The following is a 60213-nucleotide window of genomic DNA, read 5'->3' as shown; positions in this document are numbered from 1 at the left end:
TTAATATAATGAACAACTGTACGTGGTTAATTCAAGGAACAACAGATAAATGCAACAAAAGCTGCCGTGGAGAATATTGCAGGAGACATAATTATATTTTATCAAAAAATCCTCATGCTGGTTCACGAAGTTGTGTTGGATGTAAGAATGGCGTTAGAGGATTATATCAGATTTGCAAAAATTGCGGTGGAGATCGATACAGAAGTTTGATGATATATTACAGAAAAAGAAAAAACATAAATCCAAAAATAAAAAAACCACCATCAGAACTTGAATATTACTTGAAACATAGACCAAAAGATTTCCAGGATTCAGATGAAGATTCCCAGGATTATTCAGAATAACATAGCAGCAGAGAGGGCTCGTCTACAATTTTGTTTGGGACAAACAATAATCGTAGACGTGGTATTGACCTCTATGAAGGGTCACTATATTTTTTTTGTCTAAAAAACGTACGTGACGCGTTAAATGGTCTGATCGCCCTCTCTGCTGCTCCAATCTTGGGATATGGTGGTGGTTGGGTAAGGAGCTGTCGGTACATGTGAAGCCAGTGATGATGTGGCTTGCCTAGTCTTCCTCTGGACCGGTGAGCTCACCTCACTTGATGTCTTTGCTAATAGGAAACTATTAACTGATGCAGCGTCGACTGCGATGATTATGGAGTCCGCATCTTTGCTGGTGCTTTTCCTAGCAATCTCATTTGCCTGGTTAGTTTATTTTGCCAAGGCGGTGGTACATACAATTTTCTGACCATCGTGATCATATGTTGCAGGAAAGAAGCCGAATTGCGCCCAATACAATCATCTTACGACATATCTAAATCTTGCATTCTGTGCACTTTGTCCTGACTATTGTGTGGACATAATAGAGCACAACACAAGAAATCAATCAAGGGTCGCGTGAATATACTGTGAAGAAAACGCCAAAGACAAACACAAATGTCTAAAATAATTACATGAATGAACCTACAAGACGAATGATGTAATACTAGAGAGTTCCCAGATCAGAATGATATACGTGGTCGAGCAGAGATTTACTTACGTACGGTAAACATTACGGCATGTAAACAAAATGGCGCTGACATGTATATCCAAAGACGAAGACAGACAAAGTGGGAATCCCTCGTCTGTGTTAGAGTAGAACGAGATATGACAGAAATGTATCTGGAGTACACTTCCCTTATTAGAAAAATCGTTCCAATGGCTCAAGCAGTGAAAAGGCACAACCAGATATCGGTTTAGCCAGGTCTCAAAAAAAAAAAAAAGAGTGCTTCTCATCATTAGTGGAAGTTGCAACTGAAGTATGGCTGGGTTGGGAAACGATTCAACACTTTGAATATTGAATATTGCTATAATCAAGGTGGCTCAGGGCTGGATTGCACCGTATTGGATGTAGTCCTAAATTATTATGATCGGGTAACGTACCTGAATAAGAGAGAAACAAAAGAATTTGGTATAAGCTAGACTTCAAGAAAGAGTTTGCTGATAAGGCACATGGCATGAACGTAAGTAATAACTACGACTGTCGAAATTTGGGCCAGTTCCTCTATTCATGGGGAGACCATTACAGTCCGTCTTCCGTCTTGGTAGGAAGACGATATATGGTCGATCTTATGTTTAAAAGATATGGAGAACGTCCTTTTTTAGCTTTGGTGAGGTGAATTTTGTAAGGTAATGGATGTACTCCTAACGTATTATTATTATTATTATCAGATAACGTAGCTGAAAAAGAAACTTGGAAACCGAATGTCTTGTAAAATCTGAGGAAACACAAAAGATAAAATCTCCTAATCAGGTTGTAAAGTCTTCATGCATACGTAAGGAGCACACAGTAATCACAGGAAACATTCATACATGGCACTCCATGGAAGTATGTACAACCAGAGCATGACGAACAATTACATAGCTGTGGCTCAGTTGATAGCATGCCATACTCTGGGTGCGGGTTCAAATCCTACCATTGAACCTCACTGCGTCAGATACCGTTTTGTGTCTTGGACAAGGCACTTTAATACTATTTCATCAATGCTAAATAACCTACTTTAAGCGCCAAAAGCAAAGGTCTACAAAACTTATAGTGGTCTTCAGTAGTTGCTGTAAACAGTAATTATCATGCAGAAAATAAATTCAGACTTAAGTGATATTGACAACAAAATGTTATCCCCTTGTCAAGCTAAAAAAATTTGTTTGCAATTTTATTCGTTACATTTTAAATTTTAAACTTTTTTAAAATTTTAATTTTTAATCAGCACCGTCTAACTAGTAATGTGCTGACAAACCATTAAACCACATGAATGTGTACATATACACATATTGTGATAGGGCATTAAAGATATAAAATACTAAAAAGAACATTCTTTATAAATACATAAAGTAGAGGTACTATGAGCTGATAAAAGCCAGAGATTAATGTTGTTTTTGTATATATTTTTGTAATATTTTGTTATAATCGGCTTCAGGGACTATTTTGACTGTCAACTTTCAGAAGCCATATAAGCTCCAAGATTTTCTTGGATTCAATTCACAGGCTTTGAGTAACCTTGGACTGGTAGCCAGTAGAACAAGCACATTTCATGGGTCAGTAATTACCTTGATTAGTCACTACAACTGATGCCTCATGTGAAAAGCATGCAATCTACTCATGTAATTAAAATACTCGTTCTCGTGTACAATACACCGCTAACTTATTGAGGTTAGTAGCAGTGGCAGTTGTTTTACCTTTAAGGGCACATCAGAACAATATTTGATGTATGACGCTAATTAAAAGTAAAGCTCATTAAATGTATGCATAGATTTATTGGAAGAAATATATATATATATATATATATATATATATATATATATATATATATATATATATATATATATATATATATATATATATATATTTGAAAGAAAGAGAAATCCAGCCTTCTAAAACAACAAACATTTAGTACTGTATGATGAAGTTAAAAGGTAAGGCTGCTAAAATGCTGTAAAAGGTATATAAAAATAAACATGAAGAAACAATCCTCAAAATATATGGTCCCATTTGTTTTATATAAACTGCGTTCCCTCAAAGTCTAATTTCCGCTGGTGGTATATCATCATGAAGTGTCTTCGCTCTCTTTCCATCAAACTACTTCTGTCTTACTGATCGTTAGTCAACACATTAAACAGAAATGTGTTCCACCATCAGTGCACACTGGCAAGGTAGGCACTTTGAGGTTCACCCTTCAGATGTCATACTCAAGTTAGTCATTTGTGTCCATTATGCTATCTGCACAGTACTACCTCATCTCTGTGACATATTCTATATGTGGGAAGCCACTCTTCAATGGCATGTTTGATGTTCTGAAGCCTGTTTTCGGAGTTTTCATTCCACATATTTTGCCAAGTACAATGAACGTGCTGATTTACATAATTTAGGTCAGTGTGAGGAATCTTCCATTTGGAAACAGGCGACTCTATGGCAGCTTTCTGTGTCTTCCTGCCCCAAGTGCAATCCAAGCATAAATCAATACATCTATTTTTTTTAAAAGTGCAGTCCAAGCAGAAATACGTGGCATCTAGCCCCAAGTGCAATCCGAGCATAAACTAAGGTCAATTTACTGAACTAATTGTGCAAAAACGTTCATTTGAGTTTTACTTACACCTCAGACCTTCTGACTATTAAATCATGTTCCTTTCTTGCTCAAAGTGCAAGCCATGCATAAAGTTTGACAGAACCAGAGTTATATACAGAAACCCAAAATACAGACAGACAAAAAGATAGTTGAATTTACATGTCATACACTCCACCTTTTGGAAAAAGAAAACAAAAATGACAAAATCTCTTTATTTAAATTTTATTGCAGTATATAAAATATGCTTAACAATCAAAAAGACAAGTCACTGATAGCAATCTAATAATGACAACATCTTGACACACTTAGGTATAGGTCTCCACTAAGTACATGAGATGATTCTTCTCACCTGGATGGATTGGACTATTCTGTAAACAATATTTGTACATCACGGAACAAAATCTGCAGTTATAGCTCACAAACCTGCTCAAATACCTAATTTCTTTCATGAATATCACAGTCATATTAGAACAAAATGCTGATGTACCCCTAATTCAAATATAATTAGGCCCTAGGCACAAATTATCTCAGAACAAATTTTAAGCTACTTGCTAAGCTATGAGAAAAATACCAATAATAAAACACTAAGCTATGGTTCAAGAGTCTACCCAACAAAAAAATACCAAGAGGTACAACATAGTTTGGTTGTGTGGTTTCTAGGACTATGAAATCCACAAAAACGAATATACCAACAAACACAGTAATTTCACAGCATATAATTCTCAATGTAACAGGTTTCACAATTGCTACAATAATCAATACCAATGCAAATGGCAAAATAATAAAGAAATACTAAGATGTAAATTCCATATTTGATAATCTGAAAGAATTTAATTTAAACAAGAAATACAATAACTGAAAATAAATTCACAATCATTCACAAGATGAACATTCAACACCATACATTTTATGGTGAAAAATCTGTTGTGTGTGTGTGTGTGATTAGGATTTTTAACATAGTTTTAACAATTTTTCAGTCATATCACTATGATGTCTGCAGTGTGATAGTTTATAGTGATGTCTAGCACTGGGGCATCATGCCGCAGACATGTAGCATGATGTCCCACCCAGTCACATTATCCTGACACCAGGCCGACCAGTCCTAACACTAACCTCTTTATGCTGAGCGCCAAGCGAGGCAGCTGTTAGTACCATTTTTGTAAGTCTTTGGTATGACTCGGCTGAGGATCGAACCCACAACCTCCCGTATCTGAGGCGGACGTTATAACCACTAGGCCAACGGATTGGTGAAACATCTTTTGTAGTTCAAACTTTTAAGAAATAATTAAAAATGCTATTATACACTGCAAGCATAAACATTTATTCTTCTTCCTTTGACAAAAATATTCCAATCTAAAATAATGACCTTAATTAGCAAAAAAGGTACAAAGTAGCTAGACATAAGGGATGCATAAAACTTAAATGTTTTCATTTTTAATGTTATCTTTAAATTTATGCTGGTGTTTTTTGTACGTCTCCATTTCAATAAAGAAATAATACAAGAAACAAATCCTCATATTCAATTACTTATTGTAAGATTTCTTTGAAATTAATTTATTACAAAAGATAAAAATTGTTGCATACTTCACAAGCATTATTGCGATCAACAGGCCACTTCAAATAAATATGAAATTTTTCATCCAAACTAATCTATAGCAAGCACATGTCTAAATTGAAACACAAGCAATGCAAGAGGAGAATGAAATGCTTCAGGTGTAAATTTACATGGAGATAAATAGTCCGTAATTCTTCTAGTCTATCTGATTACAAATCAAGCAAAAATGGTCTCATGCATGCCTTCTCCCTCTCTCATACACTCACTTGCTCAAATGATTTTTACTTTCTATTACACAAGAGTAAAGGTAGACTAGTTTTTTTTAACAAAATCTGTTCTATAAATAATGCCATTAGTGTTATTGTTTAAAAGGACATACCACCAAAAGTCAAAGACAAGTTTCATTTAGACCCCTAACAGACATGATTGTCCCTGGATACACTTCACAGTAATAAACTCTCAAATACTTGGAATGTTGCAGTAGGAGTTTCTTCGTTACAGTGTAGAAACCATATTCCAAATGATGGTATTACAGTTTTCAAAGGCAAGCATTATTTCATATTATGCCCAGAAATGTAAAGCAAAAATAATTAATTAGGATTTAAATAGAATTCTGAGTAGCAAGTGCTTACATCCGAGATATTTGATATTAGACACACACTGCAAAAATGACTTCAAAAACGTAAGTACAATATTACATGTACGACTTAAAACTATTTAAAAATATCTGAATTTGATTTTCTGTCTGATCAAAAATAATACCCAATGCAGATATCAGCATGTGAAGCTTGACAACCAATTAATTATCAATTCTGAATTTGATTTACTGTCTGATCAAAAATAATAATGCATATATCAGCATGTGAAGCTTGACAACCAATTAATTATCAATTCTGAATCTGATTTAATGTTTGACTTAAAATATTACCCAGCACTGTAATCAGAAGGTGAAGCTCAACAACCAACATCCTATCAATCTAAATGATTGCTGGGCGGGATTTAGCTTCCAACTCTGTACACCAATTGGTTCTTCACACTTAGTTTGACATGGGTATACAAGAAAACTTCACCTGCTTTACCAATCGCAGTTCCTATGGTGCCAACACTTTCTAGCTGGACAAGTTGGTTTTCAAGCTCTGCCTTTAACTTTAACACCCTCATCAAGCCTATTCAAACAGACATAAACAATTGAGCCTAAAAACATGACTTTCAATAATCCAAAACCTGCTTTAATTTGTCATAAATGGGAATTAATTCTTTTGGTCAAAAACATACCCCTTAAGCTAATGATACCAATGATGTGATTATTTTAAAGATAATTGTCAGCATCAAATGAATGGACTTTCTGAACACCCAATATCTACTGCAAACTCATTTTCATGCAAATGCATTTTTTGTTTATTTTGGGGAATTAAAGTATTGACAACTGATGACTCAAAGGGATTAAGTGGTACAAATTTACATATGATTGTAGGGATACTGCTGCTCATGGTTCTTTGCACTATTGTAAACAGGCTGCTCTTTAATTTTTTATATTACTATTATTCAACATTTTCATTCCTTCAACTGTCACCAGAGAATTTATAACTGAAAATTTATTTGATGAATTATTTATGATAAATTCTTTTACATGCACTTTTTTAACCCTTGTTTCAAATATTACCATAAGGGAACAATGTCAAGAGAAACAACAAAACTGACATGAAAGGCCAGTTAATCTAATATTATCACAAATTTAACACCATACAGTTTCATTATTATTATTAGAAGTACAAGCTATATTTGGTGAAAAAGAATGGATACTATGCCACAGACATGGAGACACTCAAAACCTTCAAAGCCAAAAATATGCATTTCATAACTACTTTTATTGTGTACTGAGGAAAGGGTCCAACAGTATTGAAAGAATGACCAGTGTTTGGTTGGTCTTTAAATTTGTGGCTTGTAAACTTCCCACAATTATGAATATATTAAATTGCTGAAATAAAAGGTATAACAAAGATATACAGAATAACAATTTCGAAATTTTACATTTGTGTGAAATGCTATACGTTTAAAAAAAAACTGAAAAGAATAATGCATTGACTGTTATAATTTGTACATATATTTACAAAAACATCTTCAACTCTCTAACATTTTACCAAAAGTACTGTATTCAATATCAGGAATATGTAATGAAAGGACCAATAGCAATGTGATGTGTATTTTATCTTGATTACAGATGATATGTGTATGAACAAGGTAGATTAGACTATGTACACATTTGTTTTAACACTGGCAAGGTTTATTATTTTTTTTTAAACCTAAAAATGATGTTTAGAAATTAACACATATTATAAGAAAACTGCCTAAAGCAGTAACACTGGCTTGCACAGCTTCGTCAAAATGGTGTATTACTTATTTACTTGTTATGATGGATCCCATGTATCGAATTAAATCCCTCCACAAATTGTACCCAGGAAACTGAACTCAATGCAAAATGTTAAAACAAACCACTGGAGCATGAAATATAGGTCACAGTAACTAAGGTTTGACTGATGAATGAAATACTTCTCATAAAACATCTACATTCCAAGTTACATGACTCTAAAGGCAAAACTATCACAGTATTTTTAATCTGAATTGAAGTATGCAGTACTCCAGATGACACATCTAATACCAACTTACGTAAATGTGCAAGCAATAGTCTGAAAAAAACACAATCCTTATCCAAAGAAAACTGAACTAAAAAGAATGTTAAACCAAATTACTGATCTGTGAAATATATGTTATAGTGACATTCTTTTCACTGACTGCTGGTGTACTCCTTAAGACACAATCATGTACAAAGATATGTTACTACGTAGAAAATAGTGTCTGAGAAAATAAGCTCAATAAAAAGGCCAACTGAAATCAGTGGACAATGAAATATAGATCACCATGACCAAATTTCAGTGAAAGGTTTACTAAACATGATGCATCTAAACATCAAAATATGTAATTCTAAAAAATAACTTCAGTGCAAAATCCTGACCCAGGTGTTCATGCCAGAGAGATGGTTGGAGAGACATAATCAATACAATAGAATTGCTTTGTAGTCCAAGCAACAAAAATGAATGAACACAATGTGTAATCTTATTTTCAAAATCAACTATAAAATGTGCTCAGAACTATCTGAGTAAAAGTTGTGGAGATGTTGAATTACAAATTTATTTAGGTGACTGGGTGATGGGACCTAATCATATAAGATAATTTGTCACTTCTGCTATTATAAAAGGTGAGTGTGCTTTCCCCTAATGCTTACCATTTAACATAAAAAGCTCAATAACTGATAGTTCTTTTCTTGCCAAAATAATTGTACATTTAAAATGCAAGAAATTGTTACAATAAAACTTAAAAATTACAAGTAATTAAAAGCCTCTCAAGTGACTTACTTTGAGTATATTAAACTTAGTGAAAAATCTGCATGGATAACAGCAGGAATTCAGCCTTATTCAAGACGTTGCCAGCCAACATTCTATACTGATCTGTTCCTTTTTATATGTGCCCAGAGGTGATCACATATCAATTTCAAACAACATGATTAGTTTTCTTGGCATCCTCTGTCTTATTGGATTCAGAGTGTGTGCCATGATTTGGTTCAGCATAAATGACTTCCTCAATTGCATCCTCTTCCTCTTCATCAGATGTCGACAAGACACTGCTGCTAGAACTTCCCTCCCCACCAACCCCGTGATTTATTATACCTTGCTGAGATGTCACTGCCAATTCCGAGTCCAAGTTCTCATCATTTACATCCACCTCGTTTACATGCCTCACCTGTGTTCTCACAACTTCTGGCAAACCTGTATAGGAAGTCGCAAAATTATACAAACTTGCTTAGCTTTACTACCCTTTCTATAGTTGTTGTTGTTGTTGTTGCTGTTATAGAGTTTTAATGCCATTTTTCAACACAAGATAGGCTATACATGGCGGCCAGTATTAATGGTGGCCTTTCTAAAGTTAAAATGACAATATGAAGAACTTGGAACAATTCTGATCTCTCTATGGTAATCAACTATATAAATGAAAGATCTTAAATAACTTAATTTTTATCAGCATGGCATCAACCTTTAAGTTGAAATTCATGGTTTACTGTTGAACACTTACAATGAATAAAGATTATACCTTGATGTAAAACAGTCCCGAGTTTTTCACAATCTGCAGTCTGGTACAGCAGATACCTTTTTTATTCAAACTAGTGGGCACTCGGACATGCCACATTTTATATAGAAGGCATGTAACAAGTGACATCATTACAGCACTTCCAGCTCTTGTATAATGATTAAAATTAATTAGAGATACAGTACCTCTGTATATTCACATTACAAAACATAAACGTGTGTTTTACATGAAATATATACCTATTTTATCTGTAGCAATTACAAATTTTACCAGCACCTGTAAATTCTGCAGCTTTTTGGCAATTTTGATAATGTTAGGACTATTATTTCTTTGCAAGGCTATGGAGTAAAGTTACGTCTTTTAAATATTAAAGGTGAAGTGTAAAACAGCTGACACACTATTTTCTGGTACTGTTTTCGTAACTATAAAAATAATACACACATAACTATGCAAATAATACATACATAACTATGCAAATAATACATAACTATGCAAGATATCCATCCAGACATGCCCAGGCTGTCTACTTCTATGTATCTTTGGGAAAGGCACATGACTCCCATTTCCTTAGCATTATTTATTATAATGATGTGCTAAAAGTGCCATTAAAACTAGCTAAAGACTGTATATTACCTTACTTTGACTATATACAACTGCATATTAGGTTACTTTGCATATATACAACTGCATATTAGGTTACTTTGCATATATACAACTGCATATTAGGTTACTTTGCATATATACAACTGCATATCAGATTATTCTGCCTCATTTCTTCTACACAAAGATGGATATTGCTATAGTTTACTTGATGTCAAGCATTGCAAACACAGGCAACTCTAACGCTAACACTGCACTGATGGGTAAAATGGTGACGCTCAATTATTTTCCATTACATATCCTTTAATGATGCGTAAAACTCTCAAAGTTTCAAAAGTGACAGTAACATAGCCAATTTAAAGTTTAATAATGTGTTGTCCCTGATCTCCACTTTAAATTTACCTTTTAAATAATCTGACTACTCATGGGCAGACCTGCCAATTCTGACAAGTCTGTCTCAGTAAGGCAGTTGATTTTTTTTCGTAAGATTGACCAGTTTTCAGTTAATGTGTAACAAAATATCAATAAATGCCATTGTAAAGCTGGAAAACGTAATTAAAAGTTTGATGCATCAAACATAAACATTATGTTCAACTTAAAAGTTTGCAAAGTACGCATAGACTTTATTTACCACTAGTACAATCGCACAAACTCTAGTTCCAAACCCTATGCAGCTCAATGGCTTGTTGCTATCTCTAAACTTGACATAATTCTTGGAAATTCTTTTCCATTTCACATGACGACAGCAATCATATCTCCCACCACGAGACATACTCAAATTTGCATGTGATGTCCAATAAACAAAACTGTTTCCTTTCCAGATTTTATTCACAAGAATCTGAATACTCCTTTTTATACTTCTGAGTTGATTATTAACACTTTTAGAAGCTTATTTTCCCTTTCATCTTAAACATGCATCTCTTTCTGGACGCTATTTTAAAAAATTAGATAATCAACAGTTTGATCATGCAGATGCGTCGCATGAACAAATAGGTGCAGTTTAAAGCATATGGGGTGCTGCTGTAAAGTTAGTCTGGTTCCCTGACTAATTTCACTAATTCTAATATGAAACCCAAATCCAAATAAAACACGGATGAACCAATTATCTGGATTTTTGGGCAACAATCATTTTTCCATAGTTTTTGCTAGTATGCCGTAAGACTGTACTTTAAGGGTAATTTTCGTAAGACTTACGGCAAAATCGTAAGAATTGGCAAGTCTGCACAGGTGCCAACACCATTCTCAAAAATAATGAATCTTAGATACACTGATAAGTCTTATAATTGTGAGGGAAAAAAATGTAAACACTTTTGAAACCCAAATATTCTGATTTATTTTATCGGTTATCAATTGACCCATAGTTACCCGAGTTGTCAAAAGTTGACCCAGGTGTGGAGGAATTGGTCCGTGCATTTCCCAGTAATGGTGTACGCTCTGAAGCAGTATTGGTAGAATTTCCATTATCATCCTCACTGGAATCACCATCAGAATCAGCACTACTACGAGGAATAACCTTCCTCTTACACACGGGGCAGCACCTTTTGTTCTTTGTTAGCCAGGGGTCAACACAGGCACAATGATACACTTGAAAAAAAATCATTATTAATCACCATCACCATTATTATCTTTGTTACACTGAAATCTGATTTATCCAAGCACTATTGCGATCAGAGACGTTTGAAACAGAAACAAATTTGGGGCAGAAATAGTTAATGGCAAGGTCCTCCATGTTGATTCAAATTTACAAGAACCTGTAATACCCAATACTTTCAGATATATTCATGGCCCTGCTTACATGGCGTCAAAAACAAAAACCAAAGGATAGCCTAAGTATTGTTAAGTAGTTTTGTTTTCCTTTGATATATAAGTAAAATGCTATCAGCTATTCTTGACAAAATTAACACAGAATGTTTCCAGAAATAAATAAGTCCAAGATAGCAAAAAATCAGTGAAGCATTATATATGAAATAACTGGTTGCTTCATCATGCATTGATTTATCAAACAACTAGTCAGTGTGATAATATAATTTTATTAAACAAGTGTTATACTGAAGCCCTTTTTTTCTAGCCTATGCTGATGTACCCTCTTTATCTGACATGTAAGAACCTGAACACAAAACTTTATCTACTACGTCACAAATCCAACCCTCCCGGATTAAAAACTTTTAGCTAAAAAGCTAAAAGTTATTTGCCCACCTAGGTGGCAGTCAGGTAGAGTTATCTCCCCTTGGTACAGGGATTGGTGCCAAATCCCATCAATATCTTAGTTACTACTGGAGCAGAAGGCACAGATGTAACTGTGGGAAGGCTGGGAGGGTGTATGTGTATTATAATTAGGTAAATATTCGTGAAGAAACATATTTTACTAGAAAAAAAAATTTCTCCTTTGAAAATATTACCCAATCATAATAATTAGCAGAATAGGAACAAAGTAGAGGGAGATACATCCCCTTATGGAGGCCACCTCCAGTCTCCTAAAGTATGTGAGACAGCTTCTTGAGAACCCTACCAGAGAAGACTCTATCTATCAGGCAGCGGCTTCAAAAATGGAAAATTTTCCTTCCTGCAAATCCAACATTAGTCATGAAACCATGTCTTATGAAGCTGGCAAACAAACTGGAAAGGAGACCTATTACACCATGGGTATAGGTCCAACCAGACCATGTTAAGCCCTTTTGGATGAAAGATCTCTTAAACTGGAAAATGTCGAATCCGATCTCCGTCCATGGCCTGGATAATGTCTGTTAGAGAACAGTTCCAGTTGAATGCTATGCTTGCGGCAACTGCCCTAACCCTGTGAGCCGAAATGCGCAACATGTATCTTCCTGTTCCTGTTTGTGAGGTAAAAATAAGCGTGCACTTGCTTGGTGCAATGGTTCTGTCATTTTAAGATAACACTTCAAAACTCATATTGGATCTTGAAGGTGGTCTTGAGCTATCGTGTCTGGAGTAGACTGGTTCCATTTCAAAAGTTTGCTTATCCATGGCCATGTGCCCATTCTTGGCAATAAAAAGGTACATTATGACTGAAACTGGCTGACCCATCTTGTCAGAGCTGCATGTAATTTGGGTCCACCGATAAGGCATTATTTTATGTCGCTACTGCTAAAGAGGAAGCAGATCATGTATGAAAGGAGAGGCAATGATTTCCTTGCGGGGGAGGAGGGGACACCACGCACGATATTGATCTATTATGTTGTAAGTGTAAGTAGATGGGTCCACCAAGTTTCAATAAAACATATAAAAACCAGCACAAAAAAAGGAACTGAAGCACCATTAATTAGATACTTCCATAGCTGGTGTGATAATATTCATTATGAGATGATTTTCCTGATAGGAAATGGCCAAGTGAAGTTTGATACAGGTACAATCAATAGTGTCATGACCATGAAGTAGTGCTAACAGATGAGCCAATGAAGCCTCCATATATCATATCAAATTACAATACTATCTATAGGAAGGCAAAATGAAGGCCTGTATGGGTGAATTCAGTGTACATGTCTATTTGAAAACAGGGTGAGTGCTGAGCTATACCATATATTTTACCTGGAAATTAGTGATAGCAAACAATCTAATAAAGCAATGAAGTTTCCAGGTATAATATAATTTACAATACTACATGTAGGAAAGCTCAAGGGTGGCCTGTACAGGTAAAAACATTGAAGCTTGGCACCCAGATGCTACGAATGCCTTGGTATAGAAAACTGGTCATAATGGAATTGTGCATATATAAAGAGTTTTCTATAAACATTGAGATTTGCATGCATTGAAAAAAAATTATAGCCAGAACTTATGGGGAAGTCACATAAGCTACCTGCACAATGTTTGAAGACGATAAAGTGTTAGAAATTTGTAATGGCAGAACCTTGTCCGCATAGGAAAAGAGAAACATTGGAAATACTGATGCAGTATACATTTCTAAGAAGTGAAGTCTCCTCCAACTTGTAATGGTAGATCTTCCAAAAATTGATTCTAGCTTTTGTGAGGTCTCTTGTGGTGAAAGCATGATTCTTAGCATTAGTGAAGTAGTAGCTGGGATATTAAGGGGGCGCTCACCAGATAATATGTACTTTTGAGAGAGTGACGTATGTAAGGTGTATGTAAGGTGAAGTAGTTTGCATTTAAAACATGCACAATGGAGAGAATGTTCGCATACCTCTATGCTACATTAATGTAATGTGGATGATATTTCTTTTGGATATTGTACTTTTGAAAATTTTACATGATTTAAGCATACTGCTAACTAAAATGGCTGCTCCCTTGTGTTAAAAAATCAGCTTGAATTAGTCTAAAGTACACTATACATAGCAGCTATTAAAATAGGGAAAATGAATTTTGCCAGACTAGACAATACCAGCTTCTGAAAGTGCAATGAATGAATTACCAAATATATAAAATGTAAAAAAAAGTTATCAGCTCTCTTTTATACAATTTATCTCTGAAGTTCAGGAAGTGAAAATGACCAAGTAGAGCTAGCACTTTTTTGAAAGGTGCACATCTGAAGTAAGGCCAAGCTGTATACTCTATAACCCATAGTACATCCATCAATCATACACCAAAATAATGGGAATTAAAGGTTCTTTGCATTATACCTAAGATATACAAGGTCTTTTTTAAATAGTCAGTATAACCAGTGAGGAAAGCCAGGGAAATTCTTTTTCTTTAAAATCCTAACCCTATGCAAAATACGAAACTGTAGAGCACCACCTAATGGGATTTGGTGCCAAGCCCTGTTCCAAGGGGAGATCACTCTGCCTGACCGTGACCTAGCTGGGCAGATAATTTAGCTTCTTTAAGCTAAAAATGTTATCTGGGAGGGGTGGATTTGCAAGGTAGTAGTAGTTTTCCTAAGGTATTATGATTGGATAATGTATTTAAAGTAGAAACTTAAAACTTTATAACTGAAAATAATGAAGTCACTGTCTCACCATGATTATGAAGGTAAGATAAATATAACTGCAAATGACTTTAAAAGCACTCTGAAATTAATGTTCCACTACTAAAAGTATATTGTTGTGGGCAAAGACTAATAATAAAATAATACATTACAACCATGTTAAAATTTAAGTCATTTGAAAGATTACAAAATAATACATTACAACCATGTTAAAATTTAAGTCATTTGAAAGATTACAAAAGATTTGAAAAAAAAGCAAATAAATGCATTCATGGAACATGAATACCTCATATCAGTGCATGAAATAACCTAAGCTCAAGTTAAGCAAGGTGTAAGGGATGAATATGCAGCTGAATGGCCAAGGGAAACAATCCATCCAACCACCATCATGCTGGGGCATAAAAAAGGAAAAATACACCGAGTTTGGATAATACCATACATTTGAGGACATTCTATTTTAAGTACTAAAAAAGAAAATAACACAATAAAAGCAATTCCTTACCATGTGAACAAGGAAGTAATCTGAGCTTGTCTCCTTCTTCATAATCATCCAGACATATTGCACATGCATCATACACATCACCTGCAAAATCCAAACATCCATTCAACACAATATAATTGTATGCCACTAGCTGGTAAAGGAAAGTAACATTTCCATTGGTCAGAATGTTGCCATGTGATCAAAATAACTTGCATATATTTTTGTATGAACTGTAAGAGAACTACTTTTCTAAGAATACCCACTTCTATAAATAGAGTCACATGTACAGCATAAGATAAACACTGCCAGTGAAGGCAGACACGAAGCATTAAAGGAAAAGAACATTCTAACAATTTTTTAAAAAAAATAACTGAATAAATTTGGCTTCCATTGGTTGAAGGACTGGTATTATGATGACCTTATTACGATCAAGCAGGACAATCTCAAGTGCTATAAATAGCTACATAACAGAAAACCCCAAACATATCTTACTACACACAATTAAGATTTCTGTTTTTTAATGATGCAAACAAAATAACATAACGTATAATTGAAATTTCAACTATACGAGTTTAACGTTTTTTTTCTGTGTGAGTCAGCAACTGACAGTTTATACCACGATAAACTCAGAAAAAACGTTAAACTCCTAATTACTTCTCCTCAAATTTTTTTATCAACAATTGTTTTTTTGTCAAAATTCACTAGCATTACCAATCTTATAATGTTACCTTGGTAAATATCTTTTTATACAGGTGAAAACAGAAACACATTTTACATGGCATATACTGCTGATGGCAAATTAAACAGGTGGGCTGAACTTGACATTAATGACTTTTTTAATATAACATATGCTCTTCTTTTTAAAGCAGAGGATAACCCATAAGTTAGCTGACAAATACATCACTGGAGAGGAATATAAATGCCTATCATGCCATTTCAACAGCATGTGAAATTTGCCACCAAGTCCGAGATCATTATGCCATCAGATCAATGGGAAAATATTGTGCCTGGTCCTTCTGTCCACCTGATTTTTTCGAGTTGAATAAACTGCTAACCATACTGCCTCCACCAGTGTTCCAAGTTCCAAATAAAATTAAGAACTGGTGAGTGAAAACTGCCACCCTCTGATGACCTTCCAAACCAAAATTTAGCATCTACAAAATGACACCAACCTTTTTGAACTACATGTATTTACAACATGTTTTAAGACAAAAACATGTCAGATGCAATTTATTCACACCATAACCTAGCATTATGCAAAGCATTTAACATCAACAATGTGTCAAGAATTTTTGGTCGTATTAAAAGGATTGCACATGTGCACCAGGTTGAACTCCACTTTAGACATGATTAAAAGGTTCCTGGAATTACAGCCAGCTGTTTATGCTGATTGAGCTATTACGGAAGTGAGAGGTATCACCAGCAGCATCAGTTCATTATCCGAGGAAGATGTTACTCTTGCCAAGGACATCATAACTGCCTGTTTCCGTTTCGAGAAATTACAAAAACTATGAGCTTGGAGAAGTCACCTACAGTATCACTCATACTTCCGTTTCATAAAAAGCTCCTGTCCATTACCTTAGCTGCCTATTATCAGACAAATGTAAAAGGCTACTTCTGATGATTTGCCTACCAGGTAAGTATACTAGAAATAATTATAACTTTGACTTTTGAATCAATCTAAAGATTTTACTATAAAGTTGAAGTCATCGAGAAATAGTCCCAAATCCACAATGATGTTCTTCCATCCGTTTGTATGTCACAAAATGTTAAGTTTTTGTTTTCACAAGTTGACATATCCATACCTATTACCTTGACAGAGATGGCATAACAAGCTAACTGAGGCTGCAGACCACTAGAACTTGTTTTACATCTGCCATTTTGAATGTGACAAGCATTATTATTATGTGCTCATTTTTTTCTCTGTTAACTTTACATTGTCAGAATCCTGCTGTATTTTATGATACTGAACTCATGTGCAATTCATACAGAACTCACATGAATAAAGGAACTACTTTCTATTGTAAACAAACAATGGACACAGACACCAGCACCTTTGATTTATTTTATTTGTCTGTGGATGAAGTAAACCAACTGAATGAACTAAAGCAGATGTTTCGTGGACTGACATAAATGAGCTGCTTTGCCACAATCGACGTTAACACTTTTGATACAATGTTTCGGATTTATGCTAGCGATATACGCCAGACAGGTCATATAATTGCTGAGTTTCTGCAAATAACATGCAAGTGACAAGGCATAAACTGTCTTCTTTAGCTGGTAATAAGAATGGCAAAAAAATATACTTTCAGTTTTTTATCCTGATTTTTCTCAAAAAGTACTTTCTTAGTTCTGCAAATCCAAATTACATGAGCCATGTTACGGGTTCTCAAGCTTGATTACACATTTCAAAATTGTAATGTAATTCTGACATTATTCCAAGTGCAATTACATCCTCCTTACTACACTCAAAATTATATTCTATAATGTCTTTTTGACAATATAAATTGAAAGACTTCATATTTTTCCCACACTGTGATTTAAATCATTCAATGACAAAACAGAAACACTTGCAGATGTCAACACGCTGTTGAAATCCGAAGTACTTCATGCAGAATTTGCACAGATAAATCCAGTCCATAATCACAAAATTTAGTAGAATTGACAAAAATACCAAAATCTATTCATTCCAGATCAAATGGAAAAGTTGTTGCAATGTGCATTCATTCACATTATGACTCTACATTTCAATTTTTAGTAGACCAAAATGGCATTTTCTTTCAAAAGTTATGTCTAGCAAGTGACTAAGTTCAAATTTATCTATATGTGCGCATTATTAATGTTAGTTTGGAATACGGCATACATTCAGTTACTTTGTTTCTTGTAGTGTTTTTTGTTTATATATTTAAGCCTTAGGTAGAATAAGAAAATGAGCATATAATAAAAAGGCTACTGCATTTGTATGGGAAAATATTAACTCTTTTTGTCGGATGGATATACTGCACTCCCAAGGTCGTGCAAGATATCATCTGAAAAACATTTTCATACTTTCCCATACAAATACAGTAACCTATAAATACAAAATTGTATTTTGTTAGGTATAGGAAGAACCATCTCTAGTTAACCAAGCTGACAGCGTCAAACAAGAGCCTGGAAAATCTTCTCAGCCATAGCTTCCTGTAGAACCATCCCTGCCAAAAATTGTTGATACTTGTAAGTTATTGTGTTTTGTTACTTTGTTGCTATATTTGCTAGTAGTTTGGTATTACTGAACCCAGACACTTCATCTGAAAATGGAGTTCCAATTAGGGCACTACTAGGGGCGTGGTAGGTATTGCAAGTTCCATTACCGTCCCAGAAGAGATTTATTAAAACTGAATCTGCCATTTTTGTTTCTTTGCTTGTGTTCTGTACTTCCAAAGGATTCCCTTTTTAAAATTGTTATTTACACTACATTTGCATAATATTATTGTTCAATTCCCCCCCCAATATTTTTCAATGATAAATACAGCCATAAACAATGTGACATTCTTAAATTCCTACTTCCATGCAAGAAAATATGAATGAAAGCCTTGAAAAGGGTTTGCGTACTCAAATCCATTTTGTCTTATTTTTCCAGGAGATGAGGTAAAATCAGATTATCCAGTACTCTCTGAGAGTAAGAGCCCACCTCTGACTGGACTAAAGTCGATTTTGGGTGACGTTATATTTGTTAGGGAGGACAGACTTGACAATGTGTGTGTGTGTGTGTGTGTGATTTGGATTTTTAGCATAGCATTAAAAAAATTTCAGTCATATCGCTATGATGTCTGCAGTGTGGCAGTTTAAAGTGATGTCTAGTACTGGGGCATCATGTCACAGACATAACATGATGTCCCACCTAGTCACATTATCCTGACACCAGGCCGACCAATCCTAACACTAACCTCTTAATGGTAAGCACCAAGCGAGGCAGCAGTTAGTACCATTTTTGTAAGTCTTTAGTATGACATTGCCAGGAATCAAAAACCCACGACCTCCCGCATCCGAGGCGGACGCTCTAACCACTAGGCCACTGGAGTGGTTGACAGACTTGATAGAGCGAAGCACAAGGTTGGCTTGTTTAGGAATGAACCTCTAATGTTAGATGAGGATCCTCTGAAATGGTGGAAAGCTCAGCAGTACAAGTTTCCACTCCTTGCACAACTAGCTCAGAAAATGCATTGCATTCCTGCCACAACCATGCCTTCAGAGAGTTTTTAGTACAGCAGGAGACATTGTTATTGTCGATATGTTAATTTTCCTCAGGAAAAATATGCAGTGGTTTATTTAGTGTGTTCTTAAATAAATTTTTTACAAATATAGTTCAAGTGTGTGGAGACTTTTAAAACAATGTTCCTGTGAAGTAATAATTAAAATACCAACAGACCAGAAATGACAGTGAGATTTTTATTTGCTGATAATTTGACTATTTATGATGTCTGGAGACTTGTTTCATTTTTATGTTAATTTTCTATGTTCATTTGACAACCATTTGAAATAAGTAACGTCACTTAGAAATGTAGTATTTTTCAAGTAGTAAATGTTATAGTGATTATTTTATTTGTTTTCATTAAGCTTTACTGTATTGCAATAAGTATTGCAATATGAGTGTTGGTATATCACAATGCATCACAATATGGTTTGGGGCATATCATTGCACCCCTAAGACAATCAATCAGTGCATGACAAGCTAAAATTGAAAATGGCCATTAAAACTTATTAAATTTGACAATGTTGTCCACTGTCAATTTTTTATGTTTAAAACTGACTTCCAAGCACTGATTGTAAAGGTTTAGTTCACACCTAAATACAATTAGAGTCTGTACAATTGTTACCATTATTTTTAGTCATGTGACATGCAGCATCTGCCAACGAATGATTTCTTTACAATCAGTCATGCTGCAACTTTAGACTTTTAAAAATCATTCCATTTATTTACATCTACTTACATGGCAGCAAGGTTCACTTCTGATTTCACACTTAAGCTAGTTATAAACAACATGAATTCAAGCTAACGTATATTCTTTCATTTTACTGCCATGAAACTTTCACCATTCAATAGAAATTACATTTTCACAATGTGACCATATTTTCAGGTAGGCTTTATATAGCTCACCTGTATAGTTTACATATTCATATCAGTTTGTGAATGCATATTTGCATATATACTGAAACTGTCAAGGCAAAAGAAAAACTTCAAGTACAAATCTACAACAATTTCTATTCATATTGTTATCTTTTATCCTAAATTATATATATATATATATATATATATATATATATATATATATATATATATATATATATATATATATATATATATGGTTACTTTCTCAACATAAAATGGATAAGTCATTTATACAACCAGCATTCTCTCCTGGATCTCTCCCTATCCTTGGGGACTACACCTTAACACATAAGGGGAGTTAATGAATTAGTACAAAGAATCTGCAAGCAATGATTAGAAATTAGAAAACAGGTCTGTTTTCTCCTAACTAAGCCATACAGCTGCTATAAATAGAAACTGAGGTCAAAAGTTTGAACATAAAACCAGCATGTTTCTTGGAAATAGGGCAGTTGCTATAAATAGAACATAATACTGTTAGGAAAGTGCATGCAAGGCTACGGACAAGAGTACTCTTATGTCGTAGTTAGGTAGAAGCCATCTTTTCTAGAATACAGTCTGAAAGATTAATGGGATGTTAATAAAAATAAGAAAATGAATTATTACTTTTCTGGAAGGGGGACATACAGAAAATGCGTAATCTGAATACGTTTACGCGTAAGGCATAATTTAGTGGGAAAAAAGCATAATGATTACGTCAAAAGCATAATGGTTGGCATGTTTGGGAATGCAATGTCTTAATAATCAAATAAAATAAAACTATGGCAAGACTACAGAAACTTTAAAACAAAAGACTGATGTAAATATTAACCCATGTAATGATGTGATCACTTGTATAAGCAAAGTGACATTTAAATTGCAGGCTCTGGGCACAATGCATATTCAAGCATGTCATTAAAAAAAACTAATAGGCTGCTGATTGTACAGTCTGCAATTTAACTATGAAACTTTTGTGGAGTGGATGTCTTATTTATAAAAGAAGTGATACATGAACTGTCATGTTATTTTCAGTCTCTGTCTAGTACCCTGTTTTGTTCAATGTTAATTTCTCAGTGTGTATTAATCCAAAAAATCTATATTTGGTCAATGATTTTGACAATTACATCCAGTCATAATCATCAAAGAGATGAACTCAACAGCTATGTGAAGCCCATTTCCGGTTGAGCCCATGTCCTGTTGAGCCCATTTCCTGTTTCCTGTTGAGCCCATTTCCTGTAAACATTGGCATTTATAGATAAAGGACTTTAGTAGTGCACGTACTTTAGCTGACACATCTTTAGGTATTGAAAACCTGATATTGGGAAACAGACATCAGTAGGGATAATCTGATTATTTACCTACTGAATTAAATATTAGTTCTGGACACATATTAAAATAGAATGTGGCCACTTGTGAGGGTAAAATTTTACATTTTTTTAATGCTGACCACTGGTCAAGTTAGAGGGCAGGATGTTCTTGAGGGTACTTTTGAATACAAAGTCATTGGTGCCATGGGATTCTGGCCTAAAAAAGCAGTTGGCCACTGGTCAGAGGGCCATTCAAGAGGGGGACTACTGTACATGTATATACTGGACATACTAAAAGAAAATTATATTAATCTTCCGTGACAAAACATACAACATCTTGCACTTTCATCGCTAAGCTGATGTATGTTTATGATTAGACAGGAATTCTGTAAGCTTTTTAAGCTAATTTAGTTTTGATATGTTAATACAGATGCAGTTTACAAGAATGGTTCAATGATTCACTTTTACATCACTGTTACTGTTTTTATGGCTACATTTGTAGTACAATGCTGCTTTGTTTGCCATTTGCTTGCACTGTAGTTAATACATACCTTTCTTGAACTTCTTTGTTGGAATTTTCTTTAAATGATTTGTTGAAAGTCTTGATTTCTTCTTTTTCCTAACATCTCTACACCATTTGAAAAGCTACAAAATATATGTTCAAAATTAATATCAACAGTAGACAGGTATTTAAAACAAAGAAATTGACAACTAAAAGGCACTTAAAAGCCTTTTGTAATTTCACTGATTGGAAACTGAACATATTCAAGTTCCAGCTGAAAAAGGTGTTATAACATATTTGACACTGATATCACAAGACAGTATGCGCACCTTGTATTGATAATTGTCTTAATAAGTAAACTATATGCATACCTGTATATAATTATATGCATACCTGTATATAACTATATGCACACCTGTATGTAGCTATATGTATACCTGTATATAACTATATGTATACCTGTATATAACTATACATATTATCTGTATATAACTATACATATACCTGACATACCAATAAAATAATTCTGAAGAAAAAATGGTGAGATTGATATTGAATTAGATACAAAAAGCCTGGAAGTTAAAAAAGATTTTATAGTACTTTGTCTTGTTACAAAAAGAACACAAGAACTACAGAGAGATCTACTTTATGATTCATTATAAAATACTGAATGGAATTTAGACTGGTTCAGTGACTGGCCAGTATATGATCCCTTCTCTCTTTATCTCCAATCATCTCTCCTTTGAGACTGAGACTGACTGGTTACATGACTGCTGAGGCTGAGGTTGGAGGGGAAGTTCCTGAGCTGTCTGTCTTTTCCTTCCTTGATTTGACCTCCAAACAGTAATGGTGATACAAAAGGTATCATCCACAATGTCAGGGAATTATGAGACGTACATGATGTCGAATGTGTACATGTATCTCACCGCACTAAAACCAAGTTAGCAGAGACAGTCAAAAACAAGGAATAATGTGCTGCTCTTTTGATGATTTTGACAATTCTATTCACAGACACCGCTCCGGTGGCCTAGTGGTTAAAGCGTCCGCCTCGGATGCAGTGAGTGTTGGGTTCGATCCCTGGCAGTCATACCAAAGACTTACAAAAATGGTACTAACAGCTGCCTCGCTTAGCGCTCAGCATCAAGAGGTTAGTGTTAGGACTGGTTGACCTGGTGTCAGGATAACGTGACTGGGTGGGACATCATGCTACATGTCTGCGGCATGATGCCCCAGTGCTAGACATCACTATAAACTGTCACACTGCAGACATCGTAGAGATATGATTGAAAAATTGTTAAAGCTACGTTAAAAATTCAGATCACACACACACACACACACTATCCACAGACTCCAATATATAATCATTACGTGATTTTTTTCCCAAGTTTAAATTCCCCTAAGGAGGCCAAATCTAATATTGAAGACATTGCTATGATGTGATGAGAAAGCTTCAATGTGCCGTGAAGCACGTTTTAATTAACTTTACAGAAAATAGGCACAATCATTTTTACAAACGTTAAATTTTCTTCTATGGTCAGGAGCTCAATCTGAAGGGCATCAGAGTGTGTTTTGTATCAGCGAGATTAAAAAAATCATGGGTAAGTGGTTTCTGTGAACTGGTGTACATGTATGATATTACCAAGGTTACTGGAAAATGTTCACAAGTCCCCCCCACCCCATGACTGATTTTCAAGAAATAAACTGTAAAACAAATGAGGACTCAGGAAACATTTTTTTACAGCCCTGTCATCTGGAAAAATAAATTAATATGAGAGAAAGACAAAGACAAAGACTTTCACATTAGTCACATTAGTCACCATGTTTTCACAACATATTTTTGAACAAGATATGCTTCCCCATGGTACTAATTCTTTAAAAGCATAACGGATTTAGATGATTATGGCACTACAATAGCAGTTCGACACATCAGTAAGTCTGGTTTATATTCTTTTAATTCTGAATTTCCTCTCACCTTTCCCACCTGCATCACTGATATTCTGACATTTATGTCACGGTGTGAAGTCAAAGCTCTTGTCCTTAACTGAAATGACTATGTCATGCCCTACCATCAAGAAATTTATAGAAAGATGTATTTTCTTCTCAGAAATTGCAAGGATAACATTCGTTCTGTCTTTATGAATGCAAAGATCCTACTGGACCTATCTATGTGTGGCTTTATGACGACCTTTGACAGGTTGGGTCAGGATTAATGTTGCACTTAAATTCCACCTGGCCTTAACATGGTCATTTTTGGATGTGTGCACTGAGGTTGGCAGGGGAATTCTTGAGCTCCATCAGTGGCCACCCAACCAACAAAAATGTCAAAATAACTGGGGTAGAAATGGTCAGAGGAGACTGGTATTACCAGTCTTTGACATTCACCTTACCTTGCAAATCTACGATAACTGGTAGAATTTATACTGCCTTGAATTGTTTTCAAATACAATTTATATTTGTTTTTATCCTCTAGGTGGGTAAATAAATTTCAGTATTTACACAATTAGCTCATAGAAAACATGGACACTACCTGATAGGCTGATTTGTGAAAATTATGTATAATAGCATAAATAAATACTAACTGGTGACAACTAAAATTTTAGTACCCATCAGTGTATGTGTGTGTGATATGGATTTTTAATGTAGCTCTAAAAAAAAAATCAGTAATATTGCTACGCTGTCTGCAGTGTGGCAGTTTATAGTGATGTCTAGCACTGGGGCATCATACCGCAGACATGTAGCTTCATGCCCCACCCAGTAACATTATCCTGACACCAGGCTGACCAGTCCTAACACTAACCTCTCTTAAACTTAAAGTGTCACTAAAAATAACTCTGGACTAAAAGAGGCACATCTTTCAAAAGTGGTCAATCTTGAAGATCAATTCAATAAAAATTTGATTCTCTAGCAAACTACAATAAAACTATAGTAAAATAATAGAATGTGCATACATACCACAAAACACAGCAATACAACAAAGCAGGTCCCAATTACAACAACAAAGGGCCACAGAACGGGGGGTATATATGGTTCATAATATTCCTTGTCATCAATTATTATCTCATATCTGTGAATAAAAAAATAAAAGTTCAAGTTAAAAAAACAGGGTTGGGTATAAAAATAGCATTAACTAAGCTGCATCACTGCTTCAATGTAATTGTTACTTATTGTCTTGAAATGCCAGGTCTGACCTTCAAATGCCAGGTCTGACCTTCAAATGCCAGGTCTGACCTTCAAATGCCAGGACTGACCTTTTACCTGTATACATAACATTACCATAGTTTCAAAATCCTGTCATTAAACATTAATGAAAGACAGACAAAGAACAGTATGTTGCTCTGTATAAAAAGCAAAAGGTACTACCAGCATAATGGTTTGCCCAGTAGACATCGTTGATAAGGGATAGAAAGAGTTGGTCTCTGGGGTGACAGCTAAGAACAGATTTTACTGCTTCTTTCCATTTTATGATAACATTTCAAGTTTCAACAACTAGAGCTAGTTCTATGGTAACACTTGTTTTGGTTTTTTCATCCCATTCCTCCCCACTTGACTAATCCAGGGAATGTAACCCAAAATCAGCTACCTACAAATGCACACACAAAGATGGATAAAGCTATATTAAAAAAGAACGGTGTAATGTTTGTATCTTTGACCTCTGACTCTCCTCTCAGGACCCAAAACAGCCTGGCAGTCCAAAATTTATACCATCTCACAAACAGTCACTACAAGGGCCACCCTATGTGCCAAGATCAGTAAACCTCCATCCAGCAGTTTACAAGTAGTGGTTGTGGATAGATGGACTGATGGATACATGGACAAACAAAAAGACATACAATATCCAATCACACTAGTGTCAGTTTCTCAGCAAGAAACAAATGTGGCATATAAAATGCCCAGAAAAATGGAAAAATGACTGCAAAATTGGCACACAGAATACTCAGAAAAACACTGAAAAGACAGCATTAAAGCTTTGTCCCCAAATGTGCACCACATTTTGTCTTCTTAAAAAGCATTCTGGATGCCGATTTGTCTTTTTATCATGAAACTTCAAGAAGTGTCACAACAAACTTTGGAGAAATTTCATGCATGTCAGTGCTTGTCTCACAGGTGAGTGAAACTGAAGAAGTGAAAGTAACCATCCATAAAGGATAACCACTTTATCCTGCACATGCCTGAAACAAGGATCAAACTTGGTACTGCTAAATTGCAGACCCAGTGCAAAACTGCTGTGCTATCCAGGTCTTTGTGCACAAATACCAACAACGTGTTCAGTTATTTCCAATGCTCACCAAGTCTAATCCCCATGCTTTCTTTTACATGTTTTGCCTGAGCCCAACCCCCACCACCCTCAGACCATAACCCAGGGGTTTCAGGTCAAAGCTGTTACATAATATTATGCAGATTCCCCCATTATAAGTAGCAATTGGTGTCCATAACTGCTGCCTGTTTACATACATGATTGAAAAAATGTGTGTGTGTGTGTGTGTGTGTGTGTGTGTGTAAGCAAAATGTCACTCAAATATACAGCAATAATTTTAACTTATGTAAATTAAAATATATTTGTTCACTTCATAGTATTTGTGCAATTGACTCTGTCAATACTGTTTCAAAAAGGGAACAAAGATATTATTACATATTTCTTTTTTTTCTCCATTAACTTTACAGTGTCATGATGATTCAGTATATCTGCATACTACACTGCTTCATACTACACTGATACTACACTGCTTCATACTACACTGCATCATATGAGTCTTAGAAGGTACTTTTTATTACAAACAAATAATGTATCAGAAGCCTGATTTATTAGATTTGTCTGTGGATGAACTAAACAGAAAGTAGAAATGCTAATGCAGGCATCCCCTGCACCTTTCATGCTTAACGGACTTTCCATACTAACACGGCGCCATATTGCATACACTATGGGCTAGTTTATTTCTATTAGACAACATAATGACGTAGTTGATCCTATTCGGTAACTGCCAGATAATTCTGTAAATTACCGTTACGCTGAGAATTTGGAATTATATCCCTTTGCACACATGAACATAGAAATTAAACCACTTGTTAAATCCACGTGAAAGGCAAATTTGTTGTTATTATTTTCCTTTGCTTGGTTCGACATTGTAAATATCGGAAGCAGACGATATATGTATGTACATCGGTAGTCATGCACACACCCCTTTGCTAGAAATGGACTTGTCCAGGAACTGGAAATAGATCTTGAGCATGTCCGTCTATTATATTGAAAACTTCCATTAAGCGTGAAATGCACAAACGATGACATTGTCTGGGACACTCCTCACAGTCAGGTTAGAAATTGTAAATCAGTGAATGAATTGACTAAGTTCCTTGCACTTTTTATCACATTAAAGGATTCCATGATTGAAATTGGTAATTGTTAGGGGGGTACAAACAAAAAGGGGATGTACAGACTATAACTACGGCGGGTTGCTACTGCTTTACTTTCATACTTCTTTCCTTTCTTTTTTTCATACTTGCCAAATAAATATTTTCTGTATTTTACCTCGCATGAAATTGGATTTAGCTCTTGAAGTCATATTTCTGTATTTGATATATTTTCCCATTCTAAATAAAGAAAAATTAAGGAGGGTGCACAGGCCTGCTTTTCCCAAAGAGCATCCTGACAAGAGTCAGGCATGAATAAGGAGTTTCTCTAGGCGTGGATGGAATATGTAGTGGCGGGGGGGGGGTAAAACTAATTTTGTGTATGCAACATTTACTCAAAGCTATTGCTCAGCTTTCATTTTGGTGCCAAAAAATACCCCCAAAGTCAGTTTGAAGTGAACATACAAACTGTTCAAAAAAGTGAACATATCTTCCTCTAGAGAGAATAATTGTCAGTATGACACAATCCACTCATGCAACTTGCTTGGTCCTTGGTAAGGTTATGTGTAGAATACGCACAAATAGTTTCTCCTTTTCAAAGATTACTATTACACAAGGACATCAGAGCAGGGTGGGAGGAGGGCATTCGACAATAGCTATCCATAAGAACCACATAATTAAAATTAGCATTTTTCCAAAACATTTAAAAACTACATTTTAACAGCAACAATATCCTACCCATGTCTATTCTTTAGCTGAATTTGTCAGTAAGAGGGTTGTTCCATCAAACTGATAAAAAGGAGAGAAATGGGATGTGCTCACTGTTGATGGACAGGTCTACGTTACGGAATGTTGGTGTTTCTCAGGGCCACAATGTGCTGCAATGATGGGAACCAGAGATAGACCACCTGCCCAAAATGCTGCCTTCTTGATGTCATCCAGGTAGAAGTGATTAAGACCTCATTGGCTTTTATTTTAAAAAATGAAAGGTCTCAATCAGTGAGTGAGTGTTTTGGACTTTTAATGTAGCCATAAATAATTTCAGTCGTATCGCTACGATGTCTGTTGTGTGGCAGTTTATAGTGATGTCTAGCACTGGGGCATCATGTTGCAGACATGTAGAATGATGTCCCACCCAGTCACACCAGTCCTAACACTAACCTCTTTATGCTGAGTGCCTAGCGAGGAAGCTGTTAGTACCATTTTTATACGTCTTTGGTATGACTCAGCCAGGGTTCTAACCTGCGATCTCCTGCATCTGAGGCGGACGCTCTAACCACAAGGTCACCAGAGTGGTCATCTAAATCAGTAAGAGACTGGTACACATTTTTAATTACTGATGATCCATCGTGAGATAGTGGCAGGTGGTATGTCTATGCTGCCCTTGTGAGGGAGGAAAAGAAACTTCCTATCCATTCTTTCCTTTGGATTCCTTATAACTGAAACGGAGTGCCCTCACAATCAATAAAGATGGGAAACCAAATCATAATTCCCTGCCAGTGTTGAAAGATAAGGCATAAATCTCACTTAGGCTTCACACAGAGGTGATAGCAAGTAGAAATAAAGTCTCCAGAGTAAGGTCCTGAAGGAAGCCTCACTCACAATGGTTCATATGGCTATTGAAACAAACAAGATCCCATCTTGGTGTTTAAGAGAGCATGAGACAGGTCTCTGCATCTCAAATACTTAATAAGATCAGCAAAGTGTGAATATGAACCAATTGCCATGCCTTGACAGAATTTAAGTGTGTTGGAAATGGCAGCTCAATAGCCTTTGACAGTGGATAATGAGTATCTTTTGTTCTCAAGATAAAAAAACCTGCAGCCAAAGTTACAGAGGGACAGCTTCTTTTCCTGCTGCACCAATCACAGAAGATTCTGCACCTGACTTCATAGACCTTGGATGCTGAAGCACTCATGGCCTAAATGATGCAACTCAGCCCAAAAACTTGTTCTGTCTGAGAGATCGCTTGAGATGAGCCAAGTGGAAAGGAGGAGAATTTGTGGGCTGTTGTGTAGGAAGGATCTCCAGTGATGCAACAGAAGATCCCTCCTGTGAGGAAGAGACCCGAGTCGAGCAATCAGTAGGTCTAAACATTCGCTGAACCATAAGTGATGTGACCACTGTTGGGCTATGGGAATGATGTGAGCAGATAAGTTCCAACTTTTTGCAGACACTGAGGTAGCAGTCAGAATGGTGGAAGGTGTATGCAAACAGCCCATTAACCCATAGACTAAAGCTATCCACTGCCCATGTTCCTTGATCTGGGACAAGAGATATGTAGGAGAGAAGTATGTTGTGGAGTTTTGTTGCATACGGATCCACTAGGGATCTTCCCACCCCTACCCACTCCAGTATAAAGGGTTCCTTCTGTGATGATGGCTCTACCAGTCCTGGAGAGACTCTCTGCCAATACTTCTTCTTGCCCAGAATGCCACGATCTGTATGTTCTCAGATGGATTGATGGAGACCACTCAGTAAGAAGCCTGCATGGGATATGTCGAACTTGTATGCTTATATAATACTGGGCACACCAACAAAGGTACTCCCATATCACGTGGCTAAGGTCAAGTGATTTTGTCCATCTTTGTTTGAAGATTTAGTTCACTGTGACTGAATCAACTGACATTATCAGAAATGTTTTCCAGGGAGGCATTAAGAATGGTCTTGATTACCAGGAGACTGATAAGAATAGCCTTCTCTTGCAGTAATCACTTGCCTCAAACCACCACAAAGTCCAGTAGCAACCCAAGAAACTCGCATCTGTACAGATTGCCCTTTCCAACAACAGGCTTTTAAAGGTATTTGCACTGCTATCCACTCTGAATTGCCAATGAAGCAGGAACTGTCTGATTTAGGTTGAGACTGTAATCTGGTTATTTAAACAATCCAATACTGGGTACCACTGTGGCAGAAAAGCCATCTGCAGGATACAGCATTTATACATCAGTGATCATGACAAATAATCACCCTACATTAAAAGGCTCTAACTGTTAGATATGCAAGCAGAGCTAACCAAGTCATGTCTAGCATGGAACGTGACCATCTTGTGAACTGCTGGTTGATTGGGCTAGGCCAGACAGCTGGACAGATAACTAAAATTGTGATGACAGTTTGCCATGTACTGGCATCATGGATATGGTCAGTCAAGCTGGTCAGCTATCTGGCCAGAGCAATCTGCTGGGTGTAGGATACCATCATTGTAGCAGCTGTTGAGCAATATGCTGTTTGCCTGTCTGAGATGACAGATTCATGACCACCAAAACTGTACACTGACCATCTAGATGGACTGCATCTGAGATGGTGTACAGCGAATGATGTACAATTTGCAGACCCAACCAACCAGCAAAGATGGTAAGGTAATCCTGCACACCTGACTTCAATGTTCCTAAGTCAATGCTTAGGCGAAGATAAATACTTGTGCCCAGTGTGCCTGCCAAATTGGGTTACAAATGGTCCTAGTTTCATCTAACTCTCCTGTTGACATTCTCAATGACTGAGCTTGTTGTAGTATGGGTACCAAGCACAATTCCAATATAGCTATAGTGGAATCAGTGTGGCTTCAGATGAATCTCAAATTATCATTGCTGTGGGCTCTGTTTTAGCTAAGTTCATCGAGTGGTTGGGGTTGGCATCTAAACATCTGCCATAAAACTGGTCAATGATTCCAAATTTGGATGAATTCTTACTATTCCATGTTTTGAAATCTTAGAGTGTGATCATTTTCAGGCAATTCAATTGCCTTTAAAGATGCTGGACTAAATGTGTTCTGCTAAAATGTTACATATGCTACTTGGGTGCATTAGAGAATTTTTGTACAGGCAAGGCACATCTATTGGTTGTCCTCCATGACTTAAAGTATCTGTACTTCTTCCACTTAATTGACATCTCTAATGAAAGAGAGAAGAATACAAATGAACAGCCTACAACAAACATACAAACTGTTCAAATAAGTGAACCCACATTTATGAGAAGACCTAAAAAAGCGTGTAATTAACCAAAATTTAAATACAATTATACCAGTGAAAACCTTAGTGTTACCAATCAGTACCACATGAACAATAACCAATAAAAAATATTTAAATACAAGCAAGTTCGCCATGTGTATCAACATTATGACATACTATGCCAGGTGTATCAACATTATGATATATTATGCCAGGTGTATCAACATTATGACATACTATGCCAGGTGTATCAACATTATGACATACTATGCCAGGTGTATCAACTTTATGACATACTATGCCAGGGGTATCACCATTATGACATATTATGCCAGGGGTATCAACATTATGACATACTATGCCAGGGGTATAAACATTATGACATACTATGCCAGGTGTATCAACATTCTGACATACTATGCCAGGCGTATCAACATTCTGACATACTACACCACTGAAAATAAATGCTGGACATTCAAAACTGCAAACAAATTGCAATGGATTCTTAGAAGACACTGTTCACAGTAAGTGAAAGTCTGAACTAGAATACATCCAGGATACAGGTGATCATCCAGTTTGTCTACATGACATATAGAAATATATTTTTTTTCATCTTTCTGGGATGGCGGATTCAGAGGTAACAGAGAGTAATCTCTACATGTTAATGTGATTGGGTAATCTGTTTAAAAGAGAAACTTACCGACCATTTGTTTCATATATTTCAGGCCTGCAATCATAACAGAATTTGGTTCTCAGTTTCATTCCATCTGACCAGCCCACCATTACTGAGGGAATGTTTATGCCATCGTCATCTGTAAAAAGACCACAAAGGAAGTTCTATAACATACAGAGAAATCAAAATGATGAATATCATACATGCTTTATTTACACTGCACTACACAGGGTTGATTTAAATTAGTCTACAATCAATTTCAAATTAGGTTTGAAGTTATAAACACATGCTCATGCTTAAAATCAGACTCAACAGAAAATGTTATCTTATGATCGGTCAGTGCTTGCATCTGCCAATCAGATGTCAGGCTATGGAGCTGAGTAGAAATCTATGCAACCTCAAGAACTGTTTAGTCTGTGTGCTTCTATTTAAAAAAATACTTTCTTAAAGTTTTCTTAGGATTTGCTTTTGCAAGAAAGGCAGAGAGTAGTGTACATGTTTCTGCATGAACTTTTCTCAGAACAATTGTGAACCCTGCAAGATATTAAAGTGAATTTAAGTCTGATGTTTATATTTTGAATTCTTATATCAGACTTGAAGCGCTTTAGCCCATGAATTCTCCTTACCAGCATTCATGTAAATCACATAAATTATGTAAATAATGTTTATCAAAACAATATTCATCCAAACTATTGGTTTCTCATAAACTCATGCATGACACACCCATCCCCTCCTCAGCAAAAAATGATTTCAATCATTATAAAATCTATTTATCTCAATATCTGTCCTGTATTCTGGCAAGTTTGTATTTATGAAATTGTATATATCTCAATATCTGTCCTGTATCCTGGCGAGTTTGAATTTATGAAGTTCTATTTATCTCAATATTTGTCTTGAATGCTAGTTAGTTTGTATTTATGAAGTTTTATTTACCTCAATATTTGTCCTGTATCCTGTTGAGTTTGTATTTATGAAGCTCTGTTTATCTCAATATTTGAGACGATGTATTTATGAAGTTATACTGTACTGATGCCATTAAGTTACAACTTGTGTTTGCAGTAAAAAAAAGTCAAAAGGTTAAAAATATAGAAACATTGCTACGATGACATAACAATCTAAGAATCATCTATGTACGTATACATACACAATTTCCCTTGATACCTGAAACAGTTTCTGCTTAATCAAAGTTTTCATAAAACATGTCCAAGTCCAGTAAGTCCAAAGCTGTGTACAAAATATTTATAAAAATGGTTTTATGAAATGAAAACCTACTCAGGTCATGTACATAATAATAGAAATAAGCCTATGAAATTTCATTTGTCTACCTTAAGAGGTTTTGGGACAATCATGTTAATAAGAGATGCAGAATATATGGATGGACAGTTGATCTCAGTAATAAGTAGAAGGAGCACAAAAACACCAGTCAAAGTATAACTAGCACTTGCATCCCTAGCAAGGAATCAAATAAGACTTCCATGAAATGTGGTATCTTGTCCATGAACTGCATTATCATAACACATCTGTTTGGTTAGAAGTTGTGATAGAATATTGCTGAATATCAATATTTATTTCTTTATTTTTTTTTACATCAATTTTAGATTTTGCCCCAAAAAAAGCCATTTTATGATACATTCTACTCAATATTAATTACAACATAATAATTTGGTTCCAAGAGAAAACCAGTGAAAACAAACATGTTCATTAGCAATATGATATCTGTAACAGAATTGTCAGCCTCCAATTCCAACATCAATTTCTCCACAACAAACGTCAGGGCTGGGAAACGAAAGTAGTCAAAGAGAAACAAGTCACACAATTAATTTTTAACTTTCATTGACCTTGGCAGGACTACGCTATGGAATCCTGATATCTACAGTGTTTCTTAAATTGTTATCTGTAGAAGGATACAAGATACAGAATTTCATTTTGCCATACCACAATTCTGATTATTATTAGGGGCATACTGTGTTAGTGATGATATATACTTAAACAAAGCTTCAAGAAATCTCTCACAGAAAACTATGTATGATGCAAACTGAACAATAATGAAGTCTTTTTATAAATGACCTTAGGGAAGAACTTAAGGACAACTGCTTGTTGCATAATGTAAATTATTTAAAAATTGATATTTTGAGATAGCTAACAATCCAAGATCACTCAATATTGTAGCATAGGTTTGTGAACATTTCACTGTGATACCCATAGCCAAATAGATCCCAAATTAACGGTTGACACATAGAAATGTACATATTGCATATAAAATAACACCTGAATAAAATTTATTATAAAATCTGTGCACAGACTGAAGATCATAGACTCCTCTTATGAAACAAGTAAAGAAAATCATATTAAAGTGAGGCTATTTTTTCTGTATATGACACAACTGTTGAGGTCACGTTCACTTTCTGTAATAACAAGCCAACAGAGTCAATTTATGGCATGTTATAAATTGTTAAGATTTCAAAGGTTTTGTGTATTTATTGTTAACTTTGTAATTTTCATAGTATTTTATGTCCAATCTCTCTCGGAGTTCACCAGTCCTTTATGTACACCATGGTAAAAGGTGATATCATATATACGGCGTAATAATGTAAGCATATTACTAAGCTGCAAAAATTTTGGCTTCTCGTCATGGTGTCATGGATATCCATGACATCAAAATGGAATAACCATGCCATTTTAAGCTTCACAGTAAGTGTTGATTTTACAAAAGCAAAGTAGCTTAACAAGAAACAAAAATCATCTTAAAATTCGTCAAGATGAGTTCTACCAATGTCACACCATCTGCAGGTAAATATGTTATACATAATTTGGAGTAGATACTTGCTTCCTTTCATACTGATTATGTCATCATGGCCCTCAAAGTTGTAAACAATAGCTGCAATATACCACTGCTGTACATTCAGAATCTGAAACAAAGAAATACCTTGCAAATAAAAGCATACATTATCTAAAGAATTGCTTACCCCCACCCATATGAATCAACTGTTCCTTCCCATCACTGTTGTAGACAATGACAGCAGCAAATCCTGCCATCTGGGCATAAAAAACCTGAAAAAGGCAAGAGAAATGTCAACTGTATCTAGTAAGGACTGTTAGTCAAGGAGAACTGAGATCTAAAAAAATTCCAAGTGGATGGGAACTGCTGTTTCATTTAAAAGTCAGTCAGGTTAATCTTCTTTTCATTGCCATCAGTTTCCATTACACGAATATTCATTGGCTGAATTTAAACCTTTGACCAACCAGAATACTCTTTACAAGAGTCATGTGCTAACTAACATATGGAACAAATAATTTTGCAAGGGTCATTGTGGAATGGATCCGGAGAGACCATTTTTAAAAATCGGATCAAAGATGATTCAAAAAACGGACTATATCAAGAAAAATCGGATTCAAGTCAGGAGAAAAGCAGGATTCTGCTTTAAAATGGAGAAAAATCATGTCTGGTTATGGCTGGTGACCCTGACCTTGATCTTTGATATTTTGACCCTCAAATTAATGGGGCTCCTTGTTTCACAGAAAACAATCAACTTGCAAAGTATGCATATACATAGTTGGTTTGCAATCATGGCAAGGACCAAATTGATAGGATTCTTTGTCTCCATGTCATCATGACCAATGAGTGACCCTCCATTAATGTTTAGTGAAAGTAAATGAATCAGTGCATACGATAATGCAAATAAACATTTTTCCTTGTTGGTCATAGTAACCTTAACCTTTGACCTAAATCAATAGGGGTCTCCCTCTACTAAAGTACACCCCAGGTGCAAATTTTGGTCAAGTTATTTGAAACGTAACTCCGGACACTGCAAAGAAACCACTCTGTTTTGATATGTCAAAGTTACCTTGACTTATGCCCTTTTAACTCCTAAATTAATACAATTATTTGTTTCCTACAAGGCAACCCAAATGCAATATTTGGTAAAGATACGTGAAATTGGTTTTTGCATGGAAATCAATTTTTTCTAGTAAAAGATGTTTCTTCAATAATGCCTACCCAATCATAATACCTTGGGAGAACTACAACCACCTCAAAAATCCAGCCCTCCGAAGTTAAAACCTTTTTTAATCAAAATCAAATAAAAGTAATCTGCCCACCTAAGTGGCAGTTAGAGTGATCTCCTTCCCATAAGGGGATCTGCGCCAAATCCCATGAAAGCATCAGCTACTACTGGAGCAGAAGAAACATTCTCCATATGTAACTGAGGTGAGCTGGGTGTTTTTGTGTGTATTATGATTGGGCAAGTATTACTGAAGAAATATATTTTATCAGAAAAAAATTGGTTTCTTATTGAGAATATGTTACTCAATCATAATACCTTAGGCGAATTGGTGAGATGTGGAGGAAGATACATACCTTTACCCCAAAGAGAACACATCTGATCCCCTAAGGTATGTGAGACAGATTTTAGATAACCCCACTGGAAATAGACTCCATGTGTCGTGGAGTGGCTTTGAGAGAGAAATAAAATCCTCCTGCAAATCCAGTGGAGGTCGTGAAGCAGCATCTTTATGAAACTGTTGATTGACCCGAAAGATAAGAGTTTACACAATGGGCAAAGGTTCCTCCTGGCCAAATTGTTCCCTTTAAGGATTAAAAATTTCTAATCAAACTGAAGTGTGTGTGTGTGTTTTAGCTTTTTAACAAGGTTTGAAAGAATTTTCAGTCATATCACTATGATGTCTGCAGTGTGACAGTTTATAGTAATGGCTAGCACTGGGCCATCATGCTGCAGACCGACCAGTCCTAACACTAACCTCTAAATGCTGAGCACCAAGCAAGGCAGCCGCCAGTACCATTAAGTCTTTGATACGACTCAGTCAGGGTTCTAACCTGAGACCTCCCACATCCGGTGCAAACACTCTAAACACTAGGCCACTGGAGCGGTCAATATGACTGGAGAAGTGTACTCGGATCTCCATTCCATGGCATGGGCAATTACAGTGAGAGAACAGTCTCACTCATATGCATATGTCCTAACTTTATGAGCCGATATGTGAAGCAAATTCATGGGTCTAGTAAAAAATGCAGAACGGATGTCCCACTTTATTCAGGACAAAATTGTCAATGTTGATACGTTGTGTAAGGAGGACTACTGAATAATCTGAACTGAACTGAAGATAATTTGAGTCGAGTGGAAGGGCAAGTGGCTCACTGCATGTGAAGTTTAAAGCTATCAGGAAACATGTCTTGTATGATAGGAACTTAGCGATTCATGAGTGAGAGGTTCAAACCTGCTTGAGTTGGGCCAAGTTAGAACCCAAGACAAATTTCATTTTGGAAATAATGTAATGGATTTTGGTTGCTGGAAATCAAAATGTCTACCATGTTTATCATGCCCAATGTTATATCTGCCATGATATCAGAATGTGTCCAAGATCATTGATTCCTGAAGGCACGAAAAGAATCTTTCATGGCCGCTGTTCTCAACCTGGCTATGGAAGAAATCGAGCAGGGACACTGGCTGACAACCAACAGACAGTAATCTGTTCTGGGCTACGAATGCCAATGGTATCTTGAGAACAACTGAACCCTCAGATCTGAAGAAAATTTTGGTGAACATAACAGGGGATGCAGTCCTCTTATCCTGTATGCTGAAGCTAAAGCTATCAGTAAACATGGTCGGTATGATAGTAACTCTAGCAATATGTAGGCTATAAGTTCAAAGGGGTCTGAATCCAGCCATGTATAAGAAAACGACTGGATCCCTTTGGAGACTAATAAGGGACACTGGTCAAGGACAAATTTCATTTTGGAAATAATGTTATGGATTTTGGTTACTGGAGATCAAATTGTCTAACATGTTTATCATGCCCAATGTCACATCTGCCATGATGTCAGAATGTGTCCGAGGTCATTGATCTCTGAAGGTGCGAAAAGAATCCTGCATGGCTTCAAGCTCAGCATAAGTCATGCTGGGTGGAATTGACAACTCCTCTCGGTCGTATCTGTGCAATACATGAGTTTTCCCTTCAGTATAAGCAGTGAGTATGCTAATATCCGGCTTTGCCGGTAGAGGCAGCACTGTCTGCATTGCTGCACTGCTGGCCTTTCCAGCTCTGCCTGCATTGCATGTATTTATTTAGCTCCTTCCCTTCAATGCCGAACAAGGTGATCTTTGAACACATGCATGTCATGTGTAGTAAACATCCCTCCTGGAACAACACAAGATAAGAGAAAACATAACCTATATTAGCAAATAAGTATGTGACTAACCAGTTAATAGCATAAATCATCTAGCTCGGCAGCCCATACTACATATTATAGATGCTGTATATCAGAAACAATGTATACAAAACATAACAAAGCAGGAGTCATGGCCGACTTCCATGATTTGAAATTGCATCAAGATCGATTAAATAAATATTCTGTGGAAAATGACACAGAAGACACAAACTAAAGCAGAATCTAGTAAAGGGTTGAAATTACTAGGTCGCTAAAACACTGCCATAACTAATAGACCTGTAAGCATGTCGTATCATAAATGTAGGTCTATATTAAGCTTAACCACAATGCAAGTTAATTGAGAAGGGACAATGTTTACATATTATAAACCGAACCAGAGTTATGGAAGGCTACCATGCTCTGATACAAGAAATACACCTAAGTAGAAACTAGTAAGATGCTGAAATTACTAGGTCGCTGAAACAAAACTGTCGTAACCACATGTTATAGATGTTGCATAACAGAAACCATGCATATATAACATAAAAATTAAACAGGAGTCATGGTAAACTTCCATGCTCTGAAGCAGCCTGTAGAATGTTTAATTGATACATGCTAAAACACAAGACACATAAACTAAAGCAGTAATGTGTTGAAATCACTAGGTCACTAAAAATACTTTAACAGATCAGTGAAGTGTCATATCAGAAATCTATGGCCCTGTTTAAAACGATGCATGCTTGGTTAATATAATTCTATCAAAACAGCATGAAATACAAATAAATAAAGCATAATTATCAGTAGCACTTCAGAATTTCACTATTAAGAGTTCCGTAGTGGACAGAGAAAGTGAATCTAGTCAAATGTACGCTAACCCATAATGACCTTGTGTAAGGTCAATGATAGCGAGATGAATGCATACAACCTGCACGTGATTGATAAATCCGCACTATAAATGCAAACTTTGGATGGGTCCATAGGAACAAAAAATAGGGCGGACTGTCTGAGGCTATTGCACTGCGTGTGTCTCAGGACACAGTGAAGCTAAAATCTGGTGACACTGGGTGATATCAAGGGGAGGTAATGGACAAGAGTTCTTGCCCTTTTTCTATCTAAAAAAAGACAATAAGACAATGTTTGTCTTTAAGTAAGGCTGGATTAGCGAGGTAGCAGGCTAATATTCCAAATGTAATGTGATTGGGGAACATATTTGAAGGAGAAATGGAACCTAATCCTTTATAAGAATGCTACCTTTTCTTGTAATAAAGGTGAGCTACCTCAATTTGGAATGAAGTCTACCTTTTCTTGCAACCACCTTTTCTTGTAATTTAGGCTACCACATATTTCGTGAGGGCCGCCTTTTCTTGTAATGAAGTCTTCCTTTTACTTTATGAAGGCTACCTTTTCTTTTTAATAAAATCTACCTAATGAAAATCACTATTTCTTGTAATGAAGGTTACCTTTTATTTTATGAAGGTCACCTTTTCTTGCAAATGAAGTCTACCTTTTCTTGTAATGAAAACCACCCTTTCTTGTGAAGGCTCCCTTTAATTTTATGAAGGCCATCTTTTATTGTTATGAAGTCTCCATTTCATTTTACGAAAGCCATCTTTTATTGTTACGAAGTCTCCCATTAATTTTATGAAGGCCATCTTTTATTGTAATAAAGTGTACATATGCTTTTAATGAAGGCTACCAATTATTTTATGAAGGCCAACTTTTCTTGTAATGTAAGACTCCCTTTCTTGTAATGAGAGACATCTTTTATTGTAATGATGGCCACCTTTTCATGTAATAAAGACTACCTTTTCTCTGAATGTGCAGTTGTTCCGCTCAATCAGAGCAATCCAGCTCTGGTTGGTAAGGTTGCCTGGTGGGTGCTCAACTGGCTGGCAACCATTGAGTGGTTTCACTGGTATTAGGTAACCCTAAAAAGAAAAGTGGACAAGAGTGAGAAATTTATATTACCCTCCCTGCACACCAAACAAGAGAAGCACTTTAGCACAAAACTGAAGTCTATTAACCCAAATAATCTGATTTTATGCAATAAAAGTTTCTGTAAGGCTCGTGACTCAGTGGCAAATAACCAATCAAATGAATTCATGATCATGAAGGCAGATGCAGTTGGATTTGATTTATATGTGAGCATGTATGGTATACAATGGAACCTTAGCACCAAGGGACTTTATTCATAAATCCTTAAGTAGTCTTTACTATGTAACACGTACAAATTCGTATAGTTCTGTTTCACTTCTTTTCATTGAATAGTGCTTACATTTTAACAGTGAAGCCCAAATTTGTTTTATATTGTGGTAATACAGTAAAACTTGTCCTAAGACCATTGCTATGAGAGATCACCTGTCTTGAGAGACCAATGATTTACAGATGGAAAATTCATGTTGATCCAACCATCCCTTCAAGAGGGGTAGTGATAAAATTTTCTGGACGATCAGAACCATTTTTATTTAGGACCAGCAAGATATCATAAAAGTTCTTTCAGTGAATTCCTAAGTATATCGGAAAATCAGTTTAGAAGTAGCAATAACATGATTTTCTAGATTGCTACCATGGTTGTCATACTGCAGACTGATGGGAACAATTTTCGTTCAGGACAAACTACATGTATCATAAAAATTCTTTCAGTGAAAACTTATCGCTATGACTATCAATTCTGGAGAAGCAAATATAGCATCACTGTCAATATGGTTATCATGGCAAAGAAACAAAATAAGTATTTTTACTTAAGACCAACTGGATGTTATAAGAAGTCTTTCAAGGAGCAGCTCTTCATTTACTACCAACCAGATCAGTCTTTTAGTGAAAACCTCATGTCAATATTATTATTCACTCCCGAGGAACAACTATTACAAGATTTTAAAGACAGCAGCTGTGGCATCCATACTGGATGTTAGATCAGCACCATGTTTATTTAGGAGCAAATAGACATCATAAGAAGTGTTTTGGTGAAAATCCAATGTCAATACAACCATTTTTTCAGGAGTAGTAGTGAAAATAAGATTTTCACGATGATCACCATGGTGGTCATACTGAATTATAGAAGGACACTGTTTTCATTAGGATAAAACAGACATATAAGAAGTCCCATGTAAATATGACAATCCATGAAAGAGAATAAGCAATATCAAGAATTTCCAGATGACCCCATGGCTTTCATACTGGTTTTCAGATCAGCTCCATATTCTTTTGGTGAGAACCCAATGTCAATATAAACATTCACTATGGATGGGAAGAGACAACAAGATTTTCATTATGACCACCATGTACACTGGTGATGTCACATGCAGGTGCACCTTTCAAATCAGTTCCTGAACAAATACCATGCAATGAATACCATTATTATTATTATTATTATTATTATTAATTACCTTATCAACATATTCAGTCATGTGCCCAATTCAACAAAGTCATAAAAATAGGTACATGTTGTTCTTTCCCAAACCTGTGTTTCAAACAAGATTACTGTGTCCTACTCCCTCCAATCCATCTAATAAATTAAGCCATTACAGACTCTTTACAAAATTAATCGATGATCTTAGTTTCTTTTGTACTCAATGATCTTTGTTTTGCATTTAATGACCTTAGTTTGTCTTGTGTTCCATATCTTAATTTGCTTTGTACTTCATGACCTTAGTTTGTGTTATAGGTCCCTGTTTTGTTATTTTGTTTTATACTCCATTACTTTTAGTTTGTTTTCTACTAAGATCTTATTTTCCTTTGTACTCCATGATCTTAGTTTCTTGTGCACTCCATGATCTTAGTTTGTTTTGAATTCCATGATCTTAAATTGTTTTGTACTCAATGACCTTAGTTTGTTTTGTACTCCATGATCTTAATTTGCTTTGTACTCCATCTTATGTTTGTTGTATACTCAGTGTTTTGTTAGCTTGTTTTGTACTAAATGACCTCAGTTTGCTTTGTACTATATGATCACTGCTTGTTTAGTTCTCCATGATCTTTGTTTTGTAGTCCACAATCTTAGTTTTGATCTTAGTTTGTTTTGTGCTCCATAGTTTTAATTTGCTTTGTGCTCCATAATCTTTGTTTCAATTTGCTTTGTGCTCCATGATCTTTGTTTGTCTGTACTCTATGATCTTTGTCTGTACTCCATGATCTTTGTACGTATTCTATGATCTTTGTTTGTTTTGTGCTCCATGATCTTAGTTTGCTTTGTACTCCATTATCAAAGTTTGTTTGCATTCCATGATCTTTGTTTGTTTTGTGCTCCATCTTTGTTTGTTTTGTGCTCCATGATCTTTGTTTGTTTTGTGCTCCATGATCTTAGTTTGCTTTGTACTCCATGATCTTTCTTTGTTTTGTGCTCCATGATCTTTGTTTGTACTCCATGATCTTAATCTGTTTGTACTCCATGATCTTAGTTTGCTTTGTACTCCATGATCTTTGTTTGTATTCCATCTTTGTGTTTTGTGCCCCATGATCTTAGTTTGTTTTTTGTACTCCATGATCTTAGTTTGCTTTGTACTCCATGATCGTAGTTTGCTTTGTACTCCATGATCTTAGTTTGCTTTGTACTCCATGATCTTAGTTTGCTTTGTACTTCATGATCTTAGTTTGCTTTGTACTTCATGATCTTAGTTTGTCTGTACTCCATAAGCTTAGTTGCTCTGTACTCCATGATCTTAGTTTTGCTTTGTACTCCATAATCTCAGTTTGCTTTGTACTCCATGATCTTTGTTTGTATTCCATGATTTTTTTTTGTTTTGTGCCCCATGATTTTAGTTTGTTTTTTGTACTCCATAATCTTAGTTTGCTTTGTACTCCATGATCGTAGTTTGCTTTGTACTCCATGATCTTAGTTTGCTTTGTACTCCATGATCTTAGTTTGCTTTGTACTTCATGATCTTAGTTTGTCTGTACTCCATGAGCTTAGTTGCTCTGTACTCCATGATCTTAGTTTTGCTTTGTACTCCATAATCTTAGTTTGCTGTGTACTCCATGATCTTTGTTTGTATTCCATGATCTTTGTTTGTTTTGTGCCCCATGATCTTAGTTTGTTTTTTGTACTCCATGATCTTAGTTTGCTTTGTACTCCATGATCTTAGTTTGCTTTGTACTCCATGATCTTAGTTTGCTTTGTACTCCATGATCTTAGTTTGCTTTGTACTTCATGATCTTAGTTTGTGTGTACTCCATGAGCTTAGTTGCTTCGTACTCCATGATCTTAGTTTTGCTTTGTACTCCATGATCCTAATTTTGTGTTCCATGACAAGATGCTAATTTCAGCACTAAGTGAAACTTACATGACTTTGAAACAGAGAATTGACTTTCTCTGGCCAACCTGCATAACCAGGCTTAGAAACAGCCTTTCACACTTTAAAGAGTATCTGGATTAACCACTTGCTCAACTCGTTGAGATCAAAAGTCAGTAAGCCTCTGTGAGAGGCCTGCGATGTACAGAGAATGATTCATATGATATGCCATTGCTTATACAATGCCATCCAATGGGGGAAATTAGAATGCTGTTGCACTCAGGTGATCACTTTTTAAATTTAAATGTGACATTCACACACATCTGCTTGTTATGTCCAAAGGGTAATGATATTTTACTGATGCAAAAATTGAAGAAAACAAAAAACTAAAAAGATTGAATCATCTGCCATATGAAAGCCAAGCTAATAATAAGACCGATTAGGTTATGCTGTTTTGCAAACTTATTCATCATTGAAAAAGAATAACCAGTATTGGGTAATACATGGAAAACATGTATTATCAATGTCTCAATGGTTTTTTTTCCATTTTCAATTAGAAACACTTAAATCAGTTGATCTACCCTTATGCCAACACAAGGTACATTTACAATTAGAAACATTTAATTCAGTTGATTTACCCTTATGCCAGCTCTATGTACATTTACAATTAGAAACACACTTAATTCAGTCGATTTTCCCTTATGCCAACACTAGGTACATTTACAATTAGAAACACTTAATTCAGCTGATTTACCCTTATGCCAACACTAGGTACATTTACAATTAGAAACACTTAAATCAGTTGTTTTACCCTTATGCCAACTCTATGTACCTTTACAATTAGAAACACTTAATTCAGCTGATTTACCTTTATGCCAGCACTAGGTACATTTGGTCCAAATGCTGCTTCAAGGTCAGAGTAAACAGCTCTGGTGTGATTCTGGAAAATCTGAAATGGAAAGCACGAGATTACACAAGATAAAAATGTAACTGACAATAAAATGAGCATCATGAAAAAATAACTTGCCCTTTCTCTGACATCACTTGTAAATATGAGCGGGAAAGTGGAATTTATTAACCCTGACCTGCCTGACAGAAAAAAGACCAGTTGGCCAATAATGTGGGTCAATAAGATGCTTTCTGTTGAAAATTTCTTCCCATTCTGTTGACTGCATATGTAATGAAAACAACTATTTCAAGGTTTCTCAATTTTATAAATTTTCATCCATATTGTATGACACATCAGTATCATACAGGCCACTTCATATATTCATTATGCCAAGATGATTCGTTTCAAAGTTGGTCAAATTGTGTTCAGCACTTTTTTTTATGTAACATTCTGTAAATATTTTCTTCTTTTTTATTGGTGGATTGGTGTCATTTGTACAAATCCAAAATCCCTTTATGCTTTCTGTAAAGTATGATAAATTATATCGAGCAGATTTTCCAGAAAAGGCACTTAAAGCTTTTACTATCTTTAGCAATAGAAGCCATATTCCATGGCAAATGAGCATCATTCATATAAAATAGAAAGCCATATTCCATGGCAAATGAGCATCATTGATATAAAACAGAAAGCCCTCAATGCCAGAATGCTTGCAAAGTTTGATCAAATTCTGAGTGGACTTTGAGAAGAACTTGTTATAAGGTTCTTCTATATTTAGTAACAGCTGCTTTAAATTTGATGGCTAACGATGACTTTTAAATATATAAAAACAGTAAAGGTCTTCATAAGGTCTTCATGCCATGAACCTTTCAAATCAAATTTCATCATTCAGCAGTTTTTGAGACATCACTTAATGTTTTTTCTATGTTTAGTGACAGCACACATGATTGTCGGCAAATCAGTATCATTTCTACTTTGTGGGGGGGAGGACTAAATAGCAGTCACATTTGGTGATGGATTAGCATCATATCTATAATTTGAAAGGTTAACATTCTAGGACACTTTCTATCAAGTTTGGTCATTTCTACTCAGCAGATTAGGAGGAAAGGCCACTTCAAGGCTTTTTCTGTTTTGCATGAATGGTGTCATCATGTGATGGCAGGTTAAAATCATCTGCACAGTCCTTAAAGGCCTTCATGCCAGGATGATTTCTGTCTAGTTTGCTTAAAATTAAACTCTATTTCAAAAGAAGCCATTTAGCAAATTAGTATGTGACTAAAAGTAAAAGTATTTTTCAGCAAGAGTGGCTTTTCTAATTTTATAAACAATGAGCATATCTAAAGGTGGTGCAGCATAGATTGTAAAAATACTGAAAGGTTTTCTGTCAGAATGCTTTCATCAGATTTGATCAAATTATGTTCTGTGGTTTCTGCACACAAGAAAGCATCAAGGTCTGTTGGGTACTTTTTTACTATTTTTTAGTAATGACGGACATTTTATGCCATTTATAACAGGATGCTGTGCCAGATTTGGTCAAAAATGGTTTAAGAGAGAAACTGTTTAAGTATGCATGATATATTATGATGCACTCTGAGACATATCATAAACTTGCATGGCCTTATGGCCTCTGGAACTAAAATGGACAGCACAAATGTAAAATTTTGTTGTTGTTCTTATGGGTTTTAACACCTTTTTTCAGCACAAGATAGGTTATACATGGCGGCCAGTATTAATGGTGGAGGAAGAACCAGGGAAAACCCCAGAAAGAACCACCGACCCATGAGAAGCTACTGGCAAGCTTTCTCACATACCCACACTGGCCGAACCCATGCAGAGGTGAGATGTCAGTGATCCGTAACAGTGAGTGCTTTAGACCACTTGGCCACTCAGAGACCCATATTCAAATAGTACCTATTGCAACGTTCTGTGACAATAATAAAAAGGGAAAATTTTGGGCATATGGAAACTGGAGTCTGGGCTTGTGGAATTTCAGCCAGGGCCTGTGTCTAAAACTATTGCATACTAAAATAAGCATAAATGAAATGCAGATTTGATTGGATTACCCATTTCAGAGTCTGCACAATGTACTCCCAACTTATATTATGTATTGTACCAAAACCATTATCATTCTTGTGAGTGTCTATGATAATGAGCCGGGACCTCTTAACCCATAGAACAACTTTTTTTCTTCAACGTTCTTCTTCTGTGTGCAAGCCCTTTATGACATGTGTTTAAGATATGTAGAGTCAAACTCCAATGATATAGCACGTCATTTCTGAGTGACAGTAACCCCGACCTATTAACCTCAAATGCAATAGGATTTCTCAATTCTACATGGCAAAACACACAATTTGTTAAATATACAGTAGATAATGCAAGCCCCCATAAAGAAGCAAATTTTCTTTCTTTGACTCACTGTAGCCTTGACCTTTCAGATATTTAACCCAACATTTAGAGTTAATTTACAGAAACTATTCTCAATTTTTGTCAGGGCGACTAGGAACATTTGCTTGTAATATCAATAGGTTCCTTTGCATTCCATATACGTGCCTTCTTTAAAGTTTGTTGTTGTTGTTGTTGTTGGGTTTAATGCCATTTTTCAGCACATGATAGGCTATACATGGCAGCCAGTATTAATAGTGGAGGAAGAACCAAGGAAAACCCCAGAAAGAACCACCGACCCACGAGAAGCTACTGGCAAGCTTTCTCACATACCCACATTGGCCGAATCCGAGACTTGAACCCATGCAGCCAGAGGTGAGATGGCAGTGATACGTAACGGAGAGCACTTTAGACCACTCGGCTTAAAGTTTGTTTACATCTATGGACTAGAAATGAACCTACTGTACAGAAACCCTTTGATACCCACCCAAGCCAACCAAGGTCATCTGCCTCTTTGTGTCTATGTGAAAGAAACTAAGCTCACATTTCCTTGGCATGAATTATTAGTGGTAAGAGTACCATTCAAACCCACTTAACTATTCCTAGTCAATTTTGATCTTTGACCTATTTTACAATGTATCAACAGTTTACATCCTTGCACACCATGTCAACTAAGTTTAGTCAAAGTCCATAATCTTAGAGCTAAAAGTCCATGTGCAAAACAAAATGGACTGATGAATAGGCAATTATGGCAGGAATATATAAATACATTGTGACCTAATATCAAACAAATGTAATATAATAAAGACCAAATGCCTTGATGTAATTAGCCTAGCCTGACAGTAAAACTCTTACATCTGCCAGAAAAACATACCATAACAACAATTGTCCACTTGGCCTACAATGTAAGACCTTGACCCTAATATTTACATTTCGGTCACTGTGGTTTTACTGCCTGAATAATGGTGCTGTGTAGTGTGTTTTGATGTTGACTAACATCATAACGAAAGTCAAATTTTCAGGAATATCTCACACATTTGGCAGCCCATAATGATGCTGTGCTGCAAATTAAAGTCAACCAAATGGACCTGTTTTTAACTTTTGTTAGCCTACATTTCAGTTGGCTGGAATGCGATAGAAGCCCGGAATGCCCAAATTGGGTTAAGTTGAAGAATACTTCTCTAACGACACTAATAAGAAATATTAATATTAACGAAAGTGTTTAGATAGCTTAATTTCATTCAAGATTCTAATCATCCTTTTAACCGATTTAGGTATTCCCAGCTTCTATCCCATTCCAGCTAGTTGAAATTTTGGCCAACAGAATTTGAAAACATATCAATTTGCATGTGTGGGAATTAGAATTTATTAGGAAAAAGACATCAAAGTAAGTAAAGTCTGACTAAAACATGATGGCTTTTAATATGTAGAAAAACGCCGATATGGGCTGGCAATTGCAGGGATGATCCTGGCTTTTAAAAAGCTGTGGCCCAAAACATTGCCAACCTCATTATTTTGTCACCAATCTTCAAAAAACGTCGCCAGAACAAGTAGTGAATATTTTTCCAAGTCTATTAATGTAATAGGCAATGAAAATTGAAAAAGATGGGATAGTTATCAATTTATTGACAACAAGCAATACAGCTATAATATTGCAAAATAAATCATTACATGAATGTTTTCCACTATTAAAATGTTACAGAATGTCACATGATGATCTGTCGCGATTGTAGTAAGCCCCAAAGAAAGTGTTCCTCATGGCACTGATAATGGCATTTTTACTTTTACTAACAGCAGTGATCTTCACTACTTCCATGGCCTTTGCATCCCGCATCACCGTTAGTACATAGGTATGACTGTTGTCACCTGAAAAAAATGCATTTTCAAATGTAAAATATCTACTTTCCTTACATCTACAGTGTCTCACTCACTTTTTTTAAAATAGAAACATCAGGCATTAAGCAAATCTAAATTATGAATATTATTTTCCAAATAATAAATTTGTAAGTAACTTTAGTTAATGATATTTTAATACTAAAACCCTATGATTGTACTTTGCAATGTAAGATAAAGGACGTATAATGCTAGTTCGATTTCATGCATTAAGTAATTAAATGCCCATTCCCCATTTTTATGGCTAGCTTCACAAAGTACATCTCTGTCAACCAGGAGTTCAGAAATTTACTTTTGCCGCACTTTACATGCTTTGCTTATAGTGTATGTGTGTGTGTGTGATCTGGATTTTTAATGTGGCTTTAACAATTTTTCAGTCATATCACTACGATGTCTGCAGCTGGCAGTTTTTAGTGATGTCTAGCACTGGGGCATCACGTTGCAGACATGTAGCATGATGTCCCACCCAGTCACATTATCCTGACACCAGGCCGACCAGTCCTAACACTAAGCTCATAACGCGGAGTGCCAATCGAGGAAGCTGTAGGTACCATTTTTGTAAGTCTTTGGTATGACTCAGCCGGGGATCAAACCCACGACCTCCCGCATCCGTTGCTTATAGTGAATAGTTCCTAAATCCCAAGAATGATCATTGAATGCTGTAGAATTTTTCTCGAAAAGCAAAATAGGATCTCCATTCCCACCAATGAAACTTACACGAGTCAACACCTGGCATTAATGTACCATATATATATATAAGCATTAATTACCATCATTAAATTTAAAGAAGGAGTGAAGAAACATATCACATAGTATATGTGCCCCCCCCAAAAAAATAAAAACCAATTCAGAAAAAAATTATTATTAAGCTGACAGTGTAATATGCATATACTAGTTAACAATAAAGAAATAAGGTGAGATATAAAATGTAGGAAATAGTTATCACATGTATGGTAGCTTGAGACATCATTTGAACTGTTAACATAAACTCACACCCATTTTAGGCATTGTTAGTTGTAAAAACAAAAGGGCACGGTTTATTTGTCACTCAATTGCTAGTGCTTTCCCTCACTGTAGAACAGGCGGTTTCTTTGAGGTATGTCGAAGAGGCTTAAGTCTATCCTTCAGCTTTTATTAAGAATATGTGGCACGTCTGGGGGGCCATAATACACTCCACAGTGAATAATTAGTGAAAATGATGCTTAAATATGCCGCAAAAATCTTCCTGATGGTAGGTCCCAATCTTTGTGTTTTTGGATTCAATCTCCTGATTTGGCTTTTGAAAAGATTTATTTTTTGCATGACATGCGAGGATAACTGTACGGTATTAACTGAATTTATTCAATGACTATTTGAATTCTTTGGAAATTAATTAATTCTGTCTGCACATTTGAAACTTCAACACAGAAGTTGGAATGCATTCGGATTTCTTGAAACAATTGGTACTGATAGGAATTTCAGGAAATAGGAATTCATTCACCATGCTGTAAGTTAATTTAATTCTTTCACTCATGTATTTTGAGAAATAAATTATTTTCTATTAAGCAAAACTTGTTTGTTTTGCTATTTCTTATTGCATAGTTTAAGTCCCTGCAGTCATAACATGGGATTGACAGCAAAAGTAAAAGATCCATGAGCAAAATTAACATATATTACTTACCGCCTGGATTCATGTTGGTGATACACTCTTTCTTCAAAATATCACAGCCAGTTGTAAATGAATTGACGACTTGTGCCTTGATACATATATCACAGAACATCTGCTTTAACTTTGTATCATATCTCAGCCAAGGACACCAAAGTTTCCAGCTGTTGAGAAATATTCGGGAACTTTTGACCTGTTCTTCATGATGTGGTGTTGCACTTGAAGCATTAGTACCATAACTACATGTAGATGATGTTGGACTGCCAGGTATAACATCAAGTTCAGTGACTGTGTTGTCTGATGAATTTGCACTAAATCCAAACGCTGTTAATTTTGTTAACTTACTCTTAGGATGAGATGATGAACATGCAATGTCTAACTTATGTTTACCCATGATAATGTTGGACTGTTGACAGTATATAATTCTGACTGAGATTTTTTCCATTTGCTTTGTATTTATACACAGCAATTGGTACTCCAAAAGGTAATCAGTTTTCTCTGAAGTTTCAGCAAAACTATTTCATTGGTATATTTTTAAAAAACACACAAGGATTAGCAATCGTTCAGTTAATTGCAGCTGTTTCTGTTCGCATCTTCAGATGTTAGTTGATTGTAGGTATAGTTTGGTAGCATGATTGAGTGTATCACAGCATACAGTACTCAGGGCATATGTCAACATAAGTGGATTAGGATGTAATAATGCACTGTAAAGATGGGTTTGTCAATACGAACAAAGGATTTGTTTATGTAACAGAAAGATTCCAGTACATTGTGTATCCAAGTTTGTGGCTTCCTTTTGTGGTCCCTTTGAATGTATCCACTCCATAGCCATGATGGTATGTACAAATTAAACAGCCAAAAAATTGCCAGATGGTATATTTTGTTGCCAATAAGGAAACAAATCGCAATGTGCGACACTGGCGAAGCCCAGGACGATCCCTGCAAGTGTGAGATATTCCTGAAATTTTACTTATTGTTCCGAACTTAATCAATGTCGGAACAGGCTACACAGCACATTATTTGGGCAGTAAGACCTCAACGCCCCAAACATAAATATTAGGGTTAAGATCTTGCATTGTAGGACTAAGCTGTCCACATGCAAATAAAATCAGTAAGCAGATCAAAAGACAGTTCAAATATTGGACAGGTTGAATGAAGTAAATATTATAGAGTCCTGTTTAACCTTTACCAACTGTTCAGATAATGATTTACTTACTACAGTAACATCTGCCACTGCCAACTTCAAAGCAAGCAGGTTCAGTACCACATACAGGTACAGCGTTGTTGTATGTTTTGGTCTAAGTGACATCATTGTATGTCTCCTTTGCCTCAAATCACCTTAACATTACTTCACACACCTGCAAAAGAAAAAAGACACAATTAATGGAGACTGCAGAAGCTATACCTATAAGGAACTGGTGTAAAATGAATGACACATTATACAACCACCTGCGTTTAATAGTCCTGTATGCTGATAAATGAACTATTTGTGCAGAAACCATTTTTATTCTTTCAGCCACATTAACCATGACTTTCTGACTCCAAAACTGATACGTTTCTTCCTCACCCAAAGTGCAAGCTTTATGCAAAGTTTGTCCAGGTGTGTGATGTAAAACTACTATTACTGTGCCGAAACTATGTCTATTCTGGCAGCCAATGACCTTGACCTTTGACCATAAAATCAACAGACTTTGACCTTAGTCTAAGTGCAAGCCATCCACAAAGTTTGGTTCAGTCATCTGATATAGAACTAATGTTATTGTCTGGATATCATTTTCAATCTTTCAGCCAGTCACCTTGACCTCTGATCCTGAAACTGAAAGGATTCTTCCTTATCCCAATTACAGCCATCCACAAAGTTTGGTAACTGTAGATGGCAGGCAACTTGAGTTATTGCCCTAAAGTGGAATTAACAAAGGATGGAATGACATCATAACATAATAAGGAGTGTTTTTAAAGCTTGATCCTAATAGTACAAATATGTCCTCATCAAAAAGGTGTCTCTTAGACTCTGTTATGTGAGATAATCCCATCAAACAAAAAGTGTGGTCTTTCAGAATAGATGATCTCTACTTTATTACCAGTTATTACAAAATACAGTTGATTTATGCATCACTGTTTTTACAGGGAGATATTCACAATGTTCATATATATATATATATATATATATATATATATATATATATATATATATTATACACACCACACTTATACACAAAATTAAATTTCTAGTGTTTGAAATGTCATGAAGATGCATCAATTCATTGATACATTGTAAAATTAGAGTTTTTATTTTTATAAGGAATTAGCTTGAGTTCTTAAGATCTGGATGTAGAGTACGTATGAAATACAGTTCCTTTTCTTCAATCAAAGATTCATTATTAGTTAATATTTTAAATAAGGGAAAAACTTTAAAGTTTCTTCATGAACAGTTATGTATATGCTTATTGATTTGAATTCTTCTGATTTTCATATATATATATATATATATATATATATATATATATATATATATATATATATATATATATATATATATATGTACATGTATAGTGGGCTAAATGATTTAAATTCGATGCACAAATCAATTTTTGGTATTTCTTTTTAAAAAATTTACCCCGGGGCAGGGAGTGTTAGGGTTGGCAATGAAAAACTGGAAGTCTGTTAACCAGAAACACAAAAAAATGTTTTTTGACCTAAAGTAAATTGTGAAAAAGGAAATACTCATGCCTTATGTATCTGAAACTGTCTTGTAATTTTTACCAACAAATGAGTTTGTTGATGTGTTACTTTTTCTGACTAACTAACTGTGTATAATTTTCTTGATAAAGAGTGTTACACAATGGAAGTCAACTGTCAGGGTAAATAGCCATTAGAAAATCCAGTACTTACAGTAATGGGAAATCTTACAGCGACTTATGCAATCACATGTGTACTGTGGTCATGTGTTTATGATCAGTGTCACTCTCACATAAACAAATAGGTGTACATTTCTAAGGTCACATGAAACAAACACATGTATACATTTCTATTAAGGGTCAAAAGGTCATAAATTATGCTACATGAAGCTAAGTGCAAAGATAAACAAGAGCAATGATTTGTCTTGTGTGTATACTTTTCACCTTTATCAATGCAGACATTTAGCAAAATTATATATATACCTTATGTATATTGTAAGGGTTTCAAACCAATATATTCCAGTCCACAGTAAACAATAACAACCAATTTAACTATATGATACTGTAGTATAATTTATTTTCATGAGTCTCATGGTTTTTAATTTTTTTAAAAAGACATTTTTGGAGGTACTTATTTATGGGTCTTTGCTTGTCAAAGTTTTCATATTTATAGGTTTTTAAATTCATGGACTAACCTCTACAAAAAAAAACAATAAAGAAATCAACAAAATAAAAACTATGACAACAAACGACAATTATTTCAAAGATTAAAACAATGCTACCACCTATCTATATGAATACAAAAAAGTAACTGTCAAGATCAATCATTTACACTCAGTATTAATGAAAGCAGATGCAGTCAATAAGACTAAGCTAATGATCAGCAATAAAAGTATATGTGTATGAGATCATCCTTAAATCCTTAACACATTAACCCCTGGAGGTTTTAGTCATTTTCGCCTGAAAATTGAGTAGGAAACACATTTTGAAAGCTATTTCTGAATAGATCTGAAAACACCAAATCCCAGGTTATCTTTCAATAACATACTGCCTAGTTGTGCTAGAAACATCGTTTTTCATTGGCTTTTTGGCTCGTGCATGAGCAGAATGGTAAAAGTTTGATTTTTTTTTTTTGCTAATTGGAGAAATTATTTTTGTATTGAGACCACTCTATACCAAATGCCCATCTTATCCTACATTTTGCAAAGGTTCATCTGTCTGTTTGCAGTTCATATCGGTTTGCCTTAGATCTGAGACCAAAAAGTCTAAAATCCGGACACAAAATCGGATTCTGACCACGAGCGAATTTTGGGTAGAAAAAAATCGGGTCCAAAAAATGAGTTTTTTTAATCTGTATTTTGTAGAGAAACTAGATATTCCAGATTATTTGGTATCATTGTAGAGCTACATTTGTCTACCTTTCTATAAAACCACCCACTTTAGTGTATCATGCATGACTATGATGCTACAAAGCTCGGCAGTAGGCTACTACCTCCTGCCATGTTAACTCCTCACTAGGGGTTAATGTGTTAAAACAATGATCATAAAGTTGTATCATCAATTACTTTCCAGTGACCATGGCGTTAACTCAGTGACTTAAGAGTGGTAAAATACAACTTAGATCTCCAACCCTTCAAATGTCATCATCTCATGTGTGAATTAAACAATTAACCAACTGCCTCTATGCTTAATGTAATAGAAAGTGTCCACTTTGATGTGTTCATGGCCCATCAAGCAGTGTTGGTGTTTCAGCTATTCAGACCCCATCAAGCTAATGTAATGCAAAAAGAAAAAACCATGTAAATCACTCCTTTGTTTAAGCCTACCGCGTGTACAAACCAACTTCAATTTGAGAATGTTGGACTTGTTTAATTCAACACTTTCAGTATTATTTACCCAACAAACATTTGCATGTACCAGCCAACTTGGCTGATGCGGTGTTGATTCATTGGTTTTGTCCTAAAATCAGTCAAATTCAAGCTTCAATATTTAATTTACTTAGAATAAATTTGCAATGTTCATTAGTAACTGTGCTTCAAGCAACAGTTTTAGTATTTTAGTCATGCTGTTTGTTATGAATAAGCATGCTTGGATAAAACGAGATATGATTTATGAGGATTTAAATATTTCAACCATGATTTCACCTGAATGAAGAACATATCTGAGTAAGTATCAAATCTAATTTCCATTTATATCATTTCTGATTCTTCCTGTTTTATTTCCTGTAATAAGTGTTTGAATAGCTTTATTCTTTATTGCTTCTCTCTATGCTTACTTAACTCACAACACATCCATTCTCACAGCAGTGTGTGGAAATCACAACCACTGGATAAAGTATAGATATGTATGCATTGATATAAATTAAATGCTTTACCATTCGTTTTTTTAAAAAGGGATAAACTAAATATGTAAAAGCTATTAAAAATTACCAGATTACACAATGAGATCAATTTATCAAATAACCATTTTTATTGCTAAATGAAACAGTAAAAAAAAAGAAAGGCTTCTTTATTTATGGCTAACTTTTCATTGGGTCTTTAAATTCAGGAGTTTTTTTTTCTGAGTAATACTGCACAACCTTGGGAGTACAATATTATTCTGAATAAATGAGTTCACAGTTTCCCATAGCAACGCTGTAAACTTTTGTTATATACTCATTTTGTTTTTCCTACCTTACGCTTAAAGGAATGCACTACCAGAAATAAAGTAATTCAATTCATGCTACTCTGACCCATTATTGCGTTAGGTGTGGTCTGTCTGACCTATTGGGTCTTTCTGTTGACTTCAGGGTGAGGCAGGGACCAGTGGTATACTAATTAAATCAGTAAGTCATATTGTAATCTACTGTTCATATCCAAAATACACACTAGTTCTGTCCACCTCTCCAAATTCTACTCTGATGTTTATCTCATTGTTTCTCACTATATTTGTCCACTCAGAATATCTATCACTCCATTATGTCTATTAGGTATCCTTTCTCTTAACTCCCCATCTTGCATATCTCTGATTCTTCTTTCCAAATACATCTATACTGTTCCTTTTTCTTTCTCTACCCTCTTCCTGCTTTTCTTTCTGCTTTGTGTCCTTCTGCCTTCTGCTTTCTACCCCACACTATATCTTGTATCTATCTATATACACATATCGTACTGACACACCTTTCCCCACATACAGAATATGATTGGCTAACCATTACTAGATGAATGACAGCTCCCTTCCCCCAGATCATACCAAAACTAAATGGTGCTGAAACAGCAGGAAAATATGACCCAGTTATCCAGATATGTCATGATGCTGACCTGTTTACCCAGATTTGTCAAAGCCTTCCTGAACCCAAAAACTTTACTTACTCTTGATGTGTTCTCAAACCCAACTTCCATTGGTTTCTAAGATGCTGATCTAGTGTAAGGATGCAAATTTCTGTTGATCTATGAAGGCACATTAATTTGGGCCAGAGAACAATTAATTAGATTTATGGGGACAGGTGCTTGTTAAATCGCTATACTGCAATGGTTTCTAATGACTGTGTTGGGAGAGGAAGTGATTCTTAATAAGCCTTCGATTACTTTAACTGCCAGATGACTAGAAAAGGGAAGGTTAACTTCGATTTTATATCGGAAATGTTAGAAGCTGAGTTTTCCCATTCTCAGGTTTGGAAATTTAGAAGTCAGGCTGACCACATTTTTTGCGCCTAGTTGTAAAAGGCAATAGATATATTTAATCCTGATTGGTTACACTAAATAAGAGGCATGGTTCCCACACATAATTCCTTGGGGTTAAATTGCCCTCATCGAAAAATTTAATCAGTCTGCATTTTTCCTGCAAGAGCGAAAATATAAAGGGACGCCAAGATTGAATTTGGAAGAAATTCTCTCGACAAACATTTTTCAAAGGGACTGGATGTCTGGAAAGTAAACAGACACAATTTGGGCAATAGAAGCAAACAAAGCTTGAAAGCACAAGGCATTTGTGTCAATCTCACGTAATTCGTTGACACCAATATAATGATTTGCTTGAATTTAACTATTTATATTTACATGAATTTGTTTAAGTCTGTAAATCAATTCTCTTGTTATGAGTGTAACTGTGTTGAGTTCATCTATCTGAATTCATACAATGATCTTCTTTATATAAGTCTGAAGAATTGTTTGAATTTGTCGTCTTGATTGTTACAGGAATCTAAGAATTTCATGCAATACTTTAGTTGATATGAGATACGAGAATCCGTTTGAATTCACCAATCTTAGATGATTTCATGTATGCTAAAGACTCGAATGTGTGTATTTGCTGAAAATAACATAGTTAAGCCATGTAACGAATTTCATTCATTCGTGTAACTGAGACAAGAAAGTAAGAAAGAAACTGTTATGTCTTGTGTATTGTTAATGGAATCAGTGATGAAATAGCCATTTAGAAAGTACATTAATTTTGTGAAACTAAGTTTGTTTATGGTCTGCCATGTTTAGCTTGACCAGATAGCCTTTGGTATCTGTTTAAATTCTGATAGAACGATATCTGACATAACGAGAAGGGAGTAATTATCTGTTCGCAATAGGACAACTGACAGGAGATTTAGGCTGCTTCTCTATTTTGAAAGGGGAAATAGCTCCACAGATGTATCCACTGAATATCCATTGACGTATCCACGTACCTACTTAACCAAGTATCTACGTACTTAAGTATCCACCTACCCACACAAAGTTTGATGGCCCAAAAGAAGCTAGACAGTAGGGAGGTTGGAAAAGGGAATCAGCGAAAGGACTTTGAGGAAACACCAACTGTGAAGTTGAAGTGGACTGGAATAAGCAGGTTATGAAGTTGTACAAGGCAATCGATCGTTCATTCAATTATATGATGAACTAAGTCAATCGTTTAAAAATAGATCAGCTATTATGAAAATATTTGTTTGAAATTCGGTGAAAGATTTATTTAAAAAAGAAGTGTATCTTCCTAATGAAACGTATTATCACAGTTGTAACTGATTAAATTTTTGTTTCTCTATGTACGGGGGCTCATGTCATTCCATTCTATATATCTGCTCAGACCTTTTTTATTCCATCTATAAGTTTCACACTTTATTTGAATATTTACTTGATCCAGGCAACAACACCGAGGGTGATCACCCTCAGGACAATGCTAACCAAGGGGGCGCTCACCAGTTGTTATGCACTTTTGAGAGAGTGACATATGTAAGGTGAAGTCACTTGCATTTAAAACATACACAATTGAGAGAATGTTGGCATACCTCTATGCTACATTAATATAATGTGGATGATATTTCTTTGGATATTGCTAGACATATCCATGATCGCACTGCTTAATATGCAAGAACAACACGCTGACTGGATTACAAACTTCTCACTGGCCAACTGAAAAACAGTTGTAAATAAATGCAGAGCATCATTTTCTTTTAACCAATGAGAGGACAGTATTCCATTCAGAGGGATTTCACTTGCATATTAAGCGGGCAGGATCATAGCGAAATGGGTTGACATTCCTTAAAGGTATGACAGTAAGCAAATCTTTGGATACGCAAAGTCGAATGCCTGAGCTAAACATTGGTGCCAAATCTATTACGCTACATGAAATGTAGCTTGAAATATCACCATTTATTATTAAATAGATCATGTGAAAAAGGAGCGAAGTGTCCTCCCTTGTAGTTATTATATAGTACATGTGTGACAAGTAAATTGTAAGCAACAATACAAACCCCTGTGCAATCATCAAAATGTAGAAAATATAAGGTTGTTTATCAACATTTGTAGCTTTCATGGTTACATCACTGTGCGTGATCCAGATTGTATTGGATCCCAATCTGGTCCCAAAATCTCCAAGTTCTTTAGCAGTAACTTTGCTGTGTTTCTCATGGCATTAAGGGGGCCCCAAGTGGCCGAGTGGTCTAAAGCGCTCTCCGTTACGGATCACTGCCATCTCACCTCTGTCTGCGTGGGTTCGAGACTAGGATTTGGCCAATGTGGGTATGTGAGAAAGCTTGCCAGTAGCTTCTCGTCGGTCGATGGTTCTTCGGGGTTTTCCCGGGTACTTCCTCCACCATTAATACTGGCCGCCATGCATAGCCTATCGTGTGCTGAAAAATGGCGTTAAACCTCACAACAACAACAACATGGCATTAAGTTAAATGCATACATGACCTGTGTGACTTTTTCCATGTAATTCAGCAGCAATCCAAATTTCTCAGTCTCATTCTGAAGACGAAAATTTGTCTTGTCCTGGTCGAGTGCAAGTACTCTAACAAACAAAAAATGCCTGTAGTGTGAGTGTATATTAAATTTAATATAAGGAACAGGAACTCTCATCGAAACTTCGTGTTGTACCCACATCGATCAAAATTTGTCACATGAAGTCTTTCATATTTCCTTTTTCTGGTATCATGCACTATAGATTCAACTTTTCATATCCGCAATCGAAAGAAATGAACTATAACAATATCAATGTAACCTTGTCCATTGCTGATTAAGTTTTATAATAATCCCTACGACGTAAAACCTGACGTTACCTGATCAGTTTATATTTATTTTTCTTCTTTTTAAATTAAACCTGAACAGAAAAAAATCTTTTCTATTAATCAATCCGCACTCATACAAACTTACTTCTGTATCGTTCGGAAAGCAAAATATTAATTAGAACAGTACTTCCAAGTTGTTTGTTTCTACTCCAAATCCAATATGGCCGTCATAACAAACTGGCTGATGATATTTGCCGAGGATACTCGGAGGCCGTTGACGCAATTTTCCACGCAAAACTTTCCCATGTGATTCTATATCCCTGGCAGATATGAAAGTAGTTTTCCGTTTTCCATATACAAAGTAGTTTTGACGGGTACAGAAAATTATTGGGTTTTCTATTGTGGATTTTGAGGGGTTTTCGTTTGTTTTGTTTTGTTTTGTTTCAAGCTAGAAAATGAAACATTAAAAGCTTGTCGATAATGCGTTTAAAAATACTAATACGCTATTGGAACAGCGCACCCGACAACATGTAGTGGCATTTTTTTTTTTTGATAAGCTGAGCATAGAGGAAATGCTGGTTAAAATAAAAACAAATAAATAAATAAATAAATAAGAGCAGAAGAGACATTTCTGTATACAAACTAAAAGTGTCCATATATTTACCTGAAACACCTTTACAGAAAGATTATTC

At 35.5% G+C, this 60213-nt stretch overlaps 2 protein-coding genes across 3 annotated transcripts; both read right to left on the bottom strand.

Moving 5' to 3' along the window:
- Window positions 1-3810: 3810 nt before the first annotated feature.
- Window positions 3811-59933, bottom strand: LOC149798688 (E3 ubiquitin-protein ligase RNF13-like). 2 transcript variants are annotated; one of them, XM_089957529.1, is made up of 11 exons: window positions 59667-59933; window positions 51597-51738; window positions 44443-44523; window positions 40152-40274; window positions 35008-35089; window positions 32208-32319; window positions 25167-25278; window positions 22264-22357; window positions 15302-15382; window positions 11268-11486; window positions 3811-8983 (listed from the first exon to the last, which is right to left on the bottom strand). In XM_089957529.1, exons 2-11 carry the CDS (start codon window positions 51690-51692, stop codon window positions 8709-8711), a joined length of 1275 nt encoding a protein of 424 aa, XP_089813655.1. In that variant the 5' UTR covers window positions 51693-51738; window positions 59667-59933; the 3' UTR covers window positions 3811-8708. The 2 variants fall into 2 exon arrangements, with proteins under 2 accessions (XP_089813655.1, XP_089813654.1); XM_089957528.1 differs by lacking the exon at window positions 35008-35089 and adding an exon at window positions 35147-35231 and having other exon boundaries at window positions 59667-59931.
- LOC149798689 (uncharacterized) lies at window positions 48452-51590 on the bottom strand. Its single transcript, XM_089957530.1, has 2 exons — window positions 50396-51590; window positions 48452-48708 (listed from the first exon to the last, which is right to left on the bottom strand). Exons 1-2 carry the CDS (start codon window positions 50823-50825, stop codon window positions 48539-48541), a joined length of 600 nt encoding a protein of 199 aa, XP_089813656.1. The 5' UTR covers window positions 50826-51590; the 3' UTR covers window positions 48452-48538.
- Window positions 59934-60213: the final 280 nt, after the last annotated feature.

Source organism: Sinohyriopsis cumingii, chromosome 5 (genome assembly GCF_028554795.1).
Source record: "Sinohyriopsis cumingii isolate HCF-2022 chromosome 5, ASM2855479v2, whole genome shotgun sequence".
Classification (NCBI taxonomy): domain Eukaryota; kingdom Metazoa; phylum Mollusca; class Bivalvia; order Unionida; family Unionidae; genus Sinohyriopsis; species Sinohyriopsis cumingii.
This window is presented reverse-complemented; position numbering and strand designations above follow the sequence as displayed.

Bases quoted from the DNA above. Each gene is read 5' to 3' on its own strand.
- LOC149798689 (XM_089957530.1), bottom strand. From the start codon at position 50,825: ATGGAAAAAATCTCAGTCAGAATTATATACTGTCAACAGTCCAACATT. The intron at 48,709-50,395 runs GTAAGTAATATA...CATTTTTTTCAG, and splicing joins CACCAACATGAATCCAGGCG to GTGACAACAGTCATACCTAT.
- LOC149798688 (XM_089957528.1), bottom strand. From the start codon at position 51,692: ATGATGTCACTTAGACCAAAACATACAACAACGCTGTACCTGTATGTG. The intron at 32,320-35,146 runs GTAAGCAATTCT...GTCTTTTTACAG, and splicing joins GTTGATTCATATGGGTGGGG to ATGACGATGGCATAAACATT. The intron at 11,487-15,301 runs GTAAGGAATTGC...TTTTTTTTCAAG, and splicing joins ATTACTTCCTTGTTCACATG to TGTATCATTGTGCCTGTGTT.